A 72,089-nucleotide genomic window follows, 5' to 3' on the forward strand; every position below is an offset into this window, starting at 1 on the left:
TGACCTGCCAACCGAGACTCATGACACTCAACAAACAAATCTCTCCTAAAGGTCCTAGGCACAAACAACCTCCCATGGGAAGTGTTAGATGGGGCATTCTCCTGTGCTTCAAGAATCTCATCTTCCAAAACGGAGTCCAATGCAGCAATCACAACACCTTCTTGTAAAATGCTCTCCTCCTCCTCAGCACCGACCATGGGAGAAAAGCTGCGAGACAAATCATCAGCTTTAACATTCTTGGTACCCGGGATGTAAGTAACGGAAAAATTAAACCGCGGAAAAAAAAGTGCCCACCTAGCCTGGCAGCATCAAGATAGATCAGATTTTTATGATCAGTGAAAACCTGAATGGGAAAATCAGCACCTTCCAAGAGATGATGCCAGTGCTCAAATGCGAGTTTAATAGCCAGCAATTCTCGATTACCAATATCGTAATTAAGTTCAGTCTCAGAAAATGTTTTTGAAATAAAGGCACAGGGATGTACTCCATCCTTGTTTTCCTGAGACAACACCGCACCGACCCCCACAGAAGAAGCATCAACCTCAACCAAAAAAGGCTTAGTCACATCAGGCTGCATATGGATGGGGGCAGAGCTGAACCTCTCCTTTAGAAACACAAAAGCTTCAATGGCCTCAGTAGTCCACTGAACCGTATTAGAACCTTTCCTGGTGAGATCGGTCAGTGGTTTAACAATAATAGGAAATTTTTTTATGAATTTTCTGTAATAATTGGCAAAACCCAAAAACCTCTGTATCGATTTCAAACCAATAGGCCTAGGCCATTCCTGCACAGCTTGAACTTTCACCGGGTCCATCTCAAAGCCCTCGCTGGAGATAATGTAGCCCAAAAAACTAATTCTCTGTACAGCGAACTCACATTTCTCCAGCTTAGCAAAAAGCGAATTGTCAATCAATAACTGCAATACCTCACTTACGCTCCGCCAATGAGACTCCAGGTCAGGCGAATAAATCAAAATGTCGTCCAAATACACAACCACATTTTTGCCCATCAAAGGTCTAAGGATGTCATTAATAAGATTCTGAAAAAATGATGGAGCATTGGTAAGACCAAAAGGCATAACCAGATTCTCAAAATGACCCACAGGAGTGTTAAAAGCAGTCTTCCATTCATCACCCTCCTTCATGCGCAACAAATTGTATGCCCCCCGGAGATCAATTTTAGAGAACCACTTGGCCCCCACTAACTGGTTAAACAAATCAGGAATCAATGGCAGTGGGTAGGGATTGCGTACAGTAATTTTATTAATCTCGCGAAAGTCCAAACAAGGACGTAAACCGCCGTCCTTTTTTTTAACAAAAAAAAATCCAACAGCCACAGGTGACTTAGAGGGTCTGATATGACCGGCGGCCAAGCTCGTCTGTATGTATTCCTCCAAAGCCTTTCTCTCAGGAATAGTAAGATTAAATAAACGACTTTTAGGAAGAGTCGCTCCAGGGACAAATTCAATGGTACAATCATAGTCTCTATGGGGAGGCAAAATTTGCGACTCCTCCTCAGAAAAAACTTTCCAAAAATCCTGAATAGGTACAGGTAATTCCCCTTTATCCACAGCAGCAATGTGCCTGTTACAACACTTGTCATAACACTTAGGGCTCCAGGACTTAATTTCATTGGTAGACCAATCCAGTACAGGATTGTGCAATTTTAACCAGGGCAACCCCAAAACTACTGGAGAAGGCAAATTATTTAATACCACCAAATCCAAATTTTCTTGGTGAATACCATTAATAGTGAGGGGAAATTCATAAACCTTGTGAGTAATGCATTTCAAGGGAGAGCCATCGACAGAAACCACGGCAATAGGGGATGACACAGGTTTGGGTTTTAAATTAAGTTTTTCCAAGAATCCCCCATCAATCACTTTCAGAGTTGAACCACAATCCACAAATACCCAAAATTCAATTAATTCTTCCTGAGCTGCGGTAGTAGCAGAAAGAAATACACCCTTAGTGTTTAAACAGGCTATACGGGCGTAACTGACCTTTTTTTTTCTTTGTTCATACGAAGCACACAGTTCTTATTGAAATGGTCAGATTTGCCGCAATAAAAGCACAAACCTTCAGAAAACCTGCGGTCTTTTTCCTGAGAGCGGGGTGACATCGCCCCAATCTCCATCGGCTCTCCAGTGTCAGTACAGACCCTCTCAAGACTCGGAGCTGACATGGCAGAGGATTTACTCTCATTAACCTTTGCACGCAGTCTCCTGTCCACCCGTATAGCTAATTGCATTGCCTCCTGCAAGTTTCCAGGTGTAGGATAAGCAATCAGCAGATCCTTAACCCTTTCACCTAGCCCAGCAAGAAACAAACTTTTCAGAGCTGAATCGTTCCACCCCACCTGAGCAGACCACCGACGGAAGTGAGTACAATAATTTTCCACATTACCTGATCCCTGCCTCAAATGTCTCAATTCCGTCTCAGCTGATGAGACACAATCAGGATCATCATAAAACAACCCCAAAGCAGAAAAAAAACTATCCACTGATCTAAAGCACGGATCACTAGGTTGGAGAGAAAAGGCCCATCCCTGAGGTTCTTTGCGCAAAAGTGACATTATGAACCCTATGCGCTGTGATTCATCACCAGAGGATCTGGGTCTCAAACGAAAATACAATAAACAAGCATTTTTAAAGGAAAAAAAATCATGTTGTTCACCAAAAAATAAATCAGGCAATCATACCTTTGGCTCCACAAAATGCGCTCCTCACGTGTTGTTGGAGCTCGGCCACCTCCAGAGTGAGTCCCTGCAGGCGTTGAGCCAAATCCTGAACCGACACCATGATGGAAACTGGAGGTCTTTCTTTAGAGAAATTTTTTGGGCTGGACTTACTGTTATCATCTGCTACAAGCACTAAGGAAAGACAGGAGATCTGTCCCTAAAATAGAACTAAGCTAGATCCCTACGATGTAACGGGGAACCTGATCCTGCGATCAGACCCGCTAAAGTCCTCAGCTAGTCTGAACGAAGACCTATAGATGTGAGGGAGGGATCCCTACAAGAACTAGGGACTGGGAGAAAGATGGACACCTCCTAGCAGAAATTGTAGCAGTAAAAAGACAAACAAACAACATAGAACATAGAGGTCAAAAGACCTAGCTAAACTGACTGAGTAAGGTAACAAAGCACCTTGCTAGCTTAAGAGTAGAAATTACAATGAAGTCCAGCAAGGCCAGTAGGGCGGAGCAGGATTAAATAGGCAAAAAAGGTCATGTGACCAGCAAAATAGAAAAAACCTAACAGGAGAGTTCTAACAGTATCAGTGTGTGGGACTTGTTCTATTAGTCCATCTATACTAACCTCCACCAGGTTTCAAATTCAATATAACTATATTCTGCATCTAGCTCTGAAAAAATATTTGGGCTTCGGCTTGTAGCTGTGTGTGGGACTTGTTCTATTTGTCCATCTATACTAACCTCCACCAGGTTGCAAATTCAATATAATTTTTATCTGCATCTAGCTCTGAAAAAATATTTCGGCTTGTAGCAGTGTGTGGGACTTGTTCTATTAGTCCATCTATACTAACCTCCACCAGGTTGCAAATTCAAAATAATTTTTAGCTGCATCTAGCCCGGAAAATAATTTTGGGCTTAGTAGCAGTGTGTGGTACTCATTGTATTAGGCCATCTATACCACGCTCCACCAGCTTTGAAATTAATAATAATTTTTAGCTGCATCTTGCCTGTAAACTAATTTAGGGCATATTAGCAGTGTGTGGTACTCATTCTATTAGGCCATCTATACTAAGCTCCACCAGCTTTGAAATTAATATTATTTTTTAGCTGCATCTTGCCTGGAAAATAATTTTGGGCATAGTAGCAGTGTGTGGTACTCATTGTATTAGGCCATCTATACCAAGCTCCACCAGCTTTGAAATTAATAATAATTTTTAGCTGCATCTAGCCCGGAAAAAAATTTTTCTTCCCAATAGTGGTAGCAATAGAAATATGGGGCGTGCTCCTGGCTAACAAAAATATACGCTTCATAACAAAAAACACCAGCCTAGCGCACTGCATTAATAAGATGGCATCATCGTCTCTCCCGTCTACACCGGCTAGCATTCCTGTGCCTAAAACACAATGCATGGGTCCGCGCTAGCCACGATGCTGAGGGATCTAAAGCTTCTGCTAACGCTTTATCACAATTCAATTGGCAGATTTTCACAGAGCTCCTCCCCAACACCCACCCATCAGTCAACAGTTGCCCACCCTCCCTATGGGATCTAGTGGCGAATAGTTGATGCCATTAATCAGAGCGTCAGTTGCCCCGTCGACGTGGCAAGCATACGGTAAGGCATGGGAAGAGTGGACACGACTAGTAGCAGGCAGATGGGTTGACCAATGTGAACAAGCCAGATTACAAGTCACCATTGAATTTCTCCACAAGCTAATGATGAGGGGCATATCAGGGGCGTCACCGCAGCGGTGTCTGACCGGAGTAGCATTTCACTTCAAACTACTGAATAGGGGAGATGTGACAAAGAGATTCATCATCAGACAATCCATAAAAGGGTGGAAAAGGGGTCAGCCAAGTCAGGAGTGTAGACGTCCTGTCCCGTGTCACTAAAACTGATTTCTCACATCATATCCCTAACATCATTAACATGACACTCACAATTTGAAGCTACACTACTGTCTACTGCATTTGCGATTGCCTTCTTCAGGGCAAAATGCATAAGCGAATTAGTCCCTCAATCCAAAATTACCACCAGTGGAGGCTTATTACACCAGGACGTAGTCATAGCCAATAATGCAATACGTGTACGCATACGCCAATTGAAAACGGTTCCAGCGGGCAGGGGCACTTGGGTACTTCTACAACCCACAAACGGTACACTGAGTCGGGTAATAATAGTAAAAACATATATAACCATCAGATCACAATGTAATTTCTTCCTATCACACATTGATGGAACGCCATTATCAAGATACCAGTTCCAAGCTATATTTAATAAATGCATAACATCGGCAGGGAACCACCCCAAAGATTACGGGACACACTCATTCCGCATAGGCACGGCCACGGAAGCAGCAAGAGCAGGACTGTCAGAAACGGAAGTTCAGAGGATAGGGAGATGGCGATCCACGTGTTTGGCGAGATACATAAGACCGGACTTGTTATCCTAACGTGGTCTGTTTCTTTTACAGGTGACACTAAGCCAGCAGTGTGGGTGATAGGCCACTCGTATATATATTGGGCAGAAAAAAGGGCGAAAGTCCGCCCAGGTGGGAGGAAATTAGAGTTTCATAACACATATTTCAACTGGAGAGGTATTAGAGGCCTGCTTTGGCCACAGGTACTAATGGAGGTAATCAAGGTAGGGAGAGAGGCAAGAGGTCCGGTCATCTTAGTTATACAGGCCCGGGGAAATGACCTAGGTCATCACAAGAGCGCATAACTAATGGCAATAATGAAACTAGACACTGAGCGCTTCAGAGAATTTTTCACAAAACTAACTATAGTATGGTCAGAGATTGTGCCGGTAGCGGTATGGCAAGGTGCGCGAGACATCACGGCCATCGAACGGACAAGGCGGGTAATAAATATTCGGATGGTAAAATTTAGAAGAGACAGAGGCGGTGTAGTGATACAACACCTACAACTGGAAGGAGATAAAGCAGGCCTCATATGGCCCGACAGTGTTCACTTAATGGATATTGGACTGGACATATTCCTGTCAGGACTCCAGGATGGAGTGGAACAAGCATTAAGAGTGATGGATGGGGGTCAGAGTCCTGCATACGAGTACGCAGGATCCTCCGTGGCCTGGAAATAGAAAGGACATGTTGGAGAGTTACACTTGTTGGCCAACTTGCAGGTGTGGAGACCCAGGGCATGCTGCAACAAGCTGAATTATTTTAGAAATAAAATGCCTTTCTAATGGAATGAGTAGAAAGAGTTAATAAAGCTGTGACCGATCCTCACCCATAAAGTTGTAAGAGTTACATTATTGTATTGTCAAGGAAAGGAGGGTGGTAGGGGGGCTGAGCGTCTGGGTTTGGTTGGGGGTCCCCACAGTCTACCTAGGCTAGATGCATTTAAAAATTCTTATTAGATACACAGGCGGTGCAGCTTGCTTTGAAGCTGGGCTACTACGCCCAAAGTATTGCCTAGGCTAGATGCAGTTAAAAATTCTACCCTGACTAGCAGACACTGAAGCTTTGGAGCAGACCTCTTCAGACTCAACCATCTGTGTTACCCCAAGCCATAGTGTATGTAGTTTCTTACAGTTAAAAGGGGGGGGTGACCCAACCCACCTGGAATTGACGATGCCAACGTCACGTAAAACACAGCAAGGGGACTCCAAAAAGAGTCTCCATTTTTACCAAAAATTGTGGCACAGACACCACTTAAGTGGCATCAATTGCCCCAGAGTTGCTTAAAACGGTTGGTGAGGTGATTTTACCAAATCCTCAAGCTTTTAGTCTCCCCAGGATGACACAGGGGTAGAAAAGTCCTTGCGGATCCATGATTTGTTCATCTTTATGACCGTGAGTCTGTCTACATTCTCAGTGGACAGCCGCGTGCACTTATCTGTCAGCACACCACCAGCAGCGCTGAACACACGTTCAGAGAGAACGCTGGCTGCAGGGAATGACAGATTCTCCAAGGCATGAATGGTGAGCTCCGGCCATTTTTCCAAATTGGAAGCCCAAAATGAGCAAGGGTCCAGTGACACAGTCATAGCTTCGATGTTCACTTGGAGATACTCCTGTACCATCCTCTCTAGGCGTTGACTATGTGTCAGACTTCTTGTCTCCTGTGGCCTTGCAAAGGATGGTCTAAAAAAGTGGTCAAACGATTCCACAAAATTGCTTTTACCAGCAGATACTGTGTTACTGTTACGTTTTGAGTGATGAAGACTCGACAGTCCCACGGTTTACAAGTTAGAACTGTGAGATTCACTACGTGCACCACTGGTGTTTTGTGGAAAAGCACATGTAAGATTCTGCAACAGCCTCTGCTGATACTCCTGCATGCGTGAATCCCTTTCTATGGTAGGAATTATTTCGGCAAATTTAGTTTTGTACCGGGGATCTAAAAGTGTGGCAACCCAGTAGTCGGGATTACTTCGAATTCTGACAATCCGAGGGTCATGTTGCAGGTAGTGCAGCAAGAAGGCACTCATGTGTCTTGCGCATCTAGGAGGACCAAGTCCTTGTTGTGTTGGTAGCACAACAGATATGTGATCAAGGTCTCCCTCATCTGATGAGTCTTACATGCCTATCACCAGTTCGTCCTCCACTTCTTCCTCGGCTCCTGCACCTTACTCAATAGTTTGGCTGCTACCATGCGCCCTGGTTAATCCCTCTCCCCCACCCTCCCATGCCTGCCGCCTTGGTGCTGCCGACCGTCTGGACCTTGGAGATGTTATCCCTTCCGCATACGACTCCTCCTGTACTTCCTCCACCTCCTCTTGTCCAACCACCTGAATCTGAATTCTGTTTAACGTGTGCTCCAGCATGTAAATCACCAGAATAGTGATGCTGATAATGGCATCGTCGTCAGCACTAAACATCTTCGTCGCCATTTCAAAACTGTGCAGAAGGGTGTGTGGCGCCCCTGAGGGTTCAGTCGCCACAGAGTACTGCATCTCACCCAGAGGTGTGGTATCTCACCTTCATGTAAGGAAGGAGTATGGCTCGGGACCCTAACACCTGCATCCAACACATACCCGCAGTGGGGGTAGGGCGAGATTGCTCCTAAGGGAGAGCACAGTCCCAGGTCCCTAGCTGGTGGGAGGGTCCTATGTAGTGGGTGTGGGTGGAGAAAGCAGCTTAGGGGAGCACATGACAGGGAGAGTATAAATAGGAAGCCATCTTAGAAAGAGCAAGCCAGTCAGAGGAGGAGAATTGACAGGAGCAGAGGCTCTGCATGAGCTCTGCTCCGGAGGCGGGCCTAGCCTGGGAGGTCCAGGACTAAAGGAGAAAAGAGAGGAGTGGGAGCAGGAAGGCTCCAGGAACTGAGGGGACCCTAGGGGTACGGGCCGTGCAGAAGGCCACCCGTACGCCCGCTGCTACCAGGAGGTAGAGGGGTCAGGCCAGATAAGGGGAACCAGTCCCTCAACAAGCGGAGAAACAGCAAGGCTCAACTAGAAACCAGAGGCTGCAGCATTTCTTGTACTGCAGGCCAAAGTCCACACCAGTCTCACTAAGAAGGTAGCCACATAGGACCCAGGGGACGGAACACAAGTCGCCCGCCAAGGCCCGAGGGTACTGGATAGAAGTGTCACTGGGTGTGAGGTGCAGGGAGAAGGCCAGAGAAAGGACACACAGAAGGGGGTCCTGCTAAGTACTCCGGAACTATCTGGGGGTGGACTCAGCCCCTCACTGAGTACGCACAGCACGACGGGGGAGATTGCTCTGGTACCTGTAATCTGGACTGCAACAACTGTGAGTAAAGATCTTGGGACTGCATTACACGGACTCTGTGTTCATTACTGACTCCCTGCACTACAACCACCATCATCCACCCACACTGCCCTGAATCTACACTCTTCCTGTGGGGAGTAATAATACCATTGCTGCAAAACCACCAGCTTCAGAGGACTGTTCCGCAGCGGCGGCTCCTTTGGCCGCACTCAACAGGTAGCGTAGTCGGACATTGTAAAACCCATATATACAAATTACCCTTGGATTGACCGCCCTGGGTCACGGACTGGGTCGCTGCCACAGTGACTACAACCCCCAGCGTCTACCGGCCCGGCTCCGGGTATCCCACGGCCCAGGGGGTGCGTCAACTTCATAGGTCCCTGATCTGAGACCACTCCTGCAGTGTGATTTGCCCCACCTCTGGATCTCGTTGGCCCAGGCTATACGTCAGAACGTAGTGCACCAGGGCTTGTCGGTGCTGCCACAGTCGCTGCAACATGTGAAGAGTTGAATTCCACTGTGTCGGCACATCGCATTTCAGCCGGTGAACTGGCAGGCCCAACGACTTCTGTAGAGATGTAAGTCGTTGAGCTGCGGGATGCGAACAGCGGAAGTGAGCACACAGCGACGGTGCCCTCTGCAGAAGGCCATCTAGTCCGGGATAGTGGGCTAAAAATTGCTGGACAACCAGGTTCAACACGTGAGCCATACAAGGCACGTGTGTGACATTGCCCTAGCTAAGGGCCGCACCCAGGTTTGCAGCATTGTCGCACATGGCCTTCCCTGGTTGCAGGTCCAGTGGAGACAATCATTCATGAAACTGGGTCTCCAGAGCTGACCACAACTTCTCAGCTGTGTGACTCACATTTCCCAGACATTTCAAAGTAAATACAGGCTGATGCCATTGAGCCCTGCTGCCAGCATAGTAAGGAGGTGTGCAGGATTCCTTCTGTGCAGTTAGAAAGCGGGTGGCATTACCAGACAGGCTTTGGGTGCAGGTGGAGGACCGAGAGGAGGTTGAGGAGGCAGAAGCAGTGGAGGAACTTCGAGATAAAGAGGATTGATGTACAACTCGTGGGGACGGCAAGACTTGGACAGCAGCCCCTTGTCCTGCTGTCACCATAGTTACCCAGTGCCCAGTCAGCAACATGTAACGCCCCTGTCCATGCTTACTCGCCCAAGTGTCTGTGGTGAAATGCACCCTGTCACACACAGAGTTTCTCAAAGAAGCGGTGATGTTGTGTACGACATGCTGGTGTAGCGCAGGCACACCTTTCTTTGAGAAGTAGTGCCGACTGGGCATCTGGTAGTGGGGCGCTGCGACGGACATAAGGTCTCGAAAATCTTCTATGTCCACCAGGTGGAAAGGCAGCTTTTCTGTAGCCAAGTGCTTGCAGATGGTGAAATTCAACCTCTTAGCTTTCTCATGGCTAGGAGGAAATGGTCTTTTACTTGTCCACATCTGAGGGACCGAGGGCTGGCTGTTGTGCTTAGACGGGGTTGAGTAGGGTGTCCCCGGCAAACTTGCCGGTCTGTGAGGAAGATTCCGGCAGAAAAGTTAGGTTGCCTTGATCCAAAGGTGGTGCTCTCGATGTCGGAGAGCGCTCAACACTAGCTGGTGTTTCCACTTCCAAATGAAATGATGACCTGCCAATCACACTGGCTGTTGCGGGTAAAGAGTTGGCAGGTCTGCGTCCAAAAACATGTGTGACTGCTGTCCCCCCATTCACAGAGGATGAAGAGGCCGCTGATGCACAAGATGGGGCAGACGGTGGTTGGCCCGGCCCGCTAGGACGCTTTGAAGCACAGTGAGCTTCCCACTGCAACTTATGCTTCATATCCATTTGACGGTTCATGCATGAAGTACTCAAACTATGGATTTTTTGGCCTCTACTTAGCTTTTGGTGACAAATATTACAGATAACACGAGTTGGGTCATCCTTATCGATCTGAAAAAATGCCCAGGCTATGCAAGACTTAGAGTCTATGCGACCTGAAGAGCCACTACGACTTGTGGTCAGAGGCAGAGTTGTGGCTGAGGATGCAGTTGTTGACGTGCTTCCAGTACTACGTCTCTGTCCTGGAAGGCGCAACCTAACCTCGTCGTCAATAGCATCTGTGACGCCCAGCTGCGCTTGGTATCACAGATCCTAGAAGAGTGTATTGATGGAATCCTCCACAAGAGGCCCCCATAAACATTCACACATCTCCACCTTCCACCTCAAACCAGCAGAGCGAGCCCGTTAGGGATATAAATAGGGAAGGTGGAGCTAGGCAGATCCGTTCCTCTGAAGAGTTCCTGCAGTAGAGAAGCCTAAGAGAGGTCAGTCTGCAGTGGAGCTCAGTCTAGTCTAGAGAACTCAGTTAATAGTTCAGCAGTGGAGCACGAGGCTCCTGTTAGCTAGATTCAGGGAGCCCAGTTACAGCTTAAGGTGTGCCGGCGTCATAAGATCGGTGAAGCGCGTCAAGTTGCCGTTAGTGTGTATAGCCTTGTGAGGGCCCGAGTAGACCGAAGGCGAGTGGAGAGTTAGTACATAAGGGGCAGAGGAACTTAACCAGCTCACCCTGAAGCATTTACAGGACACCGGATCCGAGCTTACCGGGATCTCTATGACCCAGTAAGGCATAACCGGAATCCCTGGAGAACTACAAGTACCAGGATTGCTAAGGTGCTGATACGTAACAGAGCCAGGAGACGCTTAGGCCCTGCATACTGGGAGCGTGAAGTCCAAGACAAGGCCCTACCACAAGGTCAGCCAGCGCAGGACAGAGACAAAGTTAGGCCTATCTCCAGGCAGGTCAGAAACTTACTACGCAGAGGCAAGAAACGGGAGGCCCTACACCTGCTCATTGGGGAGGATCCTGATATGCACCCTTCACCCTACAGTGCTCCGGGATGTGCCTGAATTTCCACCAGTAAAAGGTACTGAAGTGACTACCGTGTCCGTTCCCTTTCTTGCTCTGACCCACCTGGGTCTCGCCTGTCCTGCATTCCCCCTGCATACGCTTTTCTGAGGCCTAGCTCCACCTGTGGGGAGCTATACCATCGAGCTGCCTTATCACCGGCCTCAGTGGACTACTGCAGCGCTGGTGCTTCTCACCAAATAACACAGGTGGCGTCACAAACTCTTATAAAATTAACAATTATCCACCCTTTTAAAGACTGACCCCAGGGTACGGGCCCAGGAGCCAACCACCGCGACATCCCAAAGGCCAGGCAAAGGCCCGGGTACAGAGTCATCCCCATCCCCTGGGCTAGTCACATCCTCCTCCACCTCCTCTGCTGACCTCATCGACTGGCTGACTGTTGGTTGACAGTAAGTGGGATCTCCAACCTCGTCATCATCACCCTGTGTGTTCTCACACCCGTCGTCCTCAGAGCCAACCTCTTCCTGCCCTGACTGAAAAGTCAAGTTGTCCCTCCAATCAGGTATTTGAGTCTCATCATCATCTTCATCATTGTCTCCACCAACAAGAGTTACAGTTTGGGAGCGAGGGTCTACATTATGCTCAGAACCTTCTTCATCTGGTCCTGGATCCGACTCATAAAGATTCTGGGCATCAGTGCAGATCATTTCCTCGTCTGGATTAACAGAAGCTCTGGAGCAGACCTCCGTTTCCCTGGCTATAGTATGAGTAAACAGCTGTGCAGACTCAACCATCTATGTTACCCCATACTCAGACGGGCAGCTGGAGACTTGGGAGTTGTGAGGAAGCAAGTGCGATTGGGGTGACACCTCTGAGGACTGGAGTATTTGTGATGTTGAAGTTGAGGTGGAGGAGAGCCCACTTGAAGGAGCACTTGATATCCATTGAAGCACCTGCTGTTTTTGTGCCTCATCTAGAATTTGTAGCGATGGGCGTGTCCGTATGAAAGGGATCGTATCACATTGTCCACGAAAAGAAGTAGACATCTTAGTTTGGCTGGAAGATGGTCTTTCTTCTGCAGATGTTACTCCCCCCCACCGCGGGGGGTCTCGACCCACCAGCGGAAAGGCACCAGTATTGAGAGAGGGGGGCTGGCCGTCAGGGTCCACCGCAGCTCTGGCACAAACCCGGCGACACGGAGGTCGCACGGGCAGGAACGGTCTGGCCGTGTCGGCTTCGCACTTTTTTGGTTTTAGAAGGGCATGACATGCCTATATCTGTGTCTCCCCCTCCTTTTACTCCTCCACCTCTTTTCTTTTCGCATGACTATATGTACTTGTCACTTTTCCATGTGTTAGTTGTGTCTTCTGAGCAGTTTGTCAGGTTTTGGACACCTTTGAAGGTGTTTTCTATGTGTTTCTATGTGTTTTTGTTTTCCTGCCATTGGTTTTAACGGTGTTCGACGGTGTTCGACAAACAGTTCGACGAACAGTTCGGTGAACATACGGGTGTTCGACGAACCGAACCAAACTCGAACACTACGGGGGTGGCTCAACACTAATAGTGAGGAGGAGCTGGTGATCCACAGTGTCAAATGTGGAAGAGAGTTCCAGGAGAATCAGCAGGGAGCAGTGACCTTTGGATTTAGCTGTTAGTAGATCATTAGAGACTTTAGTGAGGGCAGTTTCAGTGGAGTGTGAACAGCGGAAATCAGATTGTAGAGGGTCGAGGAGAGAGTTATCTGAGAGATAGCGGATTAGATGGGAGTGGATCAAGCGTTCCAGGAGTTTCGAGATGAAAGGAAGGTTAGAGACAGGTCTGTAGTTAGCAGTGCAGTCCTGGTCCAGGGATGGCTTTTTAAGTAAAGGGGTTATGATGGCATGTTTAAATGAGGAGGGAAAGATACCTGAAGAAAGAGAGAGTTTAAATATTTTAGTCAGGTGAGTGGTGACCACCGGTGAGAGAGACTGCAGGAGATGTGAGGGAATGGGGTCACTATTGCAAGTTGTAGGCCGAGAAGTGAGGAGCTGGGTAACTTCTTCTTCTGTAACAGGCTCAAAGATGGCTAGTGAGCTTGAAGTGTGGCAGGGAAGGGGATCCAGGTACTGAGGAGATTGGGCTGAGATGTCCTGATGGATGTGGTTGATTTTTTCTAGGAAATAAGTGGCCAGATCCTCACCACTGAGGTTTGTGATGGGGGCCTGTACTTTAGGCTTCAGGAGGGAGTCTAAGGTTTCAAAAAGTCGTTTTGGAATGTTGGACAGTGAAGTGATGAGAGTGGTGAAGTAAAATTGTTTGGCTACATGAAGGGCAGAGTTATAGGTTTTGAGCATGAATTTATAGTGGATAAAATCCTCTGCTAAAAGAGATTTTCTCCACTGACGCTCAGCACACCTTGAGCAACGCTGAAGAAAACGTGTTTGCATCGTGTGCCAGGGCTGCTGTTGTCCGTGTCGGGTCTTTCTGCGTGTAGAAGGTGATGCTTCATCTAGGGCACTCTTCAGTGTATTATTGTAGTGTGACAATGCTAAGTCTGGACAGGAGAGGGAGGAGATGGGGGCTAAAGATGTGTGTAGATTGTCCATAAGCTGCTGGGTATTAATGGTACGTGTATTCCTATAAGTGTGGTAAGTGGGGGTGTCCCGGGTGTGGAGGCAATTCTTGACAGAGAAGTAAAGAAGGTTGTGGTCCGAGAGTGGAAGAGGGGAGCTTGTAAAGTCATGCAGCGAGCTGAGAAGGGAGAAAAACAGGTCCAGAGTGTTCCCGTCTTCATACCTAGGAGAATTAGAAAACTGTGAGAGACCGAATGAAGAGGTTAGAGAAAGTAGATGACAGGCAGATTGGGAGAGGGGATCATCGATGGGGATGTTAAAGTCTCCCATGATGAGGGTGGGGACTATAAAACCCTATTTTATTTAAATGCACTTTTGCTTTAAATTTATTTATTTACAGCAGGGTTTATGTTAATTTTGCTTCTTGTAGGTTTTTTATGTTTGGCATTATTGTAGTGGGGATAGCACACTTAACAATTTATGGGGTGTGTGTCTCCAGAAGCACAAGCTGGGCACAATGTTCAGTAGTGTTCAAAATAATAGCAGTGTGTTCAAAAACATGAGTTAAGCACAAAATATTTATACTAGTTTTTATTTCCATGCTTTGGGAACATTGCACACTGTTTTCAAATTCAAAACATGAAGAAAAATGTACAATTCTTAAAAAAAATAAAGGGAACACTTAAACAACAGAATATAACTCCAAGTAATTCAAACTTCTGTGAAATCAAACTGTCCACTTAGGAAGCAACACTGATTGACAATCAATTTCACATGCTGTTGTGCAAATGGAATAGACAATAGATGGAAATTATTGGCAATTATCAAGACACCCTCAATATAGGAGTGGTTCTGCATGCAGGGACCACAGATCACATCTCATTACCAATGCTTTCTGGCTGATGTTTTGATCACTTTTGAATGTTGGTTGTGCTATCACACTCGTGATCGCATGACACGGACTCTACAACCCACAGACGTTGCTCAGGTAGTGCAGCTCATCCAGGATGGCACATCAATGCGAGCTGTGGCAAGAAGGTTTGCTGTGTCTGTCAACATAGTGTCCAGAGGCTGGAGGTACTACCAAGAGACAGGCCAGTACACCAGGAGATGTGGAGGGGGCCGTAGGAGGGCAACAACACAGCAGCAGGACCGCTACCTCCACCTTTGTGCAAGGAGGAACAGGAGGAGAACTGCCAGAGCCATGCAAAATTACCTCCAGCAGGCCACAAATGTGCAAGTGTCTGCACAAACGGTTAGAAACCGACTTCATGAAGGTGGTATGAGGGCCCGACGTCCACAGATGGGGGTTGTGCTCACAGCCCAACACCATGCAGGGTGCTTGGCATTTGCCACAGAACACCTGGATTGGCAAAGTCGCCACTGGCACCCTGTGCTCTTCACAGATGAAAGCAAGTTCACACTGAGCACTTGTGAAAGACGTGACAGTCTGGAGACGCCGTGGAGAGCAATCTGCTGCCTGCAACATCCTTCAGCATGACCGATTTGACAGTGGGTTAGTAATGGTGTGGGGTGGCTTTTCTTTGGAGGGCAGCACAGCCCTCCATGTGCTCCCAGAGGTAGCCTGACTGCCATTCGGTACCGAGATGAGATCCCCAGACCCCTTGTGAGACCATATGCTCGTGCGGTTGGCCCTGAGTTCCTCCTAATGCAGGATAATGCCAGACCTCATGTGGCTGGAGTGTATCAGCAGTTCCTGCAAGATGAAGGCATTGAAGTTATGGACTGACCCAGACCTGAATCCGCTTTAGCAAATCTGGGACATCATGTCTCGCTCTATCCACCAACGTCACGTTGCACCACAGACTGTTCAGGAGTTGGCGGATGCTTTAGTCCAGGTCTGGGAGGAGATCCCATAGGAGACCATCCGCAACCTCATCAGGATCATGCCCAGGCGTTGTAACGAGGTCATACAGGCACGTGAAGGCCACACGCAATACTGAACCTCATTTTGACTTGTTTTAAGGACATTACATCGAAGTTGGATCAGCCTGTAGTGTGTTTTTCCACTTGAATTTTGGGGGTGACTCCAAATCCAGGCCTCCATTGGTTAATAAATTTGATTTCCATTGATGATTTTTGTGTGATTTTGTTGTCAGCACATTCAACTTTGTACAGAACAAAGTATTCAATGAGAATATTTCATTCATTCAGATCTAGGATGTGTTGTTCGAGTGTTCCCTTTATTTTTTTGAGCAGTGTATATAATTTTTAACTACTTTACAGAAAATAACAAAAAATGAACATTGAGGTGTTCTAAAAAGTAGCAGTGTTTGCATTTGTCTTTACAAACTCACAATATGTACTCTTTTTTTTAGGATTTAGCATTTCTGTAATTCACTAACCTAATATTTAGTTGTATAACCACTAGTGTTGAGCATTCCGATACTGAAATATCGGGTATCGACCGATATTCGCGGTATCGGAGTTCCGATACTGAGTTCCGATACTTTTAGAATATCGAATACTGGAATCGGAAGTTCCCATAATACCTGCGCTCTGCAGTGTCTCTGAAGGATGACAAGCTGGATGGCAGCGCTCAGCTTACTGTACTTGTCATTTAGTGTTAAAGGATTTATTAAAAAAAATAATAGTGTTTTCATGCACTGTCTCTTTAAAAAAGCCGGCCGGCAATTCAGCATCGGTACCCGACAATTTAGAATAGAAAGAATAGAGCATCACACATAGATTAGATACGTAGAAACATGTCAGTCACATATATAAGAAGTACAGTGATAGTGTTGATTACTGTACTTTTCATTTAGTGTTAAAATAAAGGATTTCTTAAAAAAAAAATTGGCGAGGGGTTCCCCGTAATTTTAGTCTCTAGCGGAGGCTAAGCAGATGGCTGGGCAGATGTTTGAAGCCTGGGAAGGGGGTAATATCCACAGAGCTTCCCAGGCTACTAATATCAGCCCCCAGCTGAATACCTAGCCTTTACTAGCTATTAAAATGGGGGACCCAAAAAAAAATGATGTGGGGTCCCCCCTATTTTAATAGCTAGCAAAGGCTAGGCAGACAGCTGGGGGCTGATATTAATAGCCCAGGAAGGGTGCCATGAATATTGGCCCCCTCCCAGGCTAGAAACACCAGCCGTCAGCCACCCCAGAAATAGCGCATCCGTAGGATGCGCCAATTCTGGCACTTAGCCTCGCTCTTCCCACTGCCCTGTAGCGGAGGCAGTGGGGTAAAAGGGCTGGGGTTGATGTCAGCTTATAATGCCAGCTGACATCAAGCCCAGGTTAGTAATGGAGAGGCGTCTATAAGACACCCCCATTACTAACCCCATAGTCAAAGTTAAAAAAAAACACAAACACCCAGAATAAAGTCCTTTAATTGAAATAAACAAACAATTCTTTAATGTTCTAAATTAAATCATACTTACCGTCACGCCCATTCCAGCTGAAACCAACAAGCTCCTGCAATAAAAGTAAAATAATAAAGCAACCTCACCCTTACCTTTCCATTGTTCCCACGACGGCTCCAGCTCTGCTACATTCACATGACAGGCTGGATCGCATAGGCTTCAAACATCTGCCCCAGCCGTATGCTTAACCTCCGCTAGAGACTAAAATTACGGAGAACCCGACGCCAATTTTTTTTTTAATAAATCCTTTATTTTAACACTAAATGACAAGTACAGTAATAAACGCTCTCACTGTACTTCTTATATATGTGACTGACATGTTTCTATGTATCTAATCTATGTGTGATGCTCTATTCTTTCTGTTATAAATTGTTGGGTACTGATGCTGAATTGCCGGACGGCTTTTTTAAAGAGACAGTGCATGAAAACACTTTTATTTTTTTAATAAATCCTTTAACACTAAATGACAAGTACAGTAAGCAACACTGTCACTGTACTTATATATGTGACTGACATGTTTCTATCTATCTAATCTATGTGTGATGCTTTATTCTTTCTGTTCTAAATTGTCGGGTACCGGTGTATGCCACTGATGAATTGCCGGCTTTTCATGTAATACATTCTACATTATTCTTAGTTGTTTTCCTTCATGTAGAATTAACCTACAAGGAAAGAAAGGGTTTATTTTCATTCCGATATTTGTGTCCCATTGACTTGCATTGGTTTCCGGTATCAGAATCGGCGATATCCGATATTTTTTGAGTATCTGTCCGATCCAATCCGATCCGATATTTCCCGATATCGGAAGGTATCGCTCAACACTAATAACCACAGTTTTTTTTTAGAGAGCTTCACATCTATGTTACATAGATTCAACCAACTTCTGTCCCCTATCAACTGTTATTCCAGTCCAGGATGCTTTGACTACATCTCACAGTTTTTGCCAATGGTTGGCTTTTCCTCAGAAATGGCATTTTTGATGTCACCCCACAAGTATTCTATCAGATTAAGGTCCAAGGTTTGGGCTGGCCATTCCATAGCCTCAATTTTGTTGGACTAGAACCAAGATTTTGCTCCCTTACTGGTGTGTTTAGGGTTGTCTTGTTGAAACACCCATTACAAGGGCATATCCTCTTCAGCATAAGGCAACATGACCTCTTCAAGTATTTTAATATATGCAAAGTGGTCCATTATCCCTGGTATGCGGTAAATAGGTCTGGTAAGAGAAAAATGCCCATATCATGATGCTTGCACCACAGTGCTTCACTGTCTTCAGAGTGTACTGTGGCTTCACTGCAGAGTTTGGGGGTCAAACTGTCTGTGGCCCTTGGACCTAAAAAGAACAATTTTACTTCCATCATTTCACAAAATGTTTCTCCATTTCTCTTTATGCCAGTTGATATTTTCTTCGGAAAATTGTATCTGCTTCAGTACATGTCTTTTTTTTAACAGTGGGACTTCTTGTTAAAAGTTTAGCTTCACACAGGCATCTTCTAACTGTCACAGTACTCACAGTTAACTTGAGACTGTCTTTGATCATCCTGGAGCTGATCATTGGCTGAGCCTTTCCCATTCTGGCTATTCTTGGATCCATTCGAATGGTAGTCTTCTGTTTTCTTCCATGTCTCTCTGGTTTTGCTTTCCATTTTAAAGCATTGGAGATTATTTTAGCTGAACAGCCTACCATTGTCTGCACTTCTTTATACGTTTTACCCTCTCCAATCAACTTTTTAATCAAAGTACGCTGTTCTTCTGAACAATGTCTCGAATGACCCATATTTTTTAGGCTTTCAAGGAGAAATGCATGTACAACATGTGCTGGCTTCACTCTTAAATAAGGGCCACCTGATTCACACCTATTTCTTCACAGAATGATTGACCTCACTAATTGAACTTCACATTGCTATTATTTTGAACACACCCCCTTTCAATTAATTATTTAAATACACAGACTCAAAAAAATGCAGATCATGAATGCTGAGTCTGTTGGTTTTCTTTGAATCTACTGCACCAACTGGTAAATTGTTTGACATATGGTAATATCATTTATACCAAAAACAGGGATTAATCTGCTTAGTAAGTTCCACTTGTTGCTTACCTGCAATGATTGTTTTAGCACCAGGAGATTATCATTGCTGTGAATGGCTGGTATGCTCCTTCTTGTGATAGGCACCTCACTGTCTATGGACATTGTATATACTGTTGTGAGCGGGGTTAGCTTTCTCAGCTCTGCTTCATTGCTAAATCTAAAAGCTCTGATTGTGTCAGAACTGTTGCCCTCTGTAAACTAAGTGATACATGACGCACCCCTGGGCCTACTTGGTGTAGCGTTGCGCACGCAGGGACTACCCGGAGCCGGGCCTGTTGGGGGTAGTAGTCTCGTGGCGGTGACCCGGTCCGTGCCCAGGGAGTCAAACTGTGTGGCTGAGTAGTAGTAGCAGTAGATGTTGGACGACTACGCCACCCGTTGAATGCAGCTATGGAGCTGCCGCTGCAGGGCAGACCGCTGAGGCCGGTGGAAGGATTGTGCAGCGTGGATGGTATAACCCCCAACGGGAGGGGTATGGCCTCAGGGCAGCCGACGTGGATGATGGGGGTAGCAGGAACCACTCAGAGACGATGCGGTGTAGTTCAGGGTCTTTACTGGTGATAAAGATAGACACTCCCGGAGTACTGGCTAGCGATCGGGGCCTGGTCAGTCTTTGAGCAGATGGGATTTCCCTGGCCAGGCGGAGTTGTAGGCCTCCCCAACTAATTGTACTCTTCTGGCTACCTTCCTAGAGGCGGGTAAAAGTAGCCCATGTCCCTGAGTGTACCGTGTGGTGCTCACCCATATGGCCGGTGACTCGGGGCCTTCTAGTGGCTTCCGCTCCACGACGGCGGTGCTGGTCCCACGCGTGTGACCGTGCCTTCGGGTTTCTTGGCCAGAGGACCTGAAATCCCCTGCCGGTCGGTTTCTGCTGCTGGGTAAGGATTAGTCCCCACAGCCTCGGACTCCGGGTCCGGTGGTAACTCTTCAATCAGGGCGAGCTCTACAGCTGCCAGCCCCTGATTCCTTTTAGCACGACTTCCCCAGAGCTCCTGATCTCTCTTTCCTATAGCTGCTTCTCCTCTTTTCTCTGTACTCTTTCTCACTAACCCTGCCTCAGCCCCAGCTTTATATAGGGGAAGTTCTTCCCCTCCCAGGACTGGGCAGGAGGTGTGGCATGCAAAGGATTCCTGACCAAGAGACCTCCCACCTGCTCTTAGACGTAATATCTCTATTACTGTGGCAACCAGACCCCTGGGGTGTCACATTCCCCCCTAGTGAAATTTAGTACTCCGGGACTAAACATAATTTTGTAACATAACAAATTACAAACAGAAACAACGCAATAAAGAAAAACATTAGGATGGTCACGGCATGTCCACAACCGGGTGAAGTCTTTGGAGAAAACAAAGGTGTCCATTTCACCAAAAACAGGGAGACGTAACCAGGTAGGGGTCTGTCCTGCCCCGAGTCCTTAGCAGTCTTTAGTCCGTCCTGGGTTACGCTCCAACTATATGCACAAAGGATTCCCGGTAAATCCACCAAAGACTCCTACAAATAACTAGAAACACATAATTATACACAAGCAACAATAAACGGGTAAACATTAATAAAAATAGCTTGAACATTTAGATCCTCCACCGTATGGGCAACTGGCCTCTAGTGACCCTAGTGGACCTACGGAGCTGGCTGACTGGTCCTGAGCTACAGGGTATAGGAGCTGTCAAGGGTAAACTGGGCAGCCGTCTACGGACTCTTTGGCTCACTAGAGGTATGGCAGGCTCACTATAAGCAGAGGGTTGATTCTCCTGGTCTGCTTGTGTGGGGTCTTCTGCCTCCTGGACCGGCTGTTCTTCCAGCTCTACCTGTGTCTCCGTAGGCACTTGGGATGCTGGTTGGAGGAACGTGAGGACGGGTACCACAACAGCACCATTGACTTGAGTCCAAGACCGAGGGAAGTCTCCGAGCACAGTACTAACCATATCTTCCCTTTCCTCTACGGGTCGAGGGTCTTCTTGTTCCTCTTCAGGGTTCCATAGCTGTTCGGGACACTTCTTCAGGTGATCCCGGGATACAATGACTGTGGTTTCCCCTCCGTCTTTACTGATTGTACAGATCTTTGGGTTGTCGTGGCTTGAGGGCAGTACGGTGTACGGGTCCTTCTCCCACTGGTCGTCCAACTTGTGGAGCCGTCTTTTCCTCTTCAAGACCTGCTCTCCGGGCACCAGGGGAACAGCGGGAGCATACTGGTTGTAAGTTTTCTCTTGTCTTTCCCTAGCTTGACAGAGACTTCGCTCCACGCTCTCCTGTACTTTCCGGTACTGCTGCTGCCTCTCTGTGTCCCAGTCTGCTTCTGGTGAAGTGTCCTCGGGTGTCAGGACTCCCATCTCCAGATCAACAGGAAGCTTACCAGGTCTTGCCCTCATTAGGTAAGCCGGGGTACAGTTGGTGGAACCTACAGGGATGTGGTTGTATAGGTCCACCAGGTCGGGCAGCTTTTCAGGCCACAGACTACGTTCTTCCAGGGGCAATGTTTTCAGAAGATCTATCACCACCTGGTTCATTTTCTCACAAAGTCCATTAGTTTGCGGGTGATAGGGTGTTGTTCTTATCTTCCGGCAGCCATACAGGGTGCAGAACTCCTGGAAGACTTCCGCTTCAAAGGCAGGCCCCTGGTCCGTCAGCACCTGCTCCGGGTATCCGTGCGGATGGCAGAAGTGCTGCTGGAAGGCTCTAGCTGCTGTTTGAGCCGTTAAGTCCTTGACGGGGACGACAACCAAGAACCGGGAGTAGTGATCCACGATGGTTAACGCGTAGATGTAGCCACTTCTGCTTGGGGTCAGTTTTACATGATCCAAGGCTACCAGTTCCAACGGCTGTCTGGTGATGATGGACTGCAGGGGAGTCTTCTGGCTGGCACGGTCCCTCCTTCTCAGGTTGCATGGGCCACAGTCTCTGCACCACCTCTCGATGGTTCCTCTCATGCCTACCCAATGGAACCGCCCGCGCAGCAGGAACTCCAGCTTCTTCCATCCGAAGTGCCCAGCTCCGTCGTGGTATGCCTCCATCACCATAGCTGCGTCTCTTCTTGGCACCACTACTTGCCAGATTAGTTCATGCGTCCGGGAGTTAACCATTCTGCGGCACAACTTCCCCTTGTAAAGGAACAGTCGACTCTTCTCAGCCCACAGTTGCTTGGCTTCCTCCGGAGCGTCTGGGTCAAGGCGTGCATCTGGCCGAGTCAGCATCTCCTTTACCAGTCGGACGGCAGGGTCACTGTCTTGCGTCTCCGCCCAGTTGTAATGAGGTAATGGGTTGAACGTAGCGGATTGCTTACTCCTTACACGGTGGGAATACTGGATAGTCCCATGACGGTGGAACGCGGGGAGTTCAACTTCTTCCAGTTCCTCTGAATCTTCCCCTACGTCCGGTAGGTTCGGCATCCTGGACAGGGCGTCCGCGTTGGTATTGGAGCGTCCTGCCCGGTATTTGATTGTAAACTCATAGTTGGACAAGCGGGCCATCCATCTCTGCTCTAGGGCACCGAGTCTTGCAGTGTCCAGGTGTGTCAACGGGTTGTTATCCGTGTACACGGTGAACCGGGAAGCAGCGAGGTAGTGCTTAAAGCGTTCGGTGACTGCCCACACCACTGCCAGGAACTCTAGCTTAAATGAGCTGTAATTCTCAGGGTTTCTTTCGGTGGGTCGCAGTTTTCGGCTGGCGTAAGCAATTACCCGTTCCTTCCCCTGCTGGATCTGGGACAGTACGGCTCCTAGCCCGATGTTACTGGCGTCGGTGTAGAGGATAAAGGGCTGGCTATAATCAGGGTACGCCAGGATTTCATCCCCCGTGAGGGCCATCTTCAGCTGGCGGAAGGACTCTTCTTCCAGCTTCTCCCATCTGAAGGGTGGCTTCTGGTTCTTGGCCTTCCTGGACTGGCCTATCAGGAGGTCCTGCATAGGAGCTGCCTTTTTGGTGAAACCGGGAATGAACCTTCGGTAGTAGCCTACCAACCCGAGGAACTGCCTCACTTCCTTTACGCTGGAGGGGCTTGGCCATTCCTTAATTGCGGTGATCTTATCAGGGTCGGGAGCCACTCCGTCAGCACTCACCACGTTTCCCAGGTACTGCACCTTTGGCTTCAGGAGGTGACACTTGGAGGGTTTCACCTTTAGGCCGTAACTTGCCAGAGCTTCGAACACTTCCGCCAGGTGTTTCAGGTGGTCCTCGTAGGTCTTGGAATAGACGATGACATCGTCCAGGTATAACAGGACCGTCTCAAAGTTTCGGTGTCCCAGACAGCATTCCATCAATCGCTGGAAGGTTCCTGGTGCGTTGCAGAGTCCGAACGGCATGCAGGTAAACTCGCTAAGTCCCATCGGGGTGGTGAATGCGGTCTTCTCCCGGTCCGCCTCTGCTACAGGAACCTGCCAGTACCCGCTAGTGAGATCCAAAGTGGAGAAGAAGTTAGCAGATTTTAAAGCAGCCAAAGACTCCTCTATTCTTGGTAAGGGGTACGCATCTTTGTGTGTGATACGGTTAATTTTCCGGTAATCTACACACATTCTCATGGTGTTGTCTTTCTTTTTGACCAAGACTAGTGGAGCTGCCCAGGGGCTACAGCTATCCCTGATTACCCCAGCCTCCTTCATGTCTCTAAGCATCCCCTTGGCGTGTTGGTAGTGTGCAGGGGGTACGGGTCGGTATCTCTCCTTTATGGGAGGATGGTCTCCCGTGGGGATGTGGTGTTCTACCCCCTTTACTCGCCCGAAGTCTAACGGGTGTTTACTAAACACTCTCTCGTACTCTTGAACCACCCGATAGACTCCTTGTTTCTGGTGTGAGGGAGTGGAGTTAGTACCCAGATGTAGTTGCTGACACCAGTCCTCCATTGGTTTCTTAGAGCCGTTACCGTCCTCCGGGTGAGATGGAGGCAAGGGTTCCACAGACTGTATAGAATTTTGGTTGATAGTATATAATTTGGCTAGCGTAGCATACCGGGGCAGGTATACTTCCCTTTTCCCGATATTTATTATACGAACGGGCACCCTCCCATGGCGTACATCAACTACCCCCCGTGCTGTCAAAATGGTGGGCCTACTGTCTGAGTAGACGGGTTCTACCATTGCTTGGTAGTTTCTACCTCTTAGACCAATAGCTGCCCGGCACCAAATCATCATTTCACTTTTCGGGGGCATGGCAATAGGGAAAGGGTCACACATTCTCACGCTACCAATCTCACCACCGGAGAGTTCCACCTGTTGCCGTCGCATCAGTGCCCGGATCTCTTTCTGGAGCACTCGCTGCTGGCCGGAGCTGGCGTTCTTGGCAACCTGCTGTAAAATGAAAATCACCTCTGCAAGACAATTTTCAATCACATTAGTTCCTAGAGTTATCTTTGGGTGACTCTCGCGCTTGTCAATGTCTACAATGATCAGTCCCTGTGCTGCCAGTTCGACTCTACCGATTTTAATGGTCATTTCTTTAAATCCGATCTGTGGCACGGGCTGACCATTACTGGCGATGATACTCAAGTCGTCGTCTGGATAGCGGGTTATATCCGAGTCATTCCAGTACTGCTTGAAGAGCACGTACGGGATGGTGGTGACCTGTGACCCGGTGTCCAGTAGGGCACTCATAGGGATGCCATCCAGTACCACAGGCAAGACTGGACGTCCTCCCACATATTTGTCGCGCCAGTTCGATGGGCCTGGTGACCTTATTCCTGGGGGTTGGCCCTCTACCCCAGGTTGTGCCAGTTTAAAGGACAGTACCTTGCCATATGTCCGGGTTGATTGCAGCGGCGGCAGATAGGTTGTACGTCCTCGTTGTACCGGTCGCTGGGTCTTCCTCTGGCCGGTGGGGTCCTCCTTGGTCGACGCCACGGGATGTCCTCCGGTCCGGATGCCAGCTGGATCTTCCCTGGAGTGGAAACCTGTAAAGACTGCACAGTTCGGGTTAGCGCAGCAACGCTTTTAGCTAGCTCTTGGACCTGATGGTGCAGGTCCGGAGCCGGGTCATTGTTCAAAGCCTGCGCATCAGCCCCCACAGGCCCTGCCGACAAGGGCGCCGCCTCCTGGTGGTAAGTGATAGCTGGGCGCCTGTGGGTCACAACGCCACCCGGTGTCGGTTCTCGGAGCACCCGGATGGCTCTGTCCTTGAACTGTGCAAAGTCCAGATGAGGATCCTGTAAGGCTATGGCCCGCAACTGGGTTCGGTGGACATTGCAATATAGTCCCTCTATAAATTGCTCGGTCAACAGCCTGTCCTCGTTTCCCACGCTGTCAGGGTCGGTCTGCTTAATGGCTCTCAGGGCCTCTTGTAGGTTTAGTGCATAGTCCCTTATACTCTCATGTGCTCGCTGCTTGCACCCATAGAATCTAAGCTTAATCTCGGCTGAGGTGCGGGTATCAAAGGTGTCCCTCAGCCGGGTTAGTATCCCTGCGACAGTCCTCCTCCCAGGTGGCCAGGACTTTACCTCCCTTTGGGCTGCCCCGGTTAGTTGGGCCACCAGGATGCTCACTTTTTGCTCTTCTGTGAGGGGGTACACCTGGAAGAGGCTATCCAGCTTTTCTTTAAAGTCATTCAGGGTATGTGACTCCCCTGAGTACTGGAGTAGCCAGGCTGCTCCCGGGATATAGGGCATGGTGAAAGGCATGACTGCAGCAGCGGTGGTTGGGGGTTGAGGCAGTGAAGCTCTCCTCCGTATCCGACATCTTTCTCCCCCCCTAGTGGACCGTGGCCTACCTTGCGATGATCCTCTTCCGTAGGCCGCGGCTCCGCAGTGGATCGTCAGGGTTGAGGACCTTCCGTCGCGCTCCTGTGACGTCGGCGTCTGCTGGGCTCCTTCCAGGACCTTACGCAACGTCCGGACGTGAGGCGGGGCTTCCGTTCTCGCGCGCTTTCGGAGTCCACGCCCCTCTTCTTCCCGCGCGGCGTCTTCAAGATGGCGTCCAACGGCGGGAAAACTCCACGGAAGGCGGGAAGAAGGCAGAAGATGGCGCCGGATGGCGGGAAAACTTCGCGGATGGTGGGAAGAAGGTAGAAAATGGCGCCGGATGGCGGGAAACCTCCACGGATGGCGGGAATCTTCACCACTGGTAAGTTTGAACAGTCTTTTTCAGGCACGCAGTACCCGGTGGTTGCGGGCACGAAATCCTGCCGACTACGCCGAAGTTGACGCACCCTGGGCCTACTTGGTGTAGCGTTGCGCACGCGGGGACTACCCGGAGCCGGGCCTGTTGGGGGGTAGTAGTCTCGTGGCTTTGACCCGGTCCGTGCCCAGGGAGTCAAACTGTGTGGCTGAGTAGTAGTAGCAGTAGATGTTGGACGACTACGCCACCCGTTGAATGCAGGTATGGAGCTGCCGCTGCAGGGCAGACCGCTGAGGCCGGTGGAAGGATTGTGCAGCGTGGATGGTATAACCCCCAACGGGAGGGGTATGGCCTCAGGGCAGCCGACGTGGATGATAGGGGTAGCAGGAACCACTCAGAAACGATGCGGTGTAGTTCAGGGTCTTTACTGGTGATAAAGATAGACCCTCCCGGAGTACTGGCTAGCGATCGGGGCCTGGTCAGTCTTTGAGCAGATGGGATTTCCCCTGGCCAGGCGGAGTTGTAGGCCTCCCCAACTAATTGTACTCTTCTGGCTACCTTGCTAGAGGCGGGTAAAAGTAGCCCACGTCCCTGAGTGTACCGTGTGGTGCTCACCCGTATGGCCGGTGACTCGGGGCCTTCTAGTGGCTTCCGCTCCACGACGGCGGTGCTGGTCCCACGCGTGTGACCGTGCCTTCGGGTTTCTTGGCCAGAGGACCTGAAATCCCCTGCCGGTCGGTTTCTGCTGCTGGGTAAGGATTAGTCCCCACAGCCTCGGACTCCGGGTCCGGTGGTAACTCTTCAATCAGGGCGAGCTCTACAGCTGCCAGCCCCTGATTCCTTTTAGCACGACTTCCCCAGAGCTCCTGATCTCTCTTTCCTATAGCTGCTTCTCCTCTTTTCTCTGAACTCTTTCTCACTAACCCTGCCTCAGCCCCAGCTTTATATAGGGGAAGTTCTTCCCCTCCCAGGACTGGGCAGGAGGTGTGGCATGCAAAGGATTCCTGACCAAGAGACCTCCCAATATCTCTATTACTGTGGCAACCAGACCCCTGGGGTGTCACAATACATCCTTGGACTAAGCTTCTCTTTGCCTACATTATGCTGATCTCAGATGAGTGCAAAAACACAAAGGGTATAGCCACATATGTAAGGGTTTTCATCAAGGACTAGTTGGTCAATATAAAACACCCATAATAATAAAAAAATGTGTACTATATGGACTAAAAGTAAATGGCAGACCATTCTTTTAGACACACAACAACCAAGAGAATCACCGAACGCAGGGTCCAATTATCAACGTAACATATGTTGATATATATAAAAAACCTTTATTAGAGTATTGGTTACAGCAGTACAACAAGCACAAGAATGCCCGCATTCAGATAATTAAATCAAAATATAAAATATGCATAAAAAGTCAATGCAGGATGTATACAAAATCAAGACCACCAACCCCTGTATAACAAAGTAACATGTGGAATGGTGTATAGTGCCCACTAGTTATGCAAGAAATACAGTACAAAGGTAATGATGTGCTTTGTTAAATGGATCTAATAATGCTATGCTGGTGGGCACATACCAAACAGACAATGACTGACAATGCTGAGACACTAACCTGCCACTGCACTACCCATAATGAGAAAAAAAGGTGCACAACCTTAAGTGTAAAATCCCCTCATGTGGAGGAGAAAACAATAAATAGATCGTCATGATGTAGTGAGTGACTCATTAGGGAGCAGGGAAGATGACAGTATGAATTACCTGATGGGTGATCTTGATGCTGAATGCAAAGCACACCCCAATGCGCGTTTCGGACACAAAGTCCTTCGTCGGGGGGTAAAGTTCCTTCGAACCGGAAAGGTTAAAAAGAGGTGATTAGCCAATCGGATGGATGGTAAGTGACTGACCGCCAAAAGTGAAACCGGAAATCCGGCAAAGTGTGGGCCGGAAGAGGCGGATGCCTAGCAACGTGTACATACTGGCAGTATATGCTCACCGATGCAGCGGGGTCAGAGTTGATTGTTGTTCATGCGCCGTCAGGAGGGACCGGAAACCGCGAGCGTCCGCGTCATGTGACAGGCGACGTCAGGGAAACCCGAGTCACCTGACCCATAGAGACACAGAGCCCGAGACATCCAGAGCGCAGACGGCGCATGCGTCAAAGTCCGACCATAGTGCATGGGTATTTCAAATTGATCCATGTACTGATTACGTGAGATATGTTCAAAACTTGAAAATGTTAATTAGAAACATACCAAATATGTGCAAAAAACGCGCAGATTATGCGCGAAACTAATATTGCAAAATAGTGTGAAAGTGCAAAACAAATATTAAATGAATGTGCAATAATGCCCAATGTGACAAATCATACAAAAATGCATGAATGGGTGAGATAATGTGATGTGGTGAGTAAGGTGGGAGGAGGAAAAGGGAAAGGAGGGAGGAAGAGGGAAGGGGAAAAAGAGGAGGGGGAAGGGGGACAGGGGGGAAAGAAAATGAGGGGGGGGGATAATAAGTAAATGAAGTGATAGTGTGTGATGGTGAAAAAGAGGAAGTGAAAAAGTGTATGGATGAATATATGCTGAGAAAAGCAGTGATGATGTATGAACATGGCGTGTGATATGTAAAATTAATATAACGTGCTAAAGAGTGGTTGATGACCAAGAGGGAGGGTCAGGAGAAAAAGGGGGGTGGGGGAGGAATAAATAAATGATATGATGGAAACAAAAAATAATAATAACACCCCGTGCATATGTGCCTTGATAGGTGTATACAACAATTCAGTGGTATAATACATGATCAAATGCATATATAGAATAATACAAAACACAGAAAAAGTAAAAGATTAAAAATTACAAATTACATAAATATATGTACACATAACTTGGACATTGACAACTGTCAATTCCAGAACAACTGTGAAAAAGAAAGAGAGACAGTCACATGAGGCGTAGCCACTGGAAAAAATAGCTTCCAAACACCTGAAGATCCGAAGTCATCAATGGCTATCATTGCTGAAGGTACGAATCACCAACATTGAAAGTACGGATCAGTCACCATCCAGGAGATATCCCGTAAGGACCAACACCATCTTATAAACTAGATCAAACAGGAAAGAAAATAAAATTAGTCTAAAATTGTCAAGAATTAAAAACTCACAGTTCAAGGAACAACACCGGTTTACAAAAAGGGAACGTAACTGATGTTTTCGTTCAGGCCCTGGGGACAGACTGTTTTAAGTGTCTAAATCCACCTTGTTTCCATTCTCGCTAATAATTTACTAATTTTGCCACCTCTAATGTTGGGTATGAGGTGATCGATTCCAATCACATGTAAAAGGGAGGCATCACAATTGTGATGTTGCCTGAAGTGCCGTGGTAGCGTTTTCAAAAGAGAAACATCACTGATCTCCCTTGCCGCTGTAATACCCAAGACGTGTTCGCATACACGGACCTTAAGCTGACGAGTAGTCAGAACTACATAAATCAATGGACATGGGCAAGTGGCATAATACACTACTGCCGACGTGGTACAAGTAATTTGATCTTGAATGTGGTATGTCATAAGTCCATCAGAACTACAAAACGTTTGCGCCCGTGCAATATTAGGGCATGCCACACATTTGCCACAGGGCTTGCAGCCATGAGGTGGCTTAGATTTAGATAAAAAAGTGGTCAATTCATTAGTATAGTGGCTGCTTACCAGACAATCGCGTAAATTGCGAGACCTCCTGAATGTTATGCTGGATTTCAAATCCAAATAGTTGGAAAAAATTGGATCGGACAATAAGATTGGCCAAGATTTCTCCAGGAAGTGTCGCATTAGATGCGTTTGGCCATGATATTGTGTGATGAATCGAATACACTTGCTGGAAGCCGGTGCCTTTTTAGAATACAAGGCTGAATGTCTTGAGGTATGCTTGGCTCGATTATATGCTCTTTTGATTGAGCGGTGGCTATAACCCCTGTTCAGAAATCTATTTTTGAGGTCCATTGTTTGTTGCTTGAAGTCACCGTCATCAGAGCAGATACGACGTAACCTCAAAAATTGGCCAACAGGTATGGACCTTATCATTGCAGGGGGATGTGAGGATGAAGCTAACAAGAGGGAGTTCACTGCTGTCTCTTTACGAAAGAAATCAGTTTGGAGGCAGTTATGATTATACCTCTTGACTTTGACATCTAAGAATTTGATGGAGTCCCTGTCAAAATGGTAAGTCAAATGAATGTTAAGGGAATTTTGATTCAAGTGCACCATAAAGTTTACAAGATCAGTCTCAGATCCCTGCCAGATCAAAAATACGTCATCAATGTACCGCGTCCAAAGAAGGACGTGATCCATTGACACGTACCGATCCAACAGGAAAAGGTCCCTCTCCCACAGTCCCAGGAACAGGTTGGCATAAGATGGCGCAAAGGATGCCCCCATGGCGGTTCCCTGGAGCTGTACGTAGAATGACCCCTTAAACAGAAAAAGTTATGGGATAGGGTGAACTGTAGTAGCTGAACGACAAAACTACTAATGATAGGAGATACAAGAGAAGTACGTAGGAAGAATTGGGTCGCTTGGACACCATCCACATATCGAATATTGGTATACAGGGACTCGACATCGCATGTAACCAATAATGTGTCTGTATCAATGTGGAGGCCATCAATCTTCTTTAGAAAGTCACTAGTATCCTTGGTGAAAGAGGGTAGTAATTCAACCAAGGGCTGTAATTTAGAGTCTATACATTTGTTGACATTTTCCAGGTAATTGCCCCTTCCCGAAATTATTGGACGGCCAGGTGGTACTTGGCAGTTTTTGTGAACTTTGGGTAGCAGATAGAGGGTGGGAACTGTGGGTTCGCTGACCAATAACGCCTGATATAATTCTTGAGAAATAATCTCACCGTTCTTTGCGGTCAGAAGAATTAATCTGCTTAGTAAGCTCCTGCTGTTGCTTACCTGCAATGATTGTTTTAGCACCAGGAGATTATCATTGCTGTGAATGGCTGGTATGCTCCTTCTTGTGATAGGCACCTCACTGTCTATGGACATTGTATATACTGTTGTGAGCGGGGTTAACTTTCTCAGCTCTGCTTTATTGCTAAATCTAAAAGCTCTGATTGTGTCAGAACTGTTGCCCTCTGTAAACTAAGTGATACATCGTTGGACTAAGCTTCTCTTTGCCTACATTACGCTGATCTCAGAAGAGGTAGCAAAAACCTGCTGACAGATTCCCTTTAAAGCACGATGTGGATATTACAAAATAGTCACTGCAGCCGTAGATTAATTCATTGAGAGGTGCTGGCACCTTTGGGACTCCGTAAATGTCACATGCAAACTATTCTAGCAAAATCTATGCTCTAAAAGCCAAATAGCGCTTCTTCATCTCAGCCCTAAGTGTGGCCAGACAGCGTCTTTAGACACTCCTTGGGTACGCGTTTTTTCATGAAATCACATTCACTTTGCTTACACATTTAGGCCGTGTCCACATGTAGCGGAAATGCTACATTTATTCTGGTGCTTTTTTTCGTAAAAAAATTCTGCTGCATTTAGCTGTCCATACAAATCTGATGTGATTTAATGAAAACGACGCCCACTGTGTGTCTAAAGAGGCTGCTGAACTGTGCGATTTTGGTGCTTTTTTCACTATAAGCTTCTATGGGTGCCTGGAAAAAACGCATGTAAAATAAGCAGTTGCTTCAATCAATCCTTTATGTACTATAAGAAAAACACATTAAAACACTGCTTCAAATCTTCACAAAAAAACGCATCAAATAAGGGGAAAAACTCAAAAAATGCAGAAAAATGCAATAACCAGAGAAGATTGTAATTGAGTAGTTTGGTGTGGACACATGCACAAAACATACAGAAAACAAAAGACACAGCATTTATGCAACATGTGAATACAGCATTACAAACACAAAAAAATTAAACCTCATATAGTGAAGATTACATAAAAATGAGAAAATTATGGCTGCTACATCTATGAATGAAGGAACAAAAATTAAATACATACAATAGGTAAAAATTTACTGCAGCTTAGTTTGCTCTCCACTAGTGTTGAGCCACCCCCATAGTGTTCGAGTTCGGTTCGGTTCGTCGAACACCCGTATGTTCGCCAAACTGTTCGTCGAACTGTTCGTCGAACACATTCGAACACCGTTAAAACCAATGGCAGGCAAACAAAAACACATAGAAACACATAGAAAACACCTTCAAATGTGTCCAAAAGCTGACAAACTGCTCAGAAGACACAACTAACACATGGAAAAGTGACAAGTACATATAGTCATGCGAAAAGAAAAGAGGTGGAGGAGTAAAAGGAGGGGGAGACACAGATATAGGCATGTCATGCCCTTCTAAAACCAAAAAAGTGCGAAGCCAACACGGCCAGTCCGTTCCTGCCCGTGCGACCTCCGTGTCGCCGGGTTTGTGCCAGAGCCGCGGTGGACCCTGGCTGCAAGCCCCCCTCTCCCAATACTGGTGCCTGTCCGCTGGTGGGTCGAGCGAGCCCCCTGCGGTGGAGGCAGGTCTAATCTTTTTAATTTAAATTGTCTCTCTACTTTGAATGAGTACACTTTAAATCCTTTTACAAGGATCTATTGGAGTGCAAGTCTCATGCCAGCAGCCGCGTAATTCCAGCTCCAGTAGCATCCAATAAAGCTGCTGCAGTTAAAAAGCTTTTATAAGGATCGAGCTCGGCGGTCCACCGCAAGGCGTCCTACCGCCAGACCCAGCCCTATGCCTTGGGGTGCCTCCCCGATGCTCTTCACTGAGTGTCCCGGGGGCCCAAACCATTTCCTTTGAAAAAATTAAGTGTCCAAACTACAGGTGGTGTAGCTTGCTTAACAGCTGGGATAATCCGCTGGCTAGCAGACACTGCTACTAGGCACAAAGTATTTCCTGGGCTAGATGCAGTTAAAAATTTGTAATTAGATACTCTCGTTGGATGCTGAGAAAGCATTCCATAGAGTCTCCTGGCACGCCATATATTATTCTCTTACAAAGCTTGGGGTAGGGGTCTAGGGGACCCTTTTATAGTCAAAATCACGGCCCTGTATCGCAATACGTCACCTAGGCTGAAGATAAATGGAACATTTTCATCACCTTTCATAATCACCAATGGGACAAGGCATGGATGTCCTATGTCCCCTCTCTTATACATTCTAGAGACGGAGCACCTGCTCTCATCAATTCACCATAACCCCAATATTAGGTGGATTGAGGTGGGAGGCACCGAGTACAAGTGCTCTGCATTTGCTGATGATGTCCTAGTATATATCACTCAATCACATATATCCATCCCTGCTGTTATGGCTGAAATAGATCACTTTGTTACATGGTCAAATTTTAAAATCAATGCAGCGAAGTCTGAGGCCCTCGATGTCTCCCTCCCCAAATCCATACAGGATTCCATCCAGTCCAACTTTCCCTTTGCCTGGCCCTCACAGGGTATCCAATACTTAGGAATTCGTATTCATAGAGACCTCTCCCATCTATGTTATCTTAATTTTGGGCCCTTTATTGAACAACTCCATACAGACCACAGTTGGCAAGTTAGAACTGTAAGATTCACTACGTGAACCACAGGTGTTTTGTGGAAAAGCACATGTACACTGTGTTCCAAATTATTATGCAAAAAGTGTTTAGGAGTGATAAGGGAAGAATTTGTTTGTCAGTTAAACTCATTGATGGTGATGTGTGTCAGGGCTCTTTATATCGCTGTAAGCAATTGCAGACACCTGTGCTAATTAGTTTGGCAGGTGTGTCCAATGAAAGGCAAGGCTACTTAAGAAGGCTGTCCCACATTATTAAGCAGCCTACATTTTCTGCCAAAATGGGAAAGAAAAAGGATGTGTTGGCTGCTGAGAAGCAACAAATTGTGGAGTGTTTAGGTCAAGGCATGACTACAATCAACATTGCCAAGACACTTCATCCTGATCATTGCACAATCAAGAAGTATGTAGCTGATTCACAGTACACAAGTGTGCTTGCTGATAAGGGAAAATTGAGGACTCTTTCCTACAGGCAATTATGTCAGGTTAAAAGAGCAGCGGCAAAAAAGCCTTGTCATAGCAGCAGACAAGTTTTTGAAGCTGCTGGTACCTCCAACATCCCGTGAACAACAAGATGCAGAGTCCTTCAGAGGTTTGCAGCTGTGTGCAAGCCATCTTGTTGACCTCCTCTATCCACTGCACACAAGCAGAAAAGGCTCCAGTGGGCCAAACAATACATGAAGACTGACTTCAAAACTGTTTTGTTCACCGATGAGTGTCATGCAAGGCTTGATGGTCCTGATGGATGGAGTGGAGGATGGCTGGTTGATGGACACCCCACGCAAACACGGCTATGGCGCCAACAAGGAGGAGGTGGAGTCATGTTTTGGGCTGGAATCATGGGGAGAGAGATTGTCGGCCCCTTTTGGATCCCTGAAGGGGTAAAGATGAACTCCATAATATATGTGTAGTTTCTCAAACAGCACTTCCTGCCATGGTTCAAGAAGAAGAACCGTGTATTCCGCAGCAAGATAATTTTCATGCATGATTATGCACCGTCTCATGCTGCACATAACACATCTGCATCTCTGGCTGATATGGGCATAAAAGGGGACAAACTTATGGTGTAACCCCCATGCTCCCCTGACCTCAACCCCATTCAGAACCTCTGGAGCATCATCAAAAGGAGTGTCTATGATGGCGGGAGGCAGTTCACATCTAAGCAACAGCTCTGGGAGGGTATTCTGTCCTCACGCAAAACAACTGAAGCAGAAACCATCCAAAACCTGACAAATTCAATGAACGAGAGAGTTCAGAAGCTGCTTTCGAACAAGGGGTCCTATGTGCAAATGTAACATCACTTAGAATAAAGTTTTGAGTTGAAAACTGTTTGATTTCAGTTTCTAATAACCCAAAATTATTTTCCGGTCTAGATGCAGCTAAAAATTATTATTAATTTGAAAGCTGGTGGAGCTTAGTATAGATGGCCTAATAGAATCAGTACTGCAAACTGCTACAAAGCCCAAATTATTTTCCAGCCAAGATACAGATAAACATGATTAGTAATTTTAAATCTGGTGGCGTTTAGTATAGATGGCCTAATAGAATCAGTACTGCACACTGCTACAAGGCCCGAATTATTTTCCAGCCAAGATACAGATAAACATGATTAGTAATTTGAAAGCTTAAAACGGTTGGTGAGGTGATTTTAACAAATCATCAAGCTTTTACTCTCCCCAGGATGACACAGGGGTAGAAAAGTCATTTCGGATCCATGATTTGTTCATCTTTATGAACGTGAGTCTGTCTACATTATCAGTGGAGAGCCGCGTGCGCTTATCTGTCAGCACACCACCAGCAGCGCTGAACACACGTTCAGACAGAACGCTGGCTGCGGGGCCTGACAAGATCTCCAAGGCATCAGTGGCGAGCTCCGGCCATTTATCCAGATTGGAAGCCAAAAAAGAGCAAGGGTCCAGTGACACAGTCATGGCTTCAATGTTTACTTGGAGATACTCCTGTACCATCGTCTCTAGGCGTTGACTATGTGTCAGACTTCTTGTCTCCTGTGGCCTTGCAAAGGATGGGCTAAAAAAGTGGTGAAATGATTCCGCAAAATTGATGTTACCAGCAGATACTGTGTTTCTGTTACGTTTTGAGTGCTGAACACTCGACGGTCCCACGGTTGGCAAGTTGGAACTGTGAGATTCACTATGTGCACCACTAGTGTTTTGGGGAAAAGCACATGTAAGATTCTGCAACAGTCTCTGCTGATACTCCTGCATGCGTGCATCTCTTTCTATGGCAGGAATAATTTTGTACCGGGGATCTAACAGTGTGGCAACCCAGTAGTCAGGATTATTTCTAATTCTCAAAATTCGAGGGTCATGCTGCAGGTAGTGCAGCAAGAAGGCACTCATGTGTCTTGCACATCCAGGAGCACCAAGTACCTGTTGTGTTGGTGGCGAGGTAACTATCATGCTTCCTTCCTCTGCCCTCTCCCACCAACCTCGCACAACAGAAATGTGATCAAGGTCTCCCTCATCTGATGAGTCTTCCATCAGTTCGTCCTCCACTTCTTCCTGGGCTCCTGCACCTTCCTCACTAGTTTGGCTGCTACCATGCATCCTGGTAAAACCATCTCCCCCACCCTCACATGCCTGACACCTTGGTGCTGCTGACCGTCTGGACCTTGCAGATGTTAGCCCTTCCGCATACAACTCCTCCTCTTCTACTTCCTCCACCTCCTCTTGTGCCACCACCTGACTCCGAATTCTGTTTAACATGTGCTCCAGCATGTAAATCACCGGAATAGTCATGCTGATAATGGCATCGTCAGCACTAAACATCTTCGTCGCCATTTCAAAACTGTGCAGAAGGGTGCATAGGTCCCTGATCTGAGACCACTCCTCCAGCGTGATTTGCCCCACCTCTGGATCTCGTTGGCCCAGGCTATACGTCACAACGTATTGCACCAGTGCTTGTCGGTGCTGCCACAGTCGCTGCAACATGTGCAAAGTTGAATTCCACCGGGTAGGCACATCGCATTTTAGCCAGTGAAGTGGCACGCCCAACGACTTCAGTAGAGATGTAGGTCGCTGAGCTGCGGAATGCGAATGGAGGAAGTGAGCACACAGCGACCGTGCCCTCTGCAGAAGGCCATCTAGTCTGGGATAGTGGGCTAAAAATTGCTGGTCAACCAGGTTCAACACGTGAGCCATACAAGGCACGTGTGTGACATTGCCCAGGCGAAGGGCTGCATCGGGGTTTGCAGCAATTTCGCACACGGCCTTCCCTGGTTTCAGGTCTAGTGGAGACAACCATTCATGAAACTGGTTCTCCAGAGCTGACCACAACTCCTCAGCTGTGTGACTCACATTTCCCAGACATTTCAAAGTAAAAACCGCCTGATGAAGTTGAACCCTGATGCCAGCACAGTAAGGAGGTGTGCAGGATCCCTTCTGCGCAGTTAGAAAGCTTGTGGCATGACCAGACTGGATTTGGGTGCAGGTTGAGGACCGAGAGGAGGTTGAGGAGGCAGAAGCAGTGGAGGAAAGAGGATTGACGCAAAACTCGTGGGGACGGCAAGACTTGGACAGCAGCCCCTTGTCCTGCTGTCACCATAGTTACCCAGTGCCCAGTCAGCGACATGTAACGCCCCTGTCCATGCCTACTCGTCCAAGTGTCTGTGGTGAAATACACCCTGTCACACACAGAGTTTCTCAAAGAAGCGGTGATGTTGTGTGCGACATGCTGGTGTAGCGCAGGCACACCTTTCTTTGAGAAGTAGTGCCGATTGGGCATCTGGTACTGGGGCACTGCGACGGACATAAGGTCTCGAAAATCCTCTGTGTCCATCAGGCGGAAAGGAAGCATTTCTGTAGCCAAGAGCTTGCAGATGGTGAAATTCAACCTCTTAGCTTTCTCATGGCTAGGAGGAAATGGTCTTTTACTTGTCCACATCTGAGGGACCGAGGGCTGGCTGTTGTGCTTAGACGGGGTTGAGAAGGGTGTCCCCGGCAAACTGCCGGTCTGTGAGGAAGATGCAGGCGGACATGTTAGGTTGCCTTGATCCAAAGGTGGTGCTATCGATGTCGGACAGCGCTCAACACCAGCTGGTGTTTCCACCTCCAAAGAAAATGATGACCTGCCAATCACGCTGGCTGTTGCGGGTAAAGAGGTGGCTGGTCTGTGTCCCAAAACAGGTGTGACTGCTGTCCCCCCAGTCACAGAGGATGAAGATGCCACGGATGCACAAGATGTGGCAGACGGTGGTTGGCCCAGCCGGCTAGGCCGCATTGTAGCACAGTGAGCTTCCCACTGCAACTTATGCTTCACATCCATGTGCCGGTTCATGCATGAAGTACTCAAACTATGTATTTTTTGGCCTCTACTTAGCTTTTGCTGACAAATGTTACAGATAACACGAGTTGGGTCATCTTTATCCATCTTAAAAAATGCCCAGGCTATGCAAGGCTTAGCACCCATGCGACCTGAAGAGCCACCACGACTTGTGGTCAGAGGCAGAGTTGTGTTTGAGGATGCAGTTGTTGACGTGCTTCCAGTACTACGTCTCTATCCAGGAAGGCGCAACCTGACCTCGTCGTCACTAGCATCCTCCTCCACCTCCTCTGCTGACCTCACCTCTTGGCTGACTGTGGGTTGACAGTAAGTGGGATCTCCAACCTCGTCATCATCACCCTGTGTGTTATCACACCCATCGTCCTCAGAGCCAACCTCTTCCTGCCCTGATAAAAAACTAAAGTTGTCGCTCCAATCAGGTAATTGAGTCTCATCATCATCTTCCTCATTGTCTCCACCAACAGGAGTTAAAGTTTGGGAACGAGGGCCTACATTATGGTGAGAACCTTCTGCCTCTGGTGCTGGATAAGACTCATAAAGATTCTGGGCATCAGTGCAGAACATTTCTTCGTCTGGATTCACAGAAGCGCTGGAGCCGACCTCTGATTCCCAGGCTATAGTATGAGTAAACAGCTCTGCAGACTCAACCATCTGTTCTACCCCATACTCAGACGGGCAACTGGAGACTTGGGAGCTATGAGGAAGCAAGTGCGATTGGGGTGACACCTCTGAGGACTGGAGTATTTGTGATGTTGAAGTTGAGGTGGAGGAGAGCCCACTTAAAGGAGCACTTGATATCCGTTGAAGCACCTGCTGTTTTTGAGCCTCATCTGGAATTTGTAGCGATTGGCGTGGCCGTAAGAAAGGGATCTTATCACATTGTCCGCTAAAAGAAGTAGACATCTTAGTTTGGCTGGAAGATGGTCTTTCTTCTGCAGATGTTACTGTTGCTTTAACACCTACCCCACGGACACAACGTTTTTTTCCCTTCCCAACACGCCTATTCACCTTTCCACCAGCAGCAGGCCTTTTTCCACTCATTTTGGTGGTTAATTAATTCACAACTCTGGAGTTGTTTGCACAAAAAACAATGGATGGGAACCGAGCAGAGCTGAGTGGCCAAACTGTGGTATTAGCCCTAAAGTATTGGCTGGGTTAGATGCAGATAAAAATTATATTGAATTTGCCACCTGGTGGAGATTAGTATAGATGGACTAGTAGAACAAGTCCCACACACTGCTACAAGCCGAAATATTTTTTCAGAGCTAGAGGCAGAAAAAAATTAGATTGAATTTGCAACCTGGTGGAGGTTAGTACAGATGGACTAATAGAACAAGTCCCACACACTGCTACAAGCCGAAATATTTTTTCAGAGCTAGATGCAGAAAAAAATTAGATTGAATTTGCAACCTGGTGGAGTTTAGTATAGATGGACTAATAGAACAAGTCCCACACACTGCTACAAGCCGAAATATTTTTTCAGAGCTAGATGCAGAAAAAAAATAGATTGAATTTGCAACCTGGTGGAGGTTAGTATAGATGGCCTAATAGAACAAGTCCCACACACTGCTACAAGCCGAAGCCCAAATATTTTTTCAGAGCTAGATGCAGATAAAAATTATTTTGAATTTGCAACCTGCTGGAGGTTAGTATAGATGTACTAATAGAACAAGTTCCACACACTGCTACAAGCCGAAATATTTTTTCAGAGCTAGATGCAGAAAAAAATTATATTGAATTTTCAACCTGCTGGAGGTTAGTATAGATGGACTAATAGAACAAGTCCCACACACTGCTAGAAGCCGAAGCCCAAATATTTTTTCAGAGCTAGATGCAGATAAAAATCATTTTCAATTTGCAACCTGCTGGAGGTTAGAATAGATTGACTAATAGAACAAGTCCCACACACTGCTAGGTGCAGTAAAAAAATTTGTATTCTATACACAGGTGGTGCAGCTTGCAACACAGATAGGCTTCTCCACTGACTAACACACACTGCAAGAGGACAAAAAGGATTTGCTTTGCTAGATTTAGCCAAATGCTGTGAAAAAAACTTGCATAGCACTGGCACAGACCTGCCTGTCAAAAAGTGATAGGAACTGATGTAACCTTGCCCTGAAAAGGACTGCAATTACAATTAGTCTTTACTCCCAACCTATTTAAGAGCACAGACCTGCCTGATAAAAGTGATAGGAACTGATGTAACCTAGCCCTGAAAAGGACTGCAATTACAATTAGTCTTTACTCCCAACCTATCTATTTAAGAGCACAGACCTGCATGATAAAAGTCGTAGGAAATGATGTAACCTAGTCCTTAAAAGGACTGCAATCACAACTATTCCCTACTCCCAAGCTATCTGTAGATTTGTGCGAAAATTGGCTTGAAATTAACAAAGTATAGCGCACACAGCATCAGCGGTGCCGTCTAACACGCAGCTGCAGCAGTGAGAAAATGGTGGCGACGGGGAAAATGGCTTGGTCTTATAGGGCAAGGACATGTGACATACACTGCCAATGACACATGCCCTTGCTTGTGTGAAAAAAAGCAGTTTGCTCCGTGTGTGCGCTGCTGATCGGCTGACAGATTGCACCTCCCCACTGTAAATGCGGGAAAGAGAAAAAAAAATGGAGATCTGCATTATTTCTGCAGAGATCCATCCCCTGCCCCTCCCCCTGCCCCGCTGTACACTCAAACTGCGTATTAACATTACTTTTCAGCATTACTGAGAAAAAATCCAGTTATGATTTTGGTGCACGAACAGTTATCGAACATAACCTCGAACAGCCAAATTTTTTTCAAATCGTTCGTGTTCGCCGAACGGCTCGAACACCGCCCAAAACAGCTCGAATTTGAGATTGGCGAACAGTTCGAGTCGAACACCACTCATCTCTACTCTCCATTTAGTTTGTCCATCTTTCTCTTCTGTAAAGAATAGGAGGTATGGTAAAAGGGTCTAAAATGAAAAGTCTGCAGCCACTCTGTAGGACTGCAGACTTGTAAATCCTTCCAGCGCACACACTGTGTGCTGGGAGGATTTGCCATTCTCTGACCCGAGAATGGCCAGTCAAACATGTGATACGCATACTCCTGAGCAGAACCCGTCTACGGGGCATGGCCTCTCTCAATACACATGTATTGGCGAGGCTACGCCCAGTAGTCAGATTCTGGCTGAGAGTATGCATATCGCACAAAGGCAGGGGAACTTGCTCTCAGAAGTTCATGATAAGTTTCACAGTCAGCTCTTGACCTTGTTTTCACAGTAATGATCGATGAGCTCCATCTTTGACGAGTAAATATGTAGTCAATCTTATTCTTATATGCCCCATTAGGTGATGTCCATCTGTAGAGCCTCCGTTTGTAATTTTGGAAAAAGGTACTCAAGATGGACATTTGATTTGTTGTAAAAACATCAATGAATCTTCCTCCAGCCTCATTTCATGCACAAAGTCCAAAGCAAGTATCATTAAGCTATGACTTGCCTACTTTAGACACTTCATACCAAGAGAGCCATCACTGGAGAAGGACATCATGGTCGGAAAAATAGAAGTAAGATCAGCAACTCAATGACTTGATACTATCAAAGTAATGACAGAGAATACCCTGGTTGACCTTTCTAGGCTTGCACAAGATCGATATTCCTATAGAGCGTTCATCCATCAAGTCGCCATGGCTTGAGAGCAAGCCAAAGGCCGTTAAATAAATAGGATTGAGCTGCTTATACTTTTGGGACAGTGTAGAGCTGACCTTACTTTGGGACAATGTAGATCAACACCCAACTTGATTTAGTAATACTGCAAGTGGATAGTCCATTAATAAATGATGATATCATAAATAGTATGAATTAATGCAGAGTTTTTACTTGTGTTACTGATTAGAGATGAATAAATCAGGCAAAATTCTAATTCGCTTGTACATGTGGATTTTTCCAGAAAATTCAACTTGCAGAGAAGTTATTCTCTGTAAATTTATTGTCCCTTATTATGTTCTGAAGTCTTTTTAGACCACAGAGCATAATACACTTAAGATGCAAAAAATTTGAAAAAATCCTTATACTCATTTCAGCGCTTACCTCTCTGGCACCTCCGCTCCTCATCACACCATCTGATCCTTACTAGTGACGTGCCCCCTGGGCCATGGGGTATCCGGAGCCGGGCCTGTAGATGCTGTGGGTTGTAGTCACCGTGGCGGTGACCCGGTCCGTGACCCAGGTGGTCAATCTAAGGGTAGTTTATGTATATCTGTTATGTATAGTCCGACTACGCCACATGTGGAATGCGGTTATTGGGAACCTTCGCTGCGGAGCAGTCCGCTGAAGCTGGTGGTATGTGCAGCAAGGTGATGTAACTCCCCACAGGAAGAGTGGAGCTTCAGGGCGGCGTGTAAAGATGATGGTGGTGGTAGTGCAAGGTATCAGTGATAACAACACGGAGTCTTTGCAGTGCAGTCCCAGGGTCTTTACTGTTGGCAATTACATGGGCCCCAACAGGAGTACCGGCTAGTGATGAGGGCGTGATCAGTCTGGGAACAATCCTAGAGTCCTCCTGGCCAGGTGAAGTTGTAGGCCTGCCGTTCTGACTATACTCTTTGGCTATCCCGCTTATAGTCGTGTTGTAGCCCACGTCCCTGAGTGTAACGTGCTGTGCTCACCCGTATGGCTGGCGACTCGGACCTTGTGGATTCCTCGCTCCTCTGTGGCGGTACGGGTCCTTTCGTGTGGCTGAGCCTCCGGGCTTCTGTTGGGCCAGGATACCTGCAATCTCCTGCCCTGCGGTATCTGCTGCTGGGTATGCAATCCCCACAGCCTCGGACTCCGGTGTACGGTCCTCTGTGGATACTATCCAGGACGAGCTAGCTCCTGCTCCAGTCCCTGGCTCTTTACTCCTTCGTGTCCTACTTGACTCCACACACTAGACTGAACTAACCCCGCCTCCATATCCAGTTATATAGGGCAGGATCCTCCCCTTTCTGGTCTGGGGCAGGAGGTGTTGCATGTAATGTGTTCCTGACCAGTAAACTCTTGTTTTGCTCCCAGACATGGTATTACTACCACTGTGGCAACCAGACCCTCTGGGGTGCCACACTAGTGTTGAGCGAGTATGTTCTGTCCGAGTATGCTCGGGCCGAGCTCCGAGTATTTCTAGCTGCTCGGTAGTGTTGAGCGAGTATGTTCTGTTAACCCTTTCGCCGAGTACGCTCCGGCCGAGCACAGAGTATTTATAGCTGCTCGGTGATATGCTTGAATCACTCCCGTGTGCATGATTTTTGACTGTTTGACAGTTTTATTACATGGGAGGAATGTCTATTTCTTACTAGTGTTGAGCGAGTATGTTCTATTAACCCTTTCGCCGAGTACGCTCGGGCCGAGCTCCGAGTATTTATAGCTGCTCGGTGATATGGTTGAATCGCTCCCGTGTGCATGATTTGCAACTGTTTGACAGTTTTATTACATGGGAGGAATGTCTATTTCTTACACATTCCTCACATGTAATAAAGCTGTCAAACAGTTGTAAATCATGCACACGGGAGCGATTTAACTTTATCACCGAGCAGCTATAAATACTCGGAGCTCGGCCCGAGCGTACTCAGACAGAAGATACTCGCTTAACACTATTTCTTACACATTCCTCACGTGTAATAAAGCTGTCAAACAGTCGCAAATCGTGCACACGGGAGTGATTCAAGCATATCACCGAGCAGCTATAAATACTCGGTGCTCGGCCCGAGCATACTCGGCGAAAGGGTTAACAGAACATACTCGCTCAACACTAATCCTTACCCTATCTTCTTATCATCGCGTGGAAGGACAATGTGTGCCGTGACATTAGGTGTGCAAGCGCAGAACCCTGACAGGCCTCATCAGTGCCCTTAGTCCAGGCCTACTATGAGAGGCCCAAGGATTTCAGAGTGAGTAGCTGTGATAAGAAGATGTAGGGAAGACCAGATAAGTGACAGTGAGGAGCGGAGGGGCTGGAAAAGTGAGTGGTAAGTTGAGTATAAAGTATTTTTATTTTGTTATTTTTTAACTTTTGATGGCCTTTTACAGTTCAGAAAAATTTCAGCCAGCGGACACCTTTTTAGTAAATCTCTGCAGAGATGAATTACAAAAACATTTTAGCAAAATTTAAGTAGAATTCAATTCCACTTGATGATATTTATATATCTCTACTTTGCTGGAATATAAGTAGGAACATTTATCTTTTGTTTTATATCGATACCTTTCTCTGGAAAAATTTTTAAAGTTCTGGAAGACCTTTTTAATGGGCAAAAGAAAAATAAAAAATAACCATTTTTGAACATTTTTAAGTATTCACAAAAGACTAATGAACTATCTTTTAAGGGTTTTATACAAATATATATCATTTTAGATTAATCTGGCATGATATTCATATTGATATTAATTTATTGTGCATGGAGTATAGATCACGTGAAGTCATTATCGGTCTTTACTCCTCTTTGGTCAGACCTCATCTGGAATACTGTGTACAGTTTTGGGCACCACATTTTAAAAAAGACATAGACAAACTGGAGCAAGTTCAGAGAAGAGCGACCAGAATGGTGACTGGTCTGCAAACCATGTCCTATGAGGAACGGTTGCAGGATTTGGGAATGTTTAGCTTGCAAAAAAGAAGACTGAGAGGAGACTTAATAGCTGTCTACAAATATGTCAAGGGCTGTCACATTGTAGAAGGATCATCATTATTCTCATTTGCACAAGGAAAGACTAGAAGCAATGGGATGAAACTAAATGGGAGGAGACACAGATTAGATATTAGAAAAAACTTTTTGACAGTTAGGGTGATTAATGAGTGGAACAGGCTGCCACGAGAGGTGGTGAGTTCCCCTTCAATGGACGTCTTCAAATAGAGGCTGGACAGACATCTGTCTGAGATGATCTAGTGAATCCTGCTTTGAGCAGGGGGTTGGACCAGATGACCCAGGAGGTCCCTTCCAACTCTACCATTCTATGATTCTATGATTCTATGAGTAGAGGCAGACTAGGTTATTGCAAGGTGTTATTTACAGTGGGTACGGAAAGTATTCAGACCCCTTTAAATTTTTCACTCTTTGTCTCATTGCAGCCATTTGGTAAATTCTAAAAAGTTCATTTTTTTCCTCATTAAAGTTCACTCTGCACCCCATCTTGACTGAAAAAAAACAGAAATGTAGAAATTATTGCAAATTTATTAAAAAAGAAAAACTGAAATATCATATGGTCATAAGTATTCAGACCCTTTGCTCAGTATTGAGTAGAAGCACACTTTTGAGCTAGTACAGCCATGAGTCTTCTTGGGAGTTTTTCACACCTGGATTTGGGGATTCTCTGCCATTCTTCCTTGCAGACCCTCTCCAGTTCCGTCAGGTTGGATGGTGAACGTTGGTGGACAGCCATTTTCAGATATCTCCAGAGATGCTCAATTGGGTTTAGGTCAGGGCTCTGGCTGGGGGAGTCAAGAATGGTCAAAGAGTTGTTCTGGAGCCACTCCTTTGTTATTTTAGCTGTGTGCTTAGGGTCATTGACTTGTTGAAAGGTGAACCTTTGGCCAAGTCTGAGGTCCAGAGCACTCTGGAAGAGATTTTCGTCCAGGATATCTCTGTACTTGGCCACATTCATGTTTCCTTCAATTGCAACCAGTCGTCCTGTCCCTGCAGCTGAAAAACACCCCCATAGCATGATGCTGCCACCACCATGTTTTACTGTTAGGATTGTAATGGGCAGGTGATGAGCAGTGCCTGGTTTTCTCCACACATACTGCTTAGAATTATCACCAAAAAGTTCTATCTTCGTCTCATCAGACCAGAGAATCTTATTTCTCATAGTCTGGGAGTCCTTCATGTGTTTTTGAGCAAACTCTATGCGGGCTTTCATGTGTCTTGCACTGAGGACAGGCTTCCGTCGGGCCACTCTGCCATAAAGGCCCGACTGGAGGAGGGCTGCAGTGATAGTTGACTTTGTGGAACTTTTTCCCATCTCCCTACTGCATCTATGGAGCTCAGCCACAGTGATCTTGGGGTTCTTCTTTACCTCTCTCACCAAGACTCTTCTCCCACGATTGCTCAGTTTGGCTGGACGGCCAGTTATAGGAAGACTTCTGGTGGTCCCAAACTTCTTCCATTTAAGGATTATGGAGGCCACTGTGCTCTTAGGAACCTTGAGTAATGCAGAAATTCTTTTGTAACCTTGGCCAGATCTGTGCCTTGCCACAATTCTGTCTCTGAGCTCCTTGGACAGTTCCTTTGAGCTCATGATTCTCATTTGGTCTGACATGCACTGTGAGCTGTGAGGTCTTGTATAGACAGGTGTGTGCCTTTCCAAATCAAGTCCTATCAGTTTAATTAAACACAGCTGGACTCCAATGAAGGATTAGAACCATCTCAAGGAGGATCACAAGGAAATGGACAGCATGTGACTTAAATCTGCGTGTCTGAGCAAAGGGTCTGAATACTTATGACCATGTGATATTTCAGTTTTTCTTTTTTAATAAATTTGCAAAAATGTCTACATTTCTGTTTTTTTTTCAGTTCAAGTTGAGGTGCAGAGTGTACTTTAATGAAAACAAAATGAACTTTTTAGAATTTACCAAATGGCTGCAATGAAACAAAGAGTGAAAAATGTAAAGGGGTCTGAATACTTTCCGTACCCACTGTATAAAGAAAATACTAAAAGAGGGCCCCATAAAAAGAATTGAAATTAACCTAACACACACTTTAAAAAGTATCAAAAGCAGGAGGAGAGAAAAAAAGTATGCAAATACATAGGGATCACTGATAGCGTATCTGTTTTTATTAACATGAAAGGACAAGAGAAAAAAAACTATAAAAACAATTAAAAAGCTAATAGGCTATACAAACTGGTTAAGTGAACCCACAATAAAGTAACCACCTATCCTCATCCGCCAGATAAATAACAGCTTACAAGGTACATTATAAACGGTTTACCATAGCATGCAAATAATACACATATATAAAATGCTTGTATTGGCTAAAATGAATAAATCTTTCTCAAACTGTCGCACAATGGAGGACGCGAGATCATGGAACAGTCTAAAATAACACTATACAGTGCTGTGTGTGTGCTGTGTAGTGCTATTTAAGACTATTCAATGACCCCTGTGTCCTGCATTGAGCGACAGTTTGAGAAAGATTTATTCAAATTGGAAAGTCACAAGAGTCGCGACCAAGGAACACCTCTTTGAATTTTTCATTGTCACTACATTGTGTGAATAAGCTTTATAATTCTGCATGAATGTGACTGTGCAGTGAATTCTCTCTGCTACACGTTGGGACTCTACCCCTGTTCCACTTGCAGCTCAACGAGACTGGGTGTGTGTGACGCGCCCCCTGGGCCATATTCTTTAGGGGAATACCCGGAGCCGGATCAGATGGGGGTTGTAGTCTTCCGAGTGGCTGTGACCCGGTCCGTGCCCAGGGTGTCAAGCTCAGAGTATGTGGCAGTCCTACAGATGTTATTAAGTTCTTAATGTCGACTACGCCACCCGTTGTATTGCGGTCACTATGGCCGCCGCTGCAGCAGGGTCCGCTGAGGCTGATGGTGTTGGTGCAGCTTTTGGTAGTATAACCCCCAACGGGTGGGGTATAGCCTCAGGGGGTCAGGTGCAGAGGATGGGGGTTGTGGTGGTGCAGCATAGATGTTAAGTGAAGACAGAGTCGGGTTGTGCAGTTTAGGGTATTTACTCACTGCTGATGTTCCGGTCACTCCAGCTTCAAGTGACCACCCGAGCCGTGCTGCGTCCACCAGGTCCTGGATTCAGCCAACCCCCAAGCAAGTCCGGAGCGTGACCCTGAGCTCTCCTTCTGTCCTTTCCTCTGGCCGTCCCCACTAGTGATCCACCTAGGTCCAGCTCCCTCGGGCCTTCTGTTGGGAGACCCTTGGCCTTGGGTTCCCTGACCCTCCACGTGGTTTGCCTTCGGGGTGGATGTGGTGGGTGGCCGTGGCAGACGCTGCCCACGGCCTCCGGTCTCTGGCTAGGGTGTGCTTTTGCCCCCACCAGTTTGGGATCCGGTACCCTATTGCCGACTCTTCACCCGGGGATTGAATTTGGGTTCTCAGAGTCCTCTCTTTGTCCCCTCTGGGTCTTTCCTTCTCTGCTCCACTCTCTCTCTCTGCAGGCTCATCTGGACCTCTGCTTCCTACTGACTCTGACAGACTGACCCTGATCTTAGATGGTGCCCACCTTAAATACTCCCTCTATGTGTGAGCTCAGGTGACCAGCACCCAATGAGCTCCTATCTTTACCCAGGCTGCTCCCCCTATCTGCCCCTACACTACTTGGGATGTACCACCCCCCTCCCACTCCAGCCAGGAACAGACTCGGTCGTACCTGCACATTTCTAAGTGGGAGTACCGTCGGCCTGCCCCTCGGAAATGGGATGTGTGTAGTGCATGCAGCCTACCGAGCTCAGGTCCACACTCCATCCTTACCCGGGAGTGGAATATCACACCTCTGGGTTGAGGTGCAGTACCCCTGTAGCAGCCGAATCCTCAGGGTGCTACATGTGCACTCTGAATTTCGCTATATTTAAAGATTGCAACACCAAATAAAGTGGCATATATGGAAATGCAAAACGCAGAAATAGAAATGTTTAAATAAAGTAAGAAAATAATTGGCAGCATAAATACCATCAGATTTGTAAGCAAACATCAAGTTTGCCTAATAAATATGAAGTATAGAGGAACCTGTAAGTTAAAGCGGAGATGGGATGAGGAAAAGAATGCCACTCGTATCACCACTGGGTCTGTGGATTCTTCAGAGGTAGGTTGTTATTTTTAAAGAGCATGCAATAAAGAACTTTAAAAGTACCCATCACCTTCTGGGAAACCTCATAAGGTAAAATAAGCATACACTATTTTGAATGTTTTTTCATTAATTAGAGATAAAAGCTCTGACCACTTAAAGGGAATCTGTCACCATTTTGGAGTTATCAGACCTCTACTATGGCCATACACGGTATAGAAAAGTGAATCTATATATACCTGTATGGCCCATAGTAGATGTTTGATTTCAGAGAAAAGTGCTTTTATCAATTCTATTTTGCACAGGCTTGACGTCCGGGGGACACCAAGCGATCCCCGCCTATGTGCTTATTTTTCCCCCAAATCCCTGCCTATGTACTTAATTATCATATTTCCCTCTCCCCTGCACGTCACAGGGCCCTGTGACATGCACTGTGCTCCCTGACTTCCCGGGCATGCACAATGGGCCGCTCACATAGAGCGCGCTTTGCTTCATCCCGGTCCCGTCTCTCTGTGCTCTACGCCACAGGTTTCTATTGCGCAGGTGCTGGGGAGTCAGGGAGCACAGTGCACGTCACAGGGCCCTGTGACATGCAGGGGAGGGGGGGGTATGATAATTAAGCATATAGGTGGGGATTTGGGGGAATAATAAGCACATAGTTGGGGATTGCTTGGTGTCCCCCGGACGTCAAGCCTGTGCAAAATTGAATTGATTAAAGCGCTTTTCTCTGCAATCAAACCTCTACTATGGCCATACAGGTATGTATAGATTCACTTTTCTATACCCTGTATGGCCATAGTAGAGGTCTGATAACACCAAAGTGGTGACAGATTCCCTTTAAAGGGTATTCTCATCTCCCAGATCCTATCCCAATATGTAGTAGGTGCAATAATAATAATATTAGCAAATATCTCCAATTAGAAATGAAGTATAGTTCTTCTGATTCGATATGTCACTTACTGCATGTGCAGACATTGCAGTAGTTTGGGTATCTGTTATGGCAATCTGCCAACAGCAGGGGGTGCCAGTGTGCCCAGGCGTTGCGACGGGAGGGAATAAAGGAGACCACAACCTGGTGATGCTCAGCAAGAGTCCCTCTCTGTGGGAGGGTCAAGCGTATATTTTTATAAGTTTTCCAAGGGGGTTTCCAGAATTGGGCCCCTCAACAAACACACTCAATTTGCTAATTAATCCAGTAGTCTTACTTAATTGGTTACACCCAGTTATGCAACAATACATCTATTGCGTCTATTACTTATGTTAAAATAGATAACACTCTTGGCAGGCAGCCATCGTCATCTTCAGTTCACTTTATGCAAAGTCATTCTTGTTTCTCTTAAAGTTATATGAAGCTCTCAATCGCCATCTTGGATATCTGTATGTCGCAGCAGAAATTCTTCTTAGCCAAAGTCTTATATAATTCAAACACATCACACAAGAAATATAAGAATGGAATCTGTTCCTTCACAGTATCCATGGTTAAACCACTCATATAGTGACAATTAGATATCCATGGTTATGATCACTAACAACTAACTAACTAAGTTACTACAATGCCCTGCATATGGGGTAAGTGACAAAGCTTATCAGAACTATACTACATTACTATTTGGAGGTAGTTGCTAGTATTATTATTACCCCTATATTGATATAGGATTTCAGAGATGGAAATGCACCTTTAAGGAGACTGAAATCAGGGCTCTCCAATACGTGACTTTTTTGTCAATTCTGTTAGAGTTCCTGCTTCTGACCTGGGACATACCTTTGTGCTGGAGGGGGGAGATTGGGAGAGTGCAGCATGTTAACAAAAGAGAGTCTTACTTTATATGAAACGTGCTTAAATATGCAGCACTTGAGATGGATCCCTTTATGTTTTGGAGTAACAAGGGGAGGAAGACAGAAGTTGCAGTGTAGGCAAAGCTTGTTTGATTCTTTTGGCTGCTTCTAATTATGTACAATATGTCCTTCTTTTAGCAAATTTACCTATGTTCTCCTCTTGCAAATTAATCTTTTAGAAGCAGCTATGTCCTCTTCCTTTTGCTGGTATGCAAAATACACATGAACATCTTATTACATGTCTAATATTTAACAATGTTCAGTATGAAGTAAAGATGAGAGGCAGGAAAATTGTCACCTTATTTGCATTTCACGGTTCACTGGTATGCATTGATGTAACGAGTAAATGTTTGTGAATACATTTAGGCGATTTTATGAGAAAAATAGGTACATTTATTTTCCCAGTGTATTCAGTAAACTAGCGACTTCACAAAATAAGCAAATTCTTGAGTCCATCTTAAACCCTGAAGTTGTAAGCACAAGTTTAATTTTCCATTCAGATGCAGTATATAATTAGCCTCTCTCATAGTGAGAAAAGAGAACCTCATCAAATTTTGACCTGAAACTAAAATCTGTTGTGCTGTAATACTGAGATAACTCAGCTGATTTACTAATAATTTCATCTACTCTCATTTCATGCAGTTTTCTGAGAACTGATGCATCCACTTTAATGCTATTGAGTGTGACCCTTGATTAACTATTGTCTTTGTAGCTTTTTTTCTGGAGTAAAAGTGATTCTAAGATTGCATTCAGACGTTCATGTTGCACATATGTATTCTATCCCCTTTTTTTCATGGATAGAACACATACCCATTATAGCCTATGGGGCTATTCATATGTCTGTGTTTTTTCACGGAATGTGGTGTCTGTGCAAATCTCACGGAGACATCAATTTTTCTCCACTATGACGGATGAAAAATGGCAAAAGAAGTCTATGAGTCTGTGTAAAATACGTAAAGCACACGGATGATATCCATTTGCCATCCGTATGCTTTCCGTATTTAACATTTCAATGAATAGGAGAAGGTTTGTAATTTATTATCCGTCAGAGAAAAACTCTGATGACACACCGATGGTAAAAACAGACACACAGACCATACACTGATGACACACCGATGGTAAAAACAGACACACAGACCATACACTGATGACACACCGATGGTAAAAATGGACACACGGATCATACACTGATGACACACCGATAGTAAAAATGGACACACGGATCATACACTGATGACACACCGATGGTAAAAACAGACACACGGACCATACACTGATGACACACCGATGGTAAAAACAGACTCACGGATCATACACTGATGACACACCGATAGTAAAAATGGACACACGGATCATACACTGATGACACACCGATGGTAAAAATGGACACACGGATCATACACTGATGACACTCCGATAGTAAAAATGGACACACGGATCAAACACTGATGACACACCGATGGTAAAAACAGACATACGGACCATACACTGATGACACACCAATGGTAAAAACAGACACACGGATCATACACTGATGACACACCGATAGTAAAAATGGACACACGGATCATACACTGATGACACACCGATGGTAAAAACAGACACACAGACCATACACTGATGACACACCGATGGTAAAAACAGACACATGGATCATACATTGATGACACACCGATGGTAAAAACAGACACACAGACCATACACTAGTGACACACCGATGGTAAAAATGGACACACGGATCGTACACTGATGACACACCGATGGTAAAAACAGACACACGGACCATATACTGATGACACACCGATGGTAAAAATGGACACACGGACCCTACACTGATGACACATTGATGGTAAAAACAGACAGACGGACCATACACTGATGACACACCGATGGTAAAAACAGACACACGGACCATACACTGATGACACATCGATGGTAAAAACAAACACACGGACTGTACACTGATGACACACTGATGATAAAAGTGGACACCCGGATCATACACTGATGACACACCGATGGTAAAAACAGACACACAGACTATACACTGATGACACACCGATGGTAAAAACGGACACACTGATCATACACTGATGACACATCGATGGTAAAAACAGACACACAAACCATACACTGATGACACACCGATAGTAAAAATAGACACACGGATCATACACTGATGACACACCGATGGTAAAAATGGACACACGGACCATACACTGATGACACATTGATGGTAAAAACAGACAGACGGACCATACACTGATGACACACCGATGGTAAAAACAGACACACGGACCGTACACTGATGACACACTGATGGTAAAAGTGGACACCCGGATCATACACTGATGACACACCGATGGTAAAAACAGACACACGGACTATACACTGATGACACGCCGATGGTAAAAACGGACACACTGATCATACACTGATGACACATCGATGGTAAAAACAGACACACAAACCATACACTGATGACACACCGATAGTAAAAATAGACACACGGATCATACACTGATGACACACCGATGGTAAAAACAGACACACTGATCATACACTGATGACACACCGATGGTAAAAACAGACACACAGACCATACACTGATGACACACCGATAGTAAAAATGGACACACGGACCATACACTGATGACACACCGATGGTAAAAACAGACACACGGGCCATACACTGATGACACACCGATAGTAAAAGTGGACACACGTATCATACACTGATGACACACTGATGGTAAAGCTGGATTTTTCCCTTTTCTATACTTCATTCTACGTTTGGTCAGAGCGGTTTCCGTGCCTCTGCACTCTGGACACGGTGAGCTGGTTACTCGTATTTAAACACTGACATGTGAATAAGGCCTAATAGTGACTTCATTATTTTTTGCTCTACAAAGGCAAAAAAAAAGTAAAAAGACAAGAAAAAAAGAGAATCCATGATATTGGACAAAATTAGTCAACGCACATGCACCATTTTGATGAAAGGAAATTGTAAAGGATACCATAAAACAAAAAATAAAAGTTACTTATACAAAACAACAAATGATGAATTGCGGCGTACTATTATGTGCTAGCAGTGGGAATAGGAACACCTTTACAAAACTACAGGCAAAAAATTGAACAAAATAGCACCTGTTCCATTTTATTCCCATTATTCTCATGGATTTTAGTTAAACCTGTAGATGCTTGCACCTATCCAAGCTGGATTTGTACTATAGTGCTGTTTCCCATTGTCTATGTCTTCAGCTTGCTTATTGGACACATTGGAAGTAGCCTTGTGCAGAGCTGAGAAGAACAGTAGAAAAACACTCTAAGTGCTAGGTGTGCTCTGTAAACCATTGTATCAACAGATTTATTTGATTAACATGACACATCCTCATACCCTTTTATGATCAGGTGAGAATTAAATAAGTGGTTTAGTAAATGAAGTCTGAAAATATTTTCATTTGACATGTCACATAGATCACAGATACTTAACATGTTTATTTAAAGTGATTATTCAAACATATCAAATGAAAGATACTTCATTGTCTTACTTTCTTAACCCTTTAACGATTAGCAATATGCCTTTAGGCTATGTGCCCACGTAGCAGATTTGATGCAGAGCGTTTTTTCCTCTCTCTGGCAGAAAAAAATGCATGCAGATTTGCATGCGTTTTTTCTGCCAGAGAGAAGCGTTTTTTCAGCGTTTTTACATGCGTTTATGCATGTGTTTTTTTCAAGCGTTTTTCCAAGCGATTTTGAGCATCACCGGCATGGATTTATAATGTGTGAACAACTTAGATGCTTTAAATGCAGCATCTATAGTAAAAAAAAAAAAGAATTAAAACATTAAAAATAAAAAAAACCCTGTATATTCACCTCTCCGGCGGCCCCTGGTCTGCTCTCCGGTCTCCTCCGGACTGCTCCCAGCCGCGTCTTCTCTCATCAGAGTCCCGCAGTGTACTGTCAGGAGTCAGGACCTGCGGTGACGTCATTTAGTCAGCTGATCGTCACGCGACCATCACCTGACCGCTGACGTCAGCAGTCGCGTGACCATCAGCTGACTAAATGACGTCACCGCAAGTCCTGACAGTACACTGCGGGACGCCGAAGAGAGAAGACGCGTCCAGGATCAGACCGGAGGAGACTGAGGGCCGCCGGAGAGGTGAATATACAGGTTTTTTTTTTTTTTACTTTTTTATTTCTTTTTTTCACCGCGTGGTGGCTGGGATGAAGAGGAGTTGTAGTCTCCTCTTCATCCCAGGTACCACACGCGCCACGATTACGCTGCAGCTTAATCGCGGTAGATATTGTCATGCTGCGTTTTGCAAAGCAATGCGAATTCGGCGCGCAAATTAGCGCATCATGTGCACAGCACATCCGAATTCACATTGCTTTGCATGGCAGACTGTTTTACAAGCGTTTTCGCGGCGTTTTTGCGGCCGTAAAAACGCTACAAAAAATGCTACGTGGGCACATAGCCTTATATGGTCTCAAGTAAAGGACCTTAATCATCAGCCCCACTTGTTGACTGAAGGTTAAGTAAATAGCATCCCCCAATGAGCGAAAATACAGTAGATGCCATTGAAATCACTGTTCATGGCAGTTTAACCCTAGGCCATAATAACTGTCTTAGCACCCCAAGACTAAGTAATGGCCTTTGAGTACAGTGGCCTGTTAGGACTGCTATAAGCAAGGTCTAATAGTCTGTGTCAGTTTGAAACTGACAGGTCTCATGCACTGCAGTACAGAAGCTTTGCAGTGCATGATGAGATCAACAAAGTGAAAAATATTCCAAAAAGTAGCAAAGAATCCAGAATGATCGAAACTAATAAAAAGTCACATTATTTATTCCTAGAGATGAGTGAATATATTCGAGTGGAATTAAGCTTGTAATTTGCTTCAGTAAACAGCACAAAGTCCTTTTCATAAAATAAAACTGTTACATAGAACTTCAATTAAGACTAAACAGAACAAGCTAGGACTAGAAAGAACCCCCCAGAGCAGAAAGAAGTGAGCTAGCCAAAAAATAAAATATGAAAAATATCTATTTACTAAGAAATAGATAAAAAAAAAAACATAAAAAAGATGCCTCACATTAGGGACACAGATATAGTCAGGTAATATTATTCAAGAGCATTAGAGAGAGGTATTGTAGGGGGAGAAAACAGCATATGTCCAATATACAGTTAGGTCCATATATATTAGGACAGAGACAACATTTTTCTAATTTTGGTTCTAGACATTACCACAATGAATTTTAAACAAAACAATTCAGATGCAGTTGAAGTTCAGACTTTCAGCTTTCAAAAATTCTTACTCTCACATTCCCATTAACCTCTTTGTCCCCTGTGCTCTTCACGGTCACCCATATGGTCCTCATTGCATTCTTATCACTGCCACAGGTGATGAAAACCCACATGTACCTGCAAGGTTACAGTGTGCCTATTGACATCATGATGTTGTAACCTTCTGCTCACTTGCACAGTACATTCCCTGGCCTCATCAAAGCTGGAAAGTCCATGCCTAGTGTTAGAACGCCAATGGATGCAGCACTTGCGGCGGCAATACGAGGACGATGCGACGAGGACTGAACGGGTGATTGTGAGGAACCAGGAGCCAAAGAGCTGAGCAGAAACGTAAGTATTAGTGTTTTCTTTATTTTTAACATCTTATGTTTAGTGTGCTCTGTGATCTGAACAGAAAAGAACATTAAATATATGTAGAATATCTTCTCTGTAAATCGAATTTCCAAGATAAATCTGAGCAAACAAGCAAGTTAGAATTTTGACTGATCTGCTCATCTTTATTTATTCTTTACATTGAACACCATAAAAAATTAGATAAAAACACGGACAAAATAAAGCTTTCTCATCATACTGACACACAAAAAATGGAAATAAAAGTGATCAAAAAGTTGTATGCATATACAGTACAGACCAAAAGTTTGGACACACCTTCTTATTTAAATTTTTTTCTGTATTTTCATGACTATGAAAATTGTACATTCACACTGAAGGCATCAAAACTATGAATTAACACATGTGGAATTATATACTTAACAGAAAAGTGTGAAACGACTGAAAATATGTCTTATATTCTAGGTTCTTCAAAGTAGCCACCTTTTGCTTTGATGACTGCTTTGCACACTCTTGGCACTCTCTTGATGACCTTCAAGAGGTAGTCACCGGAAATGGTCTTCCAACAATCTTGAAGGAGCTCCCAGAGATGCTTAGCACTTGTTGGCCCTTTTGCCTTCACTCTGCGGTCCAGCTCACCCCAAACCATCTCGATTGGGTTCAGGTCTGGTGACTGTGGAGGCCAGGTCATCTGGCGTAGCACCCCATCACTCTCCTTCTTCGTCAAATAGCCCTTACACAGCCTGGAGGTGTGCTTGGGGTCATTGTCCTGTTGAAAAATAAATGATGGTCCAACTAAACGCAAACCGGATGGAATAGCATGCCGTTGGAAGATGCTGTAGTAGCAATGCTGGTTCAGTATGCCTTCAATTTTGAATAAATCCCCAACAGTGTCACCAGCAAAGCACCCACACACCATCACACCTCCTCCTCCATGCTTCACGGTGGGAACCAGGCATGTAGAGTCCATCCGTTCACCTTTTCTGCGTCGCACAAAGACACGGTGGTTGAAACCAAAGATCTCGAATTTGGACTCATCAGACCAAAGCACAGATTTCCACTGGTCTAATGTCCATTCCTTGTGATCTTTAGCCCACACAAGTCTCTTCTGCTTGTTGCCTGTCCTTAGCAGTGGTTTCCTAGCAGCTATTTTACCATGAAGGCCTGCTGCACAAAGTCTCCTCTTAACAGTTGTTGTAGAGATGTGTCTGCTGCTAGAACTCTGTGTGGCATTGACCTGGTCTCTAATCTGACCTGCTGTTAACCTGCGATTTCTGAGGCTGGTGAATCGGATAAACTTATCCTCAGAAGCAAAGGTGACTCTTGGTCTTCCTTTCCTGGGGTGGTCCTCATGTGAGACAGTTTCTTTGTAGCGCTTGATGCCTTTTGCAACTGCACTTGGGGACACTTTCAGAGTTTTCCCAATTTTTCGGACTGACTGACCTTCATTTCTTAAAGTAATGATGGCCACTCATTTTTCTTTACTTAGCTGCTTTTTTCTTACCATAATACAAATTCTAACAGTCTATTCAGTAGGACTATCAGCTGTGCATCCACCAGACTTCTGCACAACACAACTGATGGTCCCAACACCATTTATAAGGCAAGAAATCCCACTTATTAAACCTGACAGGGCACACCTGTGAAGTGAAAACCATTTCCAGTGACTACCTCTTGAAGCTCATCAAGAGAATGCCAAGAGTGTGCAAAGCAGTCATCAAAGCTAAAGGTGGCTACTTTGAAGAACCTAGAATATAAGACATATTTTCAGTTGTTTCACACTTTTTTGTTAAGTATATAATTCCACATGTGTTAATTCATAGTTTTGATGCCTTCAGTGTGAATGTACAATTTTCATAGTCATGAAAATACAGAAAAATCTTTAAATGAGAAGGTGTGTCCAAACTTTTTTTCTGTACTGTATATCTGTATATAAATCTAGTATCACTGTCTTCTGACCTTTATCACGTATTGAACTGCAAAAAAATTAATTAACTAATAAATATTCTACAACAAATTGCAGCCCTGAGAAAGACACCCCCAACCTCGACTCCGGTCCATCCTTAGGCCCAGGACAAAGTCAGGTCGGCGCTGAGGAAGATGAGTTCGGAGGATGACCGGAAAGCATTCCTCACAGTGTTCGAAAGGAGGGGGAGGCTTCACTCAGGGAGTCTAGTGACACTCGTCCATGGGTCATTGATCTCTGGATTATAACCCACTGAAGGGAAAAATTGGGGTCATTTGCATACACGGTATAGCATCGGCGTCGTTGCTCCCTGCCAGGCAGAGACACCATCCCTCTCACCTCCTCGCTCCCCACGCGGCATCCTCCAGCGCTCCTCCTCCTGCTGCTGCTGTCAGCGCGCGCTGCTTCCCGGGCACTGTGCTTAGGGAGCGCGCGCGCTCCCTCTCTCTTAAAGGGGCCGCGCGCACCATCCTAAGGAGCCCCCGGCCAATGGCCGGAGGACCTCCCATATATAAGGCACCTCCTCCAAAATGGAGATGCCCGAGCAATAGTTGTTGCACAGTGTACTTACCTCTGCTTCAGCCCTCAGGTCCAGTTGCCAGCCTGACTACTGTTCCAGTCCGCCAGCCTGACTACTCTCCAGCCCGACAGTCTGTCTTCCGTTCTACCCACCAGTCTGTCTATGGGTAAGTCCGCCTGCTTACCAGGAAGCACCTGCCAGTTACCTGCCTGCTACCTACCAGCCTGCTAAGCCCGCTCACCAGGGAGCACTCGCCTGTTACTTGCCTGCTACCTGCCGTGCCTGCTAGCCCGCTCACCTGGGAGCACTCGCCTGTTACCTGCCTGCTACCTGCCGTGCCTGCTAGCCCGCTCACCTGGGAGCACTCGCCTGTTACCTGCTTGTTATCTGATAGCCTACCTGGAGGCTCCTGCTGTCACTTGCCGTGACCACCTGTCTGCTAACCTAAAGACTTCTGCCTGCTCTGCCGTCACGTGCCGTGACCACCTGTCAGCTAACCCAGAGACTTCAGCCTGCTTGTTGTGCCCATCCGCTATACCGGTCAGTCCAAGTCATCTGACCCGTGGGAGCCACCTGCTCTTTTACAAGGTCGTCCCCAGAGTAGCACCTGGTCCATCCGCTCGGTCCCTCCCTGGTCACGGAGTCGTTAGCCGCCGTACGACCAGGGTCGGTCTGAGTTGATACTTAGTTACGCCCCTCTGGGTCCCTCCTTGCACTGCAGCACAGAGGTTCCACCACCCGGATCCGTAACACACGGCAATCTCCAGGAGAATCCAACTGCGGAGGGTACCTTTTCTACCCTGTGCAGGGAGGTTAAACATGTGGTATGAGTAGTAAAGACCCTTCCTTATGGGACTGTTTTGGTAAGAGATTTGCCCTTGTTTTGGTCCCTGAAGGAAAGTAAAATTAACCCTTCCAGAGTAAAGATCTATCCGGGTGTGGAACCCGAAGATCCCGAGTCAGGGATTTATGCTGAGTTTCAGAGGTTTTGTGAGTCTTGCCCAGAATTTCAGCTAACCAAACCCATAGCAAATTTCCATAGTCCATTGGTCCCTCTGCCTATTATAGAGGTAGCTTTTCAGTGGATTGCTATGGATCTGGTAGGGACAATAGTAATGTCAGCCCGTGGCCACCAACACATATTGGTGGTAGTAGACTATGATACCTGGTGTAAATTGCGCTGCATAACACCTCAGCTAAACTTATTGTCCAGGAACTGTTTGCCATGTTATACTGCCTTTGGCTACCTAAGGAGATCCTTATGGATCAGGGGACTCCTTTTATGTCCAAGGTGACAAAGGAATTGTGTAAACTGCTCCAGATCAAACAATTGCACCCACCGGTGTACCACCCACAGACAGATGGATTAGTGGAAAAATTTAGCAAAACCCTTAAATCTATGCTAAAAAATGGTCTTCAAAAATGGGAAGGATTGGGATGTGTTACTGTCTTATTTAATGTTTGCAGTCCGAGAAATACCGCAGTCTTCAAAGGGGTTCTCTAGATTCGAGCTGTTATATGGCAGATATCCCAGGGGTCTGCTGGATGTAGCCAAAGAGACGTTGGAACAGGAGCCTACTCCACATAAAAGCATAATAGAGCAGGGTGTGAGTATGTTGGACTGGATGCCTATTGTAAAGGAACATTTTGTGAATACCCAGGCAGCTCAGAGCCGAGCGTACAATAAAAAGTACACAGCCAAGTCCTTTAAAAAAGGGGTACGGGTGTTAGTTTTAGTGCCCACCACAGAAAGTAAGCTCAGGCCCAAGTGATAAGGGCCATATGAAGTCCAGGAAAAGGTTCAGGAGCTGAATTAAAGGGTATATCAGCCCGAGTAGAGCAAACTCGAGCAACTATATCATGTCTATCTGTTAATGGCATAGAAAGACTGTGCATGTATGATTATACAAGTGACTCTAATTAGGTGGACTGTGGACCCTTTTACACTGGCCCAGGAGGAGGCCAGGAACAAGGTAAAGATAAGCAATGCTCTCTAAACAGCAGCGATGGAATGTTCAGAAATTAGTGCAGCAGAAGGTGGACGTAATCACATCTGTGGTTTACCAAGACACTGTCACCGAGCTTCAGGTAAGGGTTCAAATTAAACTGTACCCTGTGCTGGAGGCAAGCCATCATGGCTGAGGTAAAAGAAATCCTCCAGCTGGGAGTTATTGTGGAGTCCAGGAGTGAGTGGGCTAGTCCCATTGTACTGATTCAAAAGCCGGACGGATTGTTGCGATTTTGTAACGATTTCCAAAAATTGAATGAAGTGTCAAAATTTTACCTTTGTCCAATGCCCCGGGTAGATGAGTTGAGTGAGCGACTGGGGCAGACCCAGTATTTAACGATACTCGATATGACCAAGGGTTACTGACAGTCATTGAAAGAAATGACCGTCTTCATTACACAAGAGCGTCTCTATCACTGTCTTCTTGCCTTTTGGGTTACATGGGGACCTGGCCATGTTTCAGAGGCTGATGGACACAGTTTTAGAGCCCAAACAGAAATATGCGTTGGCTTATTTGGATGATATTATCTTTAGTACAAACTGGCATACTCACTAGTCCCAGGTGCATACTCATGTCCTCTTAGCACCAGAGAGAAAGAAGTACTACGCTAGCTCCAAGCCTTCACAAGGGGTCATGTGAGTATCGTTGGCACCTCCCTCTAGCAAACAGCAGGTATTTATACACCCAGGCCAGGGTGTTAATTAGCAAGAGGAAGGTAGCTGTTGGGTCCTAGAGAGACAGCTTCTAAGAAGGTGTCTGTAATGTCAAACAAAGAGAACTCCTGAAACCAACTGCAGGGTGACTGTCTGTCACTTTTGACACACCTGTGACAGAAGTAAACAGAAATCACTATTTGGTATGACCATCCATTGCATTCAAAATAGCATCAATTCTTCTAGGTGCAGCTGCACACAATTTTTGAAAGAACTTGACAGTGAGTTTGTTCAAAATATTTTAGAGAAATAAGCACAGATTATCCGTATACATAGCGTTGCTCAAATCATTTTTTGTTTTCATGTTATCCCACACAGGCTCAATGTTCGGTTCATAAAATCCCTTCCATAACTCTTTGTTCTGGTTTACACTGAAGAATGTTCTTAACAACATTATCTGTATGTTAGGGGTCATTGTCCATTCCATTGTAGCTATGACAGTTTGTTTCTTGCTGGAAGGTGAACTTACGCTCCAGTCTCAAGTTTTTTGCAGCCTCCAAAATGTTTTTCTCCTGGATTGACCTATATTTAACTCCATCTATCTACCCATCATCTCTGACCAACTTCTCTGTCCCTGCTGAAGAAAAGCATCCCCACAGCATGATGCTGCCACCACCATGTTTAACGGTGGGGTTAGTGTTTTCAGGCTGATGTGTTAGTATTCCGCCACACATAGCGTTTTGCATTTAGCCTAAAAAGTTCTACTTTGGTGTCGTGTGACCAGAACACCTTCTTCCACATGCCTTGTAGGGGACACAGCTAGCATGTGGAAGAAGATGCTCATCAGCAGCATGTCAGGGTAAAATATACCTGGCTGCAATTGTGCCAGTAGACTATAATTCATGATCCGTTTGGTTCAGACAAAATAAATATAATGACAGAATCCTTTTAAATAAAATCGAATTTACTTATTAGATATCCTAAAACTTTATATGAGAAACAGCAGCAGTACAGGAACCATTTACAATATTGTATGACACTATGTGGTAAGCTTGGTTCTTCTAAACAATGGTTTGCTACTGTGTAGAGATGAGCGTTGTTCTACTCGAACTGTTCGCCAATCTCAAATTCGAGCTGTTTTGGGCGGTGTTCGAGCCGTTCGGCGAACACGAACAATTTGAGAAAAATTCGGCTGTTCGAGGTTATGTTCGATAACTGTTCGTGCACCAAAATCATAACTGGATTTTTTCTCAGTAATGATGAAAATTAATGTTAATACGCAGTTTGAGTGTACAGCGGGGTGGGGGGAGGGGCAGGGGATGGATCTCTGCAGGAACAATGAAGATCTCCATTTTTTTTTCTCTTTCCCGCATTTGCAGTGGGGAGGTGCAATCTGTCAGCCTATCAGCAGCGCACACACGGAGCGAAGTGCTTTTTTTCACACAAGCAAGGGCATGTGTCATTGGCAGTGTATGTCACATGTCCTTGCCCTATAAGACCAAGCCATTTTCCCCGTCGCCACCATTTTCTCACTGCTGCAGCTGCGTGTTAGACGGCACCGCTGTTGCTGTGTGCGCTATACCTTGTTAATTTCAAGAAAATTTTCGCACAAATCTACAGATAGCTTGGAAGTAGGGAATAGTTGTGATTGCAGTCCTTTTAAGGACTAGGTTACAGCATTTCCTACGACTTTTATCAGGCAGGTCTGTGCTCTTAAATAGATAGATTGTGGGAGTAAAGACTAATTGTAATTGGAGTCCTTTTCAGGACTAGGTTACATCAGTTCCTATCAGTTTTTGCCAGGCAGGTCTGTGCCAGTGCTGTGCAAGTTTTTTTCACAGCATTTGGCTGAATCTAGCAAAGCCAATCCTTTTTGGCCTATTGCAGAGTGTGTTAGTCAGTGGAGTAGCCTATCTGTGTTGCAAGATATACCACCTGTGTATAGAATACCAATTTTTTTACTGCACCTAGTGAAGTAAAATCTTTTGGGCATAGCATCATTCTATTAGTCCATCTATACTGACCTCCATCAGGTTGCAAATTGAATATAATTTTTTTCTGCATCTAGCTCTGAAAAAATATTGGGCTTCTAGCTGTGTGTGGGACTTGTTCTATTAATCCATCTATACAGACCTCCATCAGGTTGCAAACTGAATATATTTTTTTCTGCATCTACCTCTGAAAAAATATTGGGCTTCTAGCTGTGTGTGGGACTTGTTCTATTAATCCATCTATACAGACCTCCATCAGGTTGCAAACTGAATATATTTTTTTCTGCATCTACCTCTGAAAAAATATTGGGCTTCTAGCTGTGTGTTGGACTTGATGTATTAGTCCATCTATACTGACCTCCATCAGGTTGCAAACTGAATATATTTTTTTCTGCATCTACCTCTGAAAAAATATTGGGCTTCTAGCTGTGTGTGGGACTTGTTCTATTAATCCATCTATACAGACCTCCATCAGGTTGCAAACTGAATATATTTTTTTCTGCATCTACCTCTGAAAAAATATTGGGCTTCTAGCTGTGTGTGGGACTTGTTCTATTAATCCATCTATACAGACCTCCATCAGGTTGCAAACTGAATATATTTTTTTCTGCATCTACCTCTGAAAAAATATTGGGCTTCTAGCTGTGTGTGGGACTTGTTCTATTAATCCATCTATACAGACCTCCATCAGGTTGCAAACTGAATATAATTTTTTTCTGCATCTACCTCTGAAAAAATATTTGGGCTTCTAGCTGTGTGTGGGACTTGTTCTATTAGTCCATCTATACTGACCTCCATAAGGTTGCAAACTGAATGTAATTTTTTTCTGCATCTACCTCTGAAAAAATATTTGGCCTTCTAGCTGTGTGTGGGACTTGTTCTATTAGTCCATCTATACTGACCTCCATCAGGTTGCAAATTGAATATAATATTTTTCTGCATCTATCTCTGAAAAAATGTTTGGCCTTCTAGCTGTGTGTGGGACTTGCTCTATTAGTCCATCTATACTGACCTCCATCAGGTTGCAAACTGAATATATTTTTTTCTGCATCTACCTCTGAAAAAATATTGGGCTTCTAGCTGTGTGTGGGACTTGTTCTATTAATCCATCTATACAGACCTCCATCAGGTTGCAAACTGAATATAATTTTTTTCTGCATCTACCTCTGAAAAAATATTTGGGCTTCTAGCTGTGTGTGGGACTTGTTCTATTAGTCCATCTATACTGAACTCCATAAGGTTGCAAACTGAATGTATTTTTTTTCTGCATCTACCTCTGAAAAAATATTTGGCCTTCTAGCTGTGTGTGGGACTTGTTCTATTAGTCCATCTATACTGACCTCCATCAGGTTGCAAATTGAATATAATATTTTTCTGCATCTAGCTCTGAAAAAATGTTTGGCCTTCTAGCAGTGTGTGGGACTTGTTCTATTAGTCCATCTATACTGACTTCCATCAGGTTGCAAACTGAATATAATTTTTTTCTGCATCTACCTCTGAAAAAATATTTGGGCTTCTAGCTGTGTGTGGGACTTGTTCTATTAGTCCATCTATACTGACCTCCATAAGGTTGCAAACTGAATATAATTTTTTTCTACATCTACCTCTGAAAAAATATTTGGCCTTCTAGCTGTGTGTGGGACTTGTTCTATTAGTCCATCTATACTGACCTCCATCAGGTTGCAAATTGAATATAAAATTTTTCTGCATCTAGCTCTGAAAAAATGTTTGGCCTTCTAGCAGTGTGTGGGACTTGTTCTATTAGTCCATCTATACTGACCTCCATCAGGTTGCAAACTGAATATATTTTTTTCTGCATCTACCTCTGAAAAAATATTGGGCTTCTAGCTGTGTGTGGGACTTGTTCTATTAATCCATCTATACAGACCTCCATCAGGTTGCAAACTGAATATATTTTTTTCTGCATCTACCTCTGAAAAAATATTGGGCTTCTAGCTGTGTGTGGGAATTGTTCTATTAATCCATCTATACAGACCTCCATCAGGTTGCAAACTGAATATATTTTTTTCTGCATCTACCTCTGAAAAAATATTGGGCTTCTAGCTGTGTGTGGGACTTGTTCTATTAATCCATCTATACAGACCTCCATCAGGTTGCAAACTGAATATAATTTTTTTCTGCATCTACCTCTGAAAAATATTTGGGCTTCTAGCTGTGTGTGGGACTTGTTCTATTAGTCCATCTATACTGACCTCCATAAGGTTGCAAACGGAATATAATTTTTTTCTGCATCTACCTCTGAAAAAATATTTGGCCTTCTAGCTCTGTGTGGGACTTGTTCTATTAGTCCATCTATACTGACCTCCATCAGGTTGCAAATTGAATATAATATTTTTCTGCATCTAGCTCTGAAAAAATGTGTGGCCTTCTAGCAGTGTGTGGGACTTGTTCTATTAGTCCATCTATACTGACCTCCATCAGGTTGCAAACTGAATATAATTTTTTTCTGCATCTACCTCTGAAAAAATATTTGGGCTTCTAGCTGTGTGTGGGACTTGTTCTATTAGTCCATCTATACTGACCTCCATAAGGTTGCAAACTGAATATAATTTTTTTCTGCATCTACCTCTGAAAAAATATTTGGCCTTCTAGCTGTGTGTGGGACTTGTTCTATTTGTCCATCTATACTGACCTCCATCAGGTTGCAAATTGAATATAATATTTTTCTGCATCTAGCTCTGAAAAAATGTTTGGCCTTCTAGCAGTGTGTGGGACTTGTTCTATTAGTCCATCTATACTGACCTCCATCAGGTTGCAAACTGAATATATTTTTTTCTGCATCTACCTCTGAAAAAATATTGGGCTTCTAGCTGTGTGTGGGACTTGTTCTATTAATCCATCTATACAGACCTCCATCAGGTTGCAAACTGAATATATTTTTTTCTGCATCTACCTCTGAAAAAATATTGGGCTTCTAGCTGTGTGGGACTTGTTCTATTAATCCATCTATACAGACCTCCATCAGGTTGCAAACTGAATATAATTTTTTTCTGCATCTACCTCTGAAAAAATATTTGGGCTTCTAGCTGTGTGTGGGACTTGTTCTATTAGTCCATCTATACTGACCTCCATAAGGTTGCAAACTGAATATAATTTTTTTCTGCATCTACCTCTGAAAAAATATTTGGCCTTCTAGCTGTGTGTGGGACTTGTTCTATTAGTCCATCTATACTGACCTCCATCAGGTTGCAAATTGAATATAATATTTTTCTGCATCTAGCTCTGAAAAAATGTTTGGCCTTCTAGCAGTGTGTGGGACTTGTTCTATTAGTCCATCTATACTGACCTCCATCAGGTTGCAAACTGAATATATTTTTTTCTGCATCTACCTCTGAAAAAATATTGGGCTTCTAGCTGTGTGTGGGACTTGTTCTATTAATCCATCTATACAGACCTCCATCAGGTTGCAAACTGAATATATTTTTTTCTGCATCTACCTCTGAAAAAATATTGGGCTTCTAGCTGTGTGTGGGACTTGTTCTATTAATCCATCTATACAGACCTCCATCAGGTTGCAAACTGAATATATTTTTTCTGCATCTACCTCTGAAAAAATATTGTGCTTCTAGCTGTGTGTGGGACTTGTTCTATTAATCCATCTATACAGACCTCCATCAGGTTGCAAACTGAATATAATTTTTTTCTGCATCTAACTCTGAAAAAATATTTGGGCTTCTAGCTGTGTGTGGGACTTGTTCTATTAGTCCATCTATACTGACCTCCATAAGGTTGCAAACTGAATATAATTTTTTTCTGCATCTAGCACTGAAAAAATATTTGGCCTTCTAGCAGTGTGTGGGACTTGTTCTATTAGTCATCTATACTGACCTCCATCAGGTTGCAAATTCAAAATAATTTTTTGTCTGCATCTACCTCTGAAAAAATATTTGGCCTTCTAGCAGTGTGTGGGACTTGTTCTATTAGTCCATCTATACTGACCTCCATCAGGTTGCAAACTGAATATAATTTTTTTCTGCATCTAACTCTGAAAAAATATTTGGCCTTCTAGCAGTGTGTGGGTCTCATTGTATTAGGCCATCTATACCAAGCTCCACCAGCTTTTCAATTAATAATAATTTTTCGCTGCATCTAGCCCTGAAAATAATTTTTCTTCCCAATAGTGGTAGCAATAGAAATATGGGGCGCGCTCCTGGCTTACAAAAATATACGCTTCATAACAAAAAAACACCAGCTTAGCGCACTGCATTAATAAGATGGCATCATCGTCTCTCCCAGTGCTAGGCCTACTACCCAGGCTAGCATTCCTGTGCCTAAAACACAATGTATGGGTCCGCGCTAGCCAATATGCTGAAGGGTCTAAAGCTGCTGCTAACGCTTTATAACAATTCAATTGGCAGATTTTCACAGAGCTCTTCCACAATGCCCACCCATCGGGACAACAGTTGCCCACCTTCCCTATGGGATCTAGTGGCGAATAGTTGATGCCATTAATCAGAGCGTCAGTTGCCCCGTCGACGTGGCAAGCATACGGTAAGGCATGGGAAGAGTGGACACGACTAGTAGCAGGCAGACGGGTTGACCAATGTGAACAAGCCAGATCACAAGTCACCATAGAATTTCTCCACCAGCTAATGATGAGGGGCATATCAGGGGCGTCAGCGCAGCGGTGTCTGACCGGAGTAGCATTTCACTTCCAACTACTGAATTGGGGAGATGTGACAAAGATTCATCATCAGACAATCCATAAAAGGGTGGAAAAGGGGTCAACCAAGTCAGGAGTGTAGACGTCCCGTCCCGTGTCACTAAAACTGATTTCTCACATCATATCCCTAACACCATTAACATGACACTCACAATTTGAAGCAACACTACTGTCTACTGCATTTGTGATCGCCTTCTTCGGGGCGCTATGCATAAGAGAATTAGTCCCTCAATCCAAAATTAGCACCAGTGGAGGCTTATTACACCAGGACGTAGTCATAGGCAATAATGCAATACGTCTACGCATACACAAATCGAAAATGGTTCCTGCGGGCAGGGGCACTTGGGTACTTCTACAACCCACAAACGGTACACTGAGTCGGGTAACAATAGTAAAACCATATCTAGCCATCAGATCACAAAGTAATTTGTTCCTATCACACATTGATGGGACGCCATTATCAAGATACCAGTTCCAAGCTATATTTAATAAATGCATAACATCGGCAGGGAACCACCCCAAAGATTACGGGACACACTCATTCCGCATAGGCGCGGCCACAGAAGCAGCAAGAGCAGGACTGTCAGAAACGGAAGTTCAGAGGATAGAGAGATGGTGATCCACGTGTTTGGCAAGATACATAAGACCGGACTTGTTATCCTAACCTGGTTTGTTTCTTTTACAGGTGACGCTAAGCCAACAGTGTGGGTGATAGGCCACTCGTATATATATTGGGCAGATTAAAGGGCGAAAGTCCGCCCAGGCGGGAGGAAATTAGTTTCATAACACATATTTCAACTGGAGAGGTATTAGAGGCCTGCTATGGCCACAGGTACTAATGGAGGTAATCAAAGTAGGGAGAGAGGCAAGATGTCTGGTCATCTTAGTTATACAGGCCGGGGGAAACAACCTAGGTCATCACAAGAGCGCATAAGTAATGGCAATAATGAAACTAGACACTGAGCGCTTCAGAGAATTTTTCACAAAACTAGCTATAGTATGGTCAGAGATTGTGCCGATAGCGGTACGGCAAGGTGCGCGAGACATCACGGCCATCGAACGGACAAGGCGGGTAATAAATATTCGGATGGCAAAATTTAGAAGAGACAGAGGCGGTGTAGTGGTACGACACCGACAACTGGAAGGAGATAAAGCAGGCCTCATACGGCCCGACGGTGTTCACTTAATGGATATTGGACTGGACATATTCCTGTCAGGACTCCAGGACGGAGTGGAACAAGCGTTAAGAGTGATGGGTGGGGGTCAGAGTCCTGCATACGAGTACGCAGGATCCTCCGTGGCCTGGAAATAGAAAGGACATGTTGGAGAGTTACACTTGTTGGCCAAGTTGCCGGAGTGGAGACCCAGGGCATGCTGCAACAAGCTGAATTATTTTAGAAATAAAATGTTTTTCTAATGGAATGAGTATAAAGAGTTAATAAAGCTGTGACCGATCCTCACCCATCCAGTTGTAAGAGTTACATTATTGTATTGTCAAGGAAAGGGGGGCGGTAGGGGGGCTGAGCGTCTGGGTTTGGTTGGGGGTCCCCACAGTCTGCCTAGGCTAGATGCATTTAAAAATTCTTATTAGATACACAGGCGGTGCAGCTTGCTTCGCAGCTGGGCTACTACGCCCAAAGTATTGCCTAGGCTAGATGCAGTTAAAAATTCTACGCTGACTAGCAGACACTGAAGATTTGGAGCAGACCTCTGAGTAAACAGCTCTTCAGACTCAATCATCTGTGTTACCCCAAGCCATAGTGTATGTAGTTTCTTACAGTTAAAAGGGGGGGGGGGCGACCCAACCCACCTGGAATTGACGATGCCAACGTCACGTAAGACACAGCAAGGGGACTCCAAAAAGAGTTTCCATTTTTTCCCAAAATTGTGGCACAGACACCACTTAACCCTAGAACGCATACCTGGGGCCTCGCAGTCCCGCCCTGTTAATTGTTTTCTATTTTCTGCAAGATTACTTTAGTTAGAATTTTGAAACTCTAGGTATTCTTCATGTATATAGTTGTTTGTCATTTGAGTTTGAGTTATTCAATGTTATTTGCACACGGGCCTAAAAGGCCCCAGGTATATGAAAGTGTAGATTTTTATGGTCATGCGTTCTAGGGTTAAGTGGCATCAATTGCCCCACAGTTGCTTAAAACGGTTGGTGAGGTGATATTACCAAATCCTCAAGCTTTTAGCCTCCCAAGGATAACACAGGATTAGAAAAGTCCTTGCGAATCCATGATTTGTTCATCTTTATGAACGTGAGTCTGTCTACATTCTCAGTGGACAGCCGCGTGCGCTTATCTGTCAGCACACCATCAGCAGCGCTGAACACACGTTCAGAGAGAACACTGGCTGCAGGGCATGACAAGATCTCCAAGGCGTGAGTGGCGAGCTCCGGCCATTTTTCCAGATTGGAATACCAAAATGAGCAAGGGTCCAGTGACACAGTCATGGCTTCGATGTTCACTTCGAGATACCCCTGCACCATCCTCTCTAGGCATTGACTATGTGTCAGACTTCTTGTCTCCTGTGGCCTTGCAAAGGATGGTCTAAAAAAGTGGTGAAACGATTTCACAAAATTGCTGTTACCAGCAGATACTGTGTTACTGTTACGGTTTGAGTGATGAAGACTCGACAGTCCCGTGGTTGGCAAGTTAGAACTGTGAGATTCACTTCGTGCACCACTGGTGTTTTGTGGAAAAGCACATGTAAGATTCTGCAACAGCGTCTGCAGATACTCCTGCATGCGTCAATCCCTTTTTAAGGCAGGAATTATTTCGGCAAATTTACTTTTGTACCGGGGATCTAAGAGTGTGGCAACCCAGTAGTCGAGATTACTTCGAATTCTGCAATCTGAGGGTCATGTTGCAGGTAGTGCAGCAAGAAGGCACTCATGTGTCTTGCGCATCCAGGAGGACCAAGTCCTTGTTGTGTTGGTAGCGAGGTAAGAATCATGCTTCTTTCCTCTGCCCTCTCCCCCCAACCTCGCACAACAGAAATGTGATCAAGGTCTCCCTCATCTGATGAGTCTTCCATGCCCATCGCCAGTTCATCCTCCACTTCTTCCTCGGCTCCTGCACCTTCCTCAACAGTTTGGCTGCTACCATGCGCCCTGTTTAATCCTTCTCCCCCACCCTCCCATGCCTGCCTCCTTGGTGCTGCCAACCGTCTGGACCTTGGAGATGTTATCCCTTCCGCATACGACTCCTCCTCTACTTCCTCCACCTCCTCTTGTACGACCACCTGACTCTGAATTCTGTTTAATGTGTGCTCCAGCATGTAAATCACCGGAATAGTTATGCTGATAATGGCATCGTCGTCAGCACTAAACATCTTCGTCGCCATTTCAAAACTGTGCAGAAAGGTGTGTGGCGCCCCTGAGGGTGCAGTCACCACAGAGTTACTGCATCTCACCCAGAGGTGTGGTATCTCACCCTCAGGTAAGGAAGGCGTATGGCTCGGGACCCTAACACCTGCATCCAACACATACCCGCAGTGGGGTTAGGGTGAGATTGCTTCTAAGGGAGAGCACAGTCCCAGGTCCCTAGCTGGTGGGAGGATCCTATGTAGTGGGTGCTTAGGGGAGCAGCATAGGGGAGCACATGACAGGGAGAGTATAAATAGGAAGCCATCTTAGAAAGAGCAAGCCAGTCAGAGGAGGAAAAGTGACAGGAGCAGAGGCTCGGCATGAGCTCTGCTCCGGAGGCGGGCCTAGCCTGGGAGGCCCAGGACTGAAGGAGAGAAGAGAGGAGTGGGAGCAGGAAGGCTCCAGGAACCGAAGGGACCCTAGGGCTACGGGCCGTGCAGAAGGCCACCTGTACTCCCGCTGCTACCAGGAGGTAGAGGGGTCAGGCCAGATAA

The sequence above is a fragment of the Phyllobates terribilis genome, unplaced genomic scaffold, assembly GCF_046119375.1.
Source record: "Phyllobates terribilis strain yellow unplaced genomic scaffold, ASM4611937v1 Scaffold_11__3_contigs__length_659146591, whole genome shotgun sequence".
In the NCBI taxonomy this organism is placed as follows: Eukaryota; Metazoa; Chordata; class Amphibia; order Anura; family Dendrobatidae; genus Phyllobates; species Phyllobates terribilis.